Source organism: Macaca mulatta, chromosome Y (assembly GCF_049350105.2).
Source record: "Macaca mulatta isolate MMU2019108-1 chromosome Y, T2T-MMU8v2.0, whole genome shotgun sequence".
Lineage (NCBI taxonomy): Eukaryota > Metazoa > Chordata > Mammalia > Primates > Cercopithecidae > Macaca > Macaca mulatta.
In genome coordinates this window covers 7813098-7885186 of record NC_133427.1, presented here as the reverse complement: position 1 = coordinate 7885186, position 72089 = coordinate 7813098, and the positions used below count along the sequence as shown (strand labels likewise).

The following is a 72089-nucleotide window of genomic DNA, read 5'->3' as shown; positions in this document are numbered from 1 at the left end:
ACTCACGTGTGTCCATGTCATTTTATCCAATTCACTGCAAGACTAAGGATCCTAGTGCTACTCCACTCATTGGGGTCATATCAGCAACATACCTCAAAATAATGTAATAAAATTCACGTATGACAAACCCACTGCAAACATCATACTGACTAGGCAAAGGCTGGAATCATTTTCCTTGAAAACTGGCACAAGACAAAGATGTCCTCTGTCACCACTTGTATCCAATACAGTATTGAAAGTTCTGGGCAATCAGGCCAAAGAAAGGAACAAAAGACATTGAAATAGGAAGAGAGGAAGTCAAATTATCCCTGTTTGCAAGCAATATGATCCTATATGTACACAAATCCATCATTTCAGCTGCAAAGCTTTTTAAGCCGATAAACAACTCGAGCAAAATCTCAAGATACAAAATCAATGTGCAAAAATCATCAGCGTTCTTATACACCATCAATAGTAAAGCCAAGAGCCAAGTCATGAACAAACTCTCATTTACAGTAGCCACAAAAAGAATAAAATACCTACAAGTACAGCTAACTAGGGAAGTGAAAGACCTGTATAGGAAGAAGTATTAATACAAATCACTGCTCAAATAATTAAGAGATGACACAAACAAATGGAAAACATTCCATACTCACAGATAGGTGGAATCAATATCACTAAATGGCCTCTCTGCCCAAAGCAACTTTACAGATCCAATGCTATACCCATTAAATTACCATTAACATTCTTCACAAAACAGAAAAATCTATTTTAAAATTCATGTGAAACCAAAAAAGAGCCAGTATATCCAGGGCAATTTTGAGCAACATAATCAATACTAAATGCATCATGCTACCCAACTTCAAACTATACTACAGAACTACAATAACCCAAGCAGCATGGTACTGATAAAAGTACAGACATATAGACCAAAGGCATAGAATAGAAAACCCAAACATAAGACTACACACTTACAACTATCTGATTTTCAAGAAAATTTGCAAAAGCAAGCAATGGTGAAAAGACGCCCTACTTAATAAATGGTGCTGATAACTAGCTAGCTATATAGAGAAAATTGAAACTGGAACTTTTTATTATACTATATACAAAAATTAACTCAAGATAGATTAAAGATTTAAATATAAAATCCAAAACTATAAGAATCCTAGAAAGAAATCTAGGCAAAACCATTCAGAACATAGGCACAAGTAAAGATTTCTTGAAGATATCAAAAGTGATTGTGACAAAAGAAAAAATTGACAAATGACATCTAATTAAACTAAAGAGCTTCTGCACTAGCAAATAAACCATCAACAAATTAAACAGACAACATACAGAATGGGAAAAAATTGTAAACTATGCATCTGACAAAGGTCTAACATCTAGCATCCACCAGGAACTTAAACAAATTTACAAAGAAAAAACAAAGAACCTCATTAACAAGTGGGCAAAGGACATGAACAGACAATTCTCAAAAGAAGACATACACATGTAGGCAACAAACATTTTAAAAACCTCAACATCACTGATCCTTACAGAAATGTGCATCAAAACCAAAAATGAGATACTATCCCAAACCTGTCAGAATACCTATTATTAAAAAGTCAAAAAATAACAGAGTCAGGTGAGGTTTTGGATAAACAGAAATTCTTTTACACTGTTGGTGGGAGTGTAAATTAGTTCACTATTATGGAAGACAGTGTGGCAATTCCTCAAAGACCTAAAGATAGAATTATCATTCAACCCCACCAATCCCATTACTGGGTATATAATTCATTCTATTATAAAGAAACATGTATATGTACGTTCACTGCAGGTATTCATAATAGCGTATGTATGTTCACTGCAGCTATGCACAAAAGTAAAGACATGGAATCAGCCCAAATGCTCATCAGTGATAGACTGGATAAAGAAAATGTGGTAAATATACACCATAGAACACTATGCAGCCATAAAAAAATGACGGATCATGTCTCCGCAGGAACACAGCTGGGGACCATTATCCTTAGCAAACAAATGCCAGAACCGAAAACCAAATACTGCATGCTTTCATTTATAAGTGGGTGGGTGGTGTCATGTGCATCCATGTGAAGAGACCACCAAACAGGCTTTGTGTGAGCAACAAGGCTGTTTATTTCACCTGGGTGCAGGCAGGCTGAGTCCAAAAAGAGAGTCAGTGAAGGGAGGTGGGGTGGGGCCATTTTAAAGCATTTGGGTAGATAAAGGAAAATTACAGTCAAAGGCCATTGTTCTCTGGAGGACAGGGGTTGGGGTGATGAGGTGCTCAGTGGGGAAGCTTTTGAATCAGGATGAGCCAGGAAAGGAATTTCACAAGGTAATGTCATCAGTTAAGGCAGGAACCAGCCATCTGGATGTGTATGTGAAGGTCACATGGGATATGATGGCTTAGCTTTGGCTCAGAGGCCTGACATTCCTGTTTTCTTATATTAATAAGAAAAATAAAACAAAATAGTGTTGAAGTGTTGGGCGGCAAAAATTTGGGGGGGGGTGGTGTAGTATGGAGAAATAATGGGCGATGTTTCTCAAGACTGCTTTGAGCAGGCTTAGGGGTCGTATGGGAACCTAGAGTTGGAAAGATTAAGCTGAAGAAAGATTTTGTGGTAAGGAGTGATACTGTCTGGTTGTTAGATGAAACATTTATCATACAGAATTATTGGTGATGACCTGGATACAGTTTTGTATGAACTGAAAAACTAAATGGAATAAGAGAAGAAGAAAAACAGGTATTAAAGGACTATGAATTGGGAGGATCCAGGACATCTAATTAGTGTCTAAGGCAGTTCACCATATCCCTGCCAGCAAGGATTATTTATTTACTTTAAGAGGGAGTTAAGAGTGGCAGTTTGGGACAGCACCAGGAGTTATTAGCTGTGATGTCTTGGAGAAACAGTGTAAACTGGCAATGTAAATAAGAGTAGGGCATTTATGAGTAGTTGAGAACAGTAAATAGGAGTATGACTAGAACAGAAGATAGTAGGGCTAAGTTTTTTGAGGCACAGTCCAAGTTGGTCCAGTGTCAGAATGAGACTGGGGCCTAATAAAAAGGAGCATCTACACAGGAACTTAAATGGGCTATACCCTGTAGCATTCTGAGGACAGGCCTGAATTCTGAGAAGGCAAGTGGTAAAAGTCTTGTCCAGTCCTTTTTAACTTGGTAGCTGAGCTTGGTGAGGTGTGTTTTTAAAAGACTATTAGTCTATTCTACTTTTCTGGAAGATTAAGAACTGTAAGGGGTATGAAAGTTTTACTGAATACTAAGAGCCTGAGAAACCGCTTGCATGATTTAACTAGTAAAGGCTGGTCTGTTACCAGACTATAGAGAGGTGGGAAGGCCTAACCAAGGAATTATGTCCAATAGAAAGGAAGAAATGACCGCAGTGGTCTTCTCAGACCCTGTGGGAGAGGCCTCTACCCATCCAGTGAAAGTGTCTACCTAGACTAAGAGGTATTTTAGTTTTCTGACTCAATTTCTCAGTCCTGGGCAGGCGCAAATCTTCGAGCTTGAAATCTAGGAAAGGGAGGCAGCCTGAACAGTCCCTGAGGGGTAGTAGAATAGGAGATAGAACACTGAAAAGTGATTTCCTTGAGGATAGATTTCCAGGATGGAAAGGAAATGAGAGGTTCTAAGAGACAGGCTAGTGGCTTGTAACCTACATGGAAGAGGTTATGAAATGACGACAGAATAGAATGGGCCTGTGAGGCTGGAAGGAGATATTTTCCTTGATCTAAGAACCATTTGCTTTGTGTGGGAAGAGATTGATAGGTGGAAGTTTCAGTGGGGGTAGTAGGTGGGAGTGACCAATGTGAAGGAGAAAAACTGGCCATGAAGGCAAAGAAGTTGGAATGCTAGCTCCTTGTCTAGCCACCTTATCAGCATAAGCATTGCCTAGAGCAATGGGTTTTGATGCCTTTTGATGACCCTTGCAGTGAATAACTCCAGTTTCCTTTGGAAGTAAAGTTTTTATTAAAGAGTTTTTATTAAAGAGGCATTAATGATGGAGGACTGTTGCATAGTGGGGAAATCTCTTTCGGCCTATATAACAGCATGGTGGTGCAGAACATGGAAGGCATATTTAGAATCAATATAAACATTGACAGGTAGTCCATTTGCAAGAGTGAGGGCCTGAGTTAAGGCGATTAGTTCAGCTTGCTGAGAGGTAGTGGAGGGTGGCAGAAGGGCAGCCTCAATGATAGGTGTGGAAGATACTATAGCATAGCCTGCCTTTGCTGGTGAGTGGGGATTAGGCCTGGTGGAATTGCCATCAAAGAACTGTGTTCAGGGTGAGGAACATGAAAGAATATGGAGTGAATGTTAGGTGGATCATAGAGATACAGTCATGGGGGTCAGGTGTGGTATCAGGAATAATGTGGGAGGCAGGATTGAAGTCCGGGCCAGGAACAATGGTAATTGTGAAAGACTTAACCAGTGAAGGAGCTGGTGAGCAGAAAGCGTATGTGTCAGGTGGGAAGAAAATAGATTTGGGGGGGGGGGGCGGAGCAAGATGGCCGAATAGGAGCAGCTCCAGTCTCCAACCCCCAGCGCGAGCAATACAGAAGACCGGTGATTTCTGCATTTTCAACTGAGGTACTGGGTTCATCTCACTGGGGAGTGCCGGACGATCGGTGCTGGTCAGTTGCTGCAGCCCGACCAGCGAGAGCTGAAGCAGGGCGAGGCATTGCCTCACCTGGGAAGCCCAAGGGGGAAGGGAGTCCCTTTCCTTCCTAGCCAGGGGAACTGAGACACACAACACCTGGAAAATCGGGTAACTCCCACCCCAATACTGCGCTTTAAGCAAACAGGCACACCAGGAGCTCATATCCCACACCTGGCCGGGAGGGTCCCACACCCACGAAGCCTCCCTCATTGCTAGCGCAGCAGTCTGTGATCTACCGGCAAGGCAGCAGCAAGGCTGGGAGAGGGGCGCCCGCCATTGCTGAGGCTTAAGTAGGTAAACAAAGCTGCTGGGAAGCTCGAACTGGGTAGAGCTCACAGCAGCTCAAGAAAACCTGCCTGTCTCTGTAGACTCCACCTCTGGGGACAAGGCACAGTAAACTAAACAAACGCAGCAGACACCTCTGCAGACGCAAACGACTCTGTCTGACAGCTTGGAAGAGAGCAGTGCATCTCCCAACACGGAGGTTGAGATCTGAGAAGGGACCGACTCTCTGCTCAAGTGGGTCCCTGACCCCTGAGTAGCCTAACTGGGAGACATCCCCCACTAGGGGCAGTCTGACACCCCACACCTCACAGGGAGGAGTACACCCCTGAGAGGAAGCTTCCAAAGCAAGAATCAGACAGGTACACTCGCTGTTCAGAAATACTCTATCTTCTGCAGCCTCTGCTGCTGATACCCAGGCAAACAGGGTCTGGAGTGGACCTCAAGCAATCTCCAACAGACCTACAGCTGAGGGTCCTGACTGTTAGAAGGAAAAGTATCAAACAGGAAGGACACCTACACCAAAACCCCATCAGTACATCACCATCATCAAAGATGAGAGGCAGATAAAACCACAAAGATGGGGAAAAAGCAGGGCAGAAAAGCTGGAAACTCAAAAAATAAGAGCGCATCTCCCCCGGCAAAGGAGCGCAGCTCATCGCCAGCAACGGATCAAAGCTGGACGGAGAATGACTTTGACGAGATGAGAGAAGAAGGCCTCAGTCCATCAAACTTCTCAGAGCTAAAGGAGGAATTACGTACCCAGCGCAAAGAAACTAAAAATCTTGAAAAAAAAGTGGAAGAATTGATGGCTAGAGTAATTAATGCAGAGAAGGTCATAAACGAAATGAAACAGATGAAAACCATGACACGAGAAATACGTGACAAATGCACAAGCTTCAGTAACCGACTCGATCAACTGGAAGAAAGAGTATCAGCGATTGAGGATCAAATGAATGAAATGAAGTGAGAAGAGAAACCAACAGAAAAAAGAAGAAAAAGAAATGAACAAAGCCTGCAAGAAGTATGGGATTATGTAAAAAGACCAAATCTACATCTGATTGGGGTGCCTGAAAGTGAGGGGGAAAAGGGAACCAAGTTGGAAAACACTCTTCAGGATATCATCCAGGAGAACTTCCCCAACCTAGTAGGGCAGGCCAACATTCAAATCCAGGAAATACAGAGAACGCCACAAAGACACTCCTCGAGAAGAGCAACTCCAAGACACATAATTGCCAGATTCACCAAAGTTAAAATGAAGGAAAAAATCTTAAGGGCAGCCAGAGAGAAAGGTCGGGTTACCCACAAAGGGAAGCCCATCAGACTAACAGCAGATCTCTCAGCAGAAACTCTACAAGCCAGAAGAGAGTGGGGGCCAATATTCAACATTCTTAAAGAAAAGAATTTTCAACCCAGAATTTCATATCCAGCCAAACTAAGTTTCATAAGTGAAGGAGAAATAAAATCCTTTACAGATAAGCAAATGCTTAGAGATTTTGTCACCACTAGGCCTGCCTTACAAGAGACCCTGAAGGAAGCACTAAACATGGAAAGGAACCAGTACCAGCCATTGCAAAAACATGCCAAAATGTAAAGACCATTGAGGCTAGGAAGAAACTGCATCAACTAACGAGCAAAATAACCAGTTACTATCATAATGGCAGGATCAAGTTCACACATAACAATATTAACCTTACATGTAAATGGACTAAATGCTCCAATTAAAAGACACAGACTGGCAAACTGGATAAAGAGTCAAGACCCATCAGTCTGCTGTATTCAGGAGACCCATCTCACACGCAGAGACATACATAGGCTCAAAATAAAGGGATGGAGGAAGATTTACCAAGCAAATGGAGAACAAAAAAAAGCAGGGGTTGCAATACTAGTCTCTGATAAAACAGACTTTAAACCATCAAAGATCAAAAGAGACAAAGAAGGCCATTACAAAATGGTAAAGGGATCAATTCCACAGGAAGAGATAACTATCCTAAATATATATGCACCCAATACAGGAGCACCCAGATTCATAAAGCAAGTCCTTAGAGACTTACAAAGAGACTTAGACTCCCATACAATAATAATGGGAGACATCAACACTCCACTGTCAACATTAGACAGATCAACGAGACAGAAAGTTAACAAGGATATCCAGGAATTGAACTCATCTCTGCAGCAAGCAGACCTAATAGACATATATAGAACTCTCCACCCCAAATCAACAGAATATACATTCTTCTCAGCACCACATCATCCTTACTCCAAACTTGACCACGTAATTGGAAGTAAAGCACTCCTCAGCAAATGTACAAGAACAGAAATTATAACAAACTGTCTCTCAGACCACAGTGCAATCAAACTAGAACTCAGGACTAAGAAACTCAGTCAGAACCGCTCAACTACATGGAAACTGAACAACCTGCTCCTGAATGACTACTGGGTACATAACGAAATGAAGGCAGAAATAAAGATGTTCTTTGAAACCAATGAGAACAAAGATACAACATAACAGAATCTCTGGGACATATTTAAAGCAGTGTGTAGAGGGAAATTTATAGCACTAAATGCCCACAAGAGAAAGCAGGAAAGATCTAACATTGACACTCTAACATCGCAATTAAAAGAACTAGAGAAGCAAGAGCAAACACATTCGAAAGCTAGCAGAAGGCAAGAAATAACTAAGATCAGAGCAGAACTGAAGGAGATAGAGTCACAAAAAACTCTCCAAAAAATCAATGAATCCAGGAGTTGGTTTTTTGAAAAGATCAACAAAATTGACAGACCACTAGCAAGACTAATAAAGAAGAAAAGAGAGAAGAATCAAATCGACGCAATTAAAAATGATAAAGGGGATATCACCACCGACCCCACAGAAATACAAACTACCATCAGAGAATACTATAAACACCTCTACGCAAATAAACTGGAAAATCTAGAAGAAATGGATAATTTCCTGGACACTTACACTCTCCCAAGACTAAACCAGGAAGAAGTTGAATCCCTGAATAGACCAATAGCAGGCTCTGAAATTGAGACAACAATTAATAGCCTACCAACCAAAAAAAGTCCAGGACCAGATGGATTCACAGCTGAATTCTACCAGAGGTACAAGGAGGAGTTGGTACCATTCCTTCTGAAACTATTCCAATCAATAGAAAAAGAGGGAATCCTTCCTAATTCATTTTATGAGGCCAATATCATCCTGATACCAAAGCCTGGCAGAGACACAACAAAAAAAGAGAATTTTAGACCAATATCCCTGATGAACATCGATGCAAAAATCCTCAATAAAATACTGGCAAACCGGATTCAGCAACACATCAAAAAACTTATCCACCATGATCAAGTGGGCTTCATCCTTGGCATGCAAGGCTGGTTCAACATTCGCAAATCAATAAACATAATCCAGCATATAAACAGAACCAAAGACAAGAACCACATGATTATCTCAATTGATGCAGAAAAGGCTTTTGACAAAATTCAACAGCCCTTCATGCTAAAAACGCTCAATAAATTCGGTATTGATGGAACGTACCTCAAAATAATAAGAGCTATTTATGACAAACCCACAGCCAATATCATACTGAATGGGCAAAAACTGGAAAAATTCCCTTTGAAAACTGGCACAAGACAGGGATGCCCTCTCTCACCACTCCTATTCAACATAGTGTTGGAAGTTCTGGCTAGGGCAATCAGGCAAGAGAAAGAAATCAAAGGTATTCAGTTAGGAAAAGAAGATGTCAAATTGTCCCTGTTTGCAGATGACATGATTGTATATTTAGAAAACCCCATTGTCTCAGCCCAAAATCTCCTTAAGCTGATAAGCAACTTCAGCAAAGTCTCAGGATACAAAATTAATGTGCAAAAATCACAAGCATTCTTATACACCAGTAACAGACAAACAGAGAGCCAAATCAGGAATGAACTTCCATTCACAATTGCTTCAAAGAGAATAAAATACCTAGGAATCCAACTGACAAGGGATGTAAAGGACCTCTTCAAGGAGAACTACAAACCCCTGCTCAGTGAAATAAAAGAGGACACAAACAAATGGAAGAACATACCATGCTCATGGATAGGAAGAATCAATATCGTGAAAATGGCCATACTGCCCAAGGTAATTTATAGATTCAATGCCATCCCCATCAAGCTACCAATGAGTTTCTTCACAGAATTGGAAAAAACTTCTTTAAAGTTCATATGGAACCAAAAAAGAGCCCGCATCTCCAAGACAATCCTAAGTCAAAAGAACAAAGCTGGAGGCATCACGCTACCTGACTTCAAACTATACTACAAGTCTACAGTAACCAAAACAGCATGGTACTGGTACCAAAACAGAGATATAGACCAATGGAACAGAACAGAGACTTCAGAAATAATACCACACATCTACAGCCATTTGATCTTTGACAAACCTGAGAGAAACAAGAAATGGGGAAAGGATTCCCTATTTAATAAATGGTGCTGGGAAAATTGGCTAGCCATAAGTAGAAAGCTGAAACTGGATCCTTTCCTTACTCCTTATACGAAAATTAATTCAAGATGGATTAGAGACTTAAATGTTAGACCTAATACCATAAAAATCCTAGAGGAAACCCTAGGTAGTACCATTCACGACATAGGCATGGGCAAAGATTTCATGTCTAAAACACCAAAAGCAATGGCAGCAAAAGCCAAAATTGACAAATGGGATCTCATTAAACTAAAGAGCTTCTGCACAGCAAAAGACACTATCATCAGAGTGAACAGGCAACCTACAGAATGGGAGAAAATTTTTGCAATCTACTCATCTGACAAAGGGCTACTATCCAGAACCTACAAAGAACTCAAACAAATTTACAAGAAAAAAACAAACAACCCCATCAAAAAGTGGGCAAAGGATATGAACAGACATTTCTCAAAAGAAGACATTCATACAGACAACAGACACATGAAAAAATGCTCATCATCACTGGCCATCAGAGAAATGCAAATCAAAACCACAATGAGATACCATCTCACACCAGTTAGAATGGCAATCATTAAAAAGTCAGGAAACAACAGGTGCTGGAGAGGATGTGGAGAAATAGGAACACTTTTACACTGTTGGTGGGATTGTAAACTAGTTCAACCATTATGGAAAGCAGTATGGCGATTCCTCAAGGATCTAGAACTAGATGTATCATATGACCCAGCCATCCCATTACTGGGTATATACCCAAAGGATTATAAATCATGCTGCTATAAAGACACATGCACACACATGTTTATTGCAGCACTATTCACAATAGCAAAGACTTGGAATCAACCCAAATGTCCATCAGTGACAGATTGGATTAAGAAAATGTGGCACATATACACCATGGAATACTATGCAGCCTTAAAAAAGGATGAGTTTGTGTCCTTTGTAGGGACATGGATACAGCTGGAAACCATCATTCTTAGCAAACTATCACAAGAACAGAAAACCAAACACCGCATGTTCTCACTCATAGGTGGGAACTGAACAATGAGATCACTGGGACTCGGGAAGGGGAACATCACACACCGGGGCCTATCATAGGGAGGGGGGAGGGGGGAGGGATTGCATTGGGAGTTATACCTGATGTAAATGACGAGTTGATGGGTGCAGCACACCAACATGGCATAAGTATACATATGTAACAAACCTGCACGTTATGCACATGTACCCTACAACTTAAAGTATAATAATAATAAATAAATTAAAAAAAAATTTAAAAAAAAAAGAAATCATAAAAAAAAAGAAAAAAAAATAGATTTTGGAAGTTATGAGAACTGTAGAGAGTGAGTTTAGCACTGTTTGTGATTTTTAGGGCCTCTAAAAGTATTAAGGCAGCAGCAGCTGCTGCACACAGACATGAGGGCTAGGCTAAAACGGTAAAGTCAAGCTGTCTGGACAGAAAGGCTACGGGATGTGGTCCTGGCTCTTGTGTAAGATTTCTGACCTTACTAACCATGCTAGGAAGGAAAGGAGTAGTTGTTTTGTAGAAGGGATTGGGGTTTGGGAGATTCGCCAGACACAATCAGCAGGCAGAGCACGTGTTTTTATAGAATTATACCGAGATAGGTAACAGATGAGGAAGAAATTTGGACTTGACTGAAGTAATGGGGGCTGTGAAGCCTTGCAGCAGTACAGCCCCGGTAATTTGCTGAGCCTGATGGGTGTCAGAGTCAGTCCAAGTGAGAGTGAAAAGAGATTGGGATGAAGGGTGCAAAGGAATAGTAAAGAAAGTATGTTTGAGATCCAGAACAGGATAATGGGTTGGGGAGGGAGGTACAGAGGATAGGAGAGTATATGGGTTTGGCAGGCACCACAGGGTGGATTGGCAAAACAATTTGGTTGATAAGGCACACATCCTGAACTAACATGTAAGCCTTGTCTGGTTTTAGGACAAGTAAAATGGGGGAACTATAAGGGGAACTTAGAGGCTTTAAAAGGCCATCCTGTAGCAGGCTAGTGATAACAGGCTTTAATCGTTTTAAAGTGTGCTGTGGGATGGGATATTGGCATTGAGTGGGGTAAGGGTGATTAGGTTTTAAGGGGATGGTAAGGGGTGCAAGATTTGTCACTAAGGAGGGAGTAGAGGTATCCTATACTTGTGGGTTAAGGTGTGGAGATACAACGGAAGGATGTGAAGGAGGCTTTGAACTGGGGGAAAAGACAGCAATGAGGTGTGGCTGTAGCCCAGGAATAGTCAGGGAAGCATATAATTTAGTTAAAATGTCTCAGCCTAATAAGGGAACTGGGCGGCTGGGCATAACTAAAAAGGAGTGCTTAAAAGAGTATTGTCTAAGTTGGCACCAGAGTTGGGGAGTTTTAAGAGGTTTAGAAGCCTGGCTATCAATACTTAAAATAGTTATGGAGGCAAGGGAAACAGGCCCTTGAAAAGAAGGTAATGTGGAGTGGGTAGCCTCTGTATTGATTAAGAAGGGGATGGACTTACCTTCCACTGTGAGAGTTAGCTAAATCGTCTGTGATGGTCCTGTAGGCTTCCAAGATGATCAGGCAGTGTCAGTCTTCAGCAGCTAAGCTGAGAAGATCTGGGAAGGAGTCAGTCAGACTTAGGCCATAGTTCCAGAGGCTCTGAGAGTGGCTCCAGGGCGAGTTGAACAGTCCGATTTTTCGTCAGGTCCCGCAGAGATGCGATAAGGCTTAGGAGGAATCCAGGGCTGCAGGCATTCCTTAGCCTAGTGGCCAGATTTCCAGCACTTGAAGCAAGTTCCTGGAACACCTCGCTGCTGGGGTTCAGGCATTTGGAAGTTCTTGTGCGCTGGAGATATGACTGGGGTTTGTCTCAGAAATATGTTGCTACTTGGCTGCCTTTACTCTATTATTACACACCTTGAAGACGAGGTTAATTAGGTTCTGTTGTGCAGTTTGAGGGCCAGAATCTAATTTTTGGAGTTTTATTTAATGTTGAGAGTGGATTGGGTAATAAAATGTATATTGAGAATAAGACAACCTTTTGACCTTTTCCGGCCGAGAGCTGTAAAGCGTTTCAGTGTTGATGCCAAATGAGCTAGGAACTTGGCTTGGTTTTTTATATTTGATGAAAAAGAGCCTAAACTAAATGCTAACTAATTTGGGAGAGGTCAGATAAAGAAAAAGGAGCATAAACCTTGACTATGTCTTTAGTTCCAGTCACCTTTTTAAGAGGAAGTTGCTGGGCAGGTGGGGGAGGGCTCATCAGAGAACGAAACTGCAAGCCAGACCAGGTGTGAGGAGGGGAGGTGATAAAAGGATTATAGGGTGAGGGAGCAGAGGCTAAGAAAAATTGGGACCTAGCTCGGCCTGGCAAGGAGCAGCCTGGAAGGAGGACAGAGGTCGATGGTTCTGTAGAAAAGGAAGATTAGAAAGACTCAGCGATGCTTGGGGTTGGGACTGAGGGGACAGGTGGGAGGGAAAGAAGGAAGATTTGGGACAAGTTGCATTGCAGACAGAGACTAGAGAGAGACCCATGTGTTAAAGAATGCCTGGACGTCAGGCACGTCAGACTGTTTGCCCATTTTACGACAAGAATTATTTAGATCTTGTACCATGAAAAAATTGAAAGTGCCGTTTTTTGGCTATTTGAAACACTGTCGAGTTTGTACTGGGGTCAAGCAGCATTGTAGAAGAAAATAAGGCATTTAGGTTTTAGGTCAGGTGTGAGTTAAAGAGGTTTTAAGTTCTTGAGAACACAGGCTAAGGGAGAAGAGGGAGGAATGGAGGATGGAAGGTTGCCCATAGTGAAGGAGGCAAGCCCAGAGAAAAGAGAGGGTAGTGACACGGAGAGAAGGGGTCAGTGGGTTCTTGCCCCTCAGAAAAGCAGAGAAGCAGTAGAGACATGGAGAGAAGGGGTCGGGTGTTCTTGCACCCCAGAAAAGTGGAGAAAGGGTAGAGACACGGAGAGAAGGGGTCAGGGTGGTTCTTGCTCCCCAGAAAAGAGAAAGGGTAGAGACACGGAGAGAAAGCAGTGGGGTGTTGGATGTGTATGTGCAGGACACAGGGGATAGGATGGCTTAGCTTTGGCTCAGAGGCCTGATACGTGCAGCATAGGAGGAAGCAAGACACATAACTAATGGATATTAGGCTTAATACTTGGGTGATGAAATAATGTGTACAACCAACCTTATGACACAGGCTAACTTATAAAATAAACCATCATATCCTGTACATGTACCTCTGAACTTAAAAGTTAAAAATATATATATTACAATAAATGAAGTTAGAAAGGCGGCAGAACACAAGATAAACATACAAAAATCAATCATATTTTTGTACATCACTAACAAACACTTTACAGGGGAAATATTTAAAAAATTTGATTCATAGTAGCAGAAATAGAATAAAATAAGATGAAGTAAATTAATTTCAAATATATAAATAATATATACATACTAAATACTAACATATATAATATACTAAAAACGATAAAACTTTGTTGCAGGAAACCAAAGACCTAAATAAATTGAAATACATGCTTTGACCATGTATACGAAACTAGATGGAAATATTTCCTAAATTTGTCATGGATTCAACATTTCTGTCTCAATCCCAGCTTGCTAGTCTGTAGAAACCCCAGCTTGTTTCTCTGTAGAAATAGGCAAGCTAATAAAAATACAAGAAACAAATAATAGCCAACCAGTCTCAAAAAAAAAAAAAAAAAAAAAAACAAGAACAAAGTTGGATTACTCACTTCCCCCAATTCAAACCTTCTACAAACTACAGCAATAAAAACAACATGGCATTAGAATTTATACATACACAAAAATACAGAATGGAATTGAAAGTCCAAGAATGAACCCATACATTTATGGCCAATGGAAAGTTATCAGAAGTGCCAAGAATAATTAATGAAGCAATAATAATGTTTCCAACAAATTCTGGGACAACTAGATGGCAACAGGCAAAAATATTGAGTTGGATCATTACTTCACAGTGTTTACATAAGTTAACCCCAAATGTATCAAAAAAGTTAATGTAAAAGCTAATACTATAAAGGTCCCAGAATAGAGTATAAGACTACATCTTTGTGATTTTGGGTTAGACAAAAATCCCCTCAGAGGCAACACTGAAAGTACAAGTGACAATACAAAAAAGTAAACTGGATAAACATCAAACTAAAAACCTTTCTGTTTAAAGTTTACTACTAGGAAACAGAGAAGCCAGCTGACAGAATTAATTATTTTCAAATCAAACATCTGATAAGAGAATCAGATAAGAATAATTACAACTAAACAAAAAAAGGCAAACCAATGTGAAAAGAGCCAAAAATCTTGAATAGACATTTCTCCAAAGAAGGTATATAAAGCACATGAACAAGCCAACAAGCTTACAAAAACATGCTCAACACTATTGTGTCATTAGTAATTCAGGAAGTACAACTCAAAACTCAATGAGATTTGACATTGTGATGGTCAAATCAGTAAGTCATGTAATTACAGTATTGGTTAGGATATGGAGAAATTAGAACGGTCTTCCACTTTTGATAGAAATTAAATGATACAGATGCTTCGGAGAAAAAAGTTTAAACCCGAAGTTCCCATATAACCCAATTCTACTAGTAGGTGTGTATACACACAAGAAATGAAACTAAGCATGCACATAAAAACCGGTACACAAATGTTAATACCAACATTATTTATAACAGCTAAATGTAGAAATTGAAATATCTACTTACTGATGAATAAAATATACGTTTTATAGTGAATTATTTTGAATTGTGAAAAAAATTGATCTAATCATTTGAAATAATACAGGATAAATTATAATTCTAATTTTATTAAATAGAAAAAAGTATGTAGATAAAACTGGTAAAATTAGAGCAGAAAATTAAGTAACGTAACTTTCGAAACAGGAATATATATGTAATGCAGCATAATAAAGTAACGAAGCCGATAATCTACATGAAATGGATAAATTGTTTAAAAAAAAAAAAAAAGGAAATGCCAAGAATTGTACAATACGAAACAATTACCAAACTGTCAAACTTTAAGGCATTTCCGGCAGTGCCCTTCAAAATGAGATCTACCAGATAATTTTTAAAATTTACCTTTTGCATATTTTTCAAAAATACATAGAGAACAAGATACTACAATAGTGAATTGATTCTTAAAAAAATAGAATGGCAATGTAGGGTGATTTTTGCTCAACAGGGGTGTAAAATATTGTAAATAAAATTAGAAGCAACGAAGTATAACGTTTTGAAATAAAACCTCGCAATAAATTGTAACTTCCCTAAAAACAGTATAGATAATTCCACATCAAAAAACAGATCGTTAGCAGTGTGCTTCTTTTAATTTATGGTACGTGTGGTTAGCGATGTTGAAGGTTTACTGTCATCTGTCCAGGTCTTTGTGATCATTTTAAAATTTAGGGAGATCCTAGGTAATTTTTAAGGGATGTTTATCATGGGCGGTAAAGGTTTTATTTAAAAACATTTAGCACTTCTTTTCCCCGTCCTAAAGTCCAAGCTCGAGTTGGTAAAAAAAAAATCCAACGACAAATGTGCCCACTTGAAGTGCACTGTTAATGCAAGTTTACAAGAACATAAATACATCGTACCGGTGTCGTGCCTCCTAAACGTCTTACGATAGGAAAGTTCTCCAACAGAGAACCTAGTGAGTCTTCATAAAATGTTAGTAAATCCTTTCACATTAACGGAGATCGCCGGCGGTTTGTATCGGCAGAGAAAAAAGATGCGTTTCTACCAACATTTCCGCAAAGGAGCAATTTTCTCTGAGAAATCCTTGGTTGAACTTCACCAGACCCTTTTACGGTCCTTCCCGGTAATACGCAGGCGTAACTTGCGCAGTGGTCCCATTTTAAAAAAAGATCCGGTTATACTATTTTTATCTTGCTCTTTTGTTACGTCGGAGTAATGTTTAATATCAGTCCAGCTACTGGTCTGTGGCTGTTTTCTTCTGGTAAAATCGCTCTTGGGTCCTCAGCTTTTATCTAAGGTGCAGAAGGTATCACAGGTTTGGAAATAGCGCCGGAAAAATCGATCCGCGGAGTGAGACGGTTCGTACCACACAGCAAGGCTCGGAGGTCAAGATGGTGGTTGTAAAACTAGGGGTCGTGGCGATTGGTAAGCGGCTACGGGATTAAAGTAACCGTGAAATTCTCAAGAAAATGAAATTTCCCTAGGGCTTTTAGGAGGAGGAACCAGTTCGTCATTAAAGACAATGTGATTCTTATTTTACAGTTTAGCATTAAGGCCCGACATGGAACCGGGGTGTGACGAGTTCCTGCCGCCGCCTGAGTGCCCGGTTTTTGAGCCTAGCTGGGCTGAATTCCAAGACCCGCTAGGCTACATTGCGAAAATAAGGCCTATAGCTGAAAAGGCTGGTATCTGCAAAATCCGCCCACCCGCGGTAAGTCTTTGAAACAAAACTAGGAGTAGGCAGCTTCGGTTTGAACGTTGGGGCAGTTTACCTTTTGGCGAGGCTTTATTTACGTTTATGACCAGAAACCCTTAGCACCAAATTTCTCATTTAACTTTTCTGACCAGAACAAGTTGGCATCAGAAAATTGGTACCAGATCGCCACATTCCACGGGGTTCTAAAGATCTGACTGCTGTAGGGACAAAAATGTACGATTCATGTATTTTTACGTTGTGCTGTTACTGAATATAGCTTAGGCACACACAAGCTTTTTTTATACTTAACCGCAAAAAAAAAAAAAAAAAAATTAGCTTAATCAGAAGTGTTTGATCTATGACAGGAGCAAATTATATAAACTTGTGGTGTTAACCACTTGGACTGGTGTTTTCATTCTTTGATGTGACCTTGGATGTATGTAACAAATACAGCAAAGAATGGGAGTGATGTGGTATCCTTTGCCATCAATTAAATTTATGTTTGTAAACGTAGACCATCTTGGTTTGCTATACTGAAAACTACTAAATGAACCTTGTAGAAGTTTGACCGAATTAAGAACATACACTGAAATGAGCCTGTGCTGTCGTCGTAAACAATTAACAAAATATTCAGAAAAGTCAAAAAGTTTTCTTAGAGCGTACAGCTTTTTTCTCATAGATTGAGCCAGGTTGCAACGTTATTTGTATTTAGATGTTTGCACTTATCAGCATTCGCAATGAAACTTTTTCATACTGCTCTGAGTGGGAGGAGATAATGGCTTAGGTTTGAAAAGACGAAACAATTTTTTATCTGCGCTACATTTATCTTCATTTTAGTAAGGAATCAAACCCAAATAGCATAGTGTTTGTTCAGATGTGCGTCATTCTTGGAAGTCGCTTTCTAGGCTTGAGATTATAGAGGTTTTTTTTTTTTTTTTTTTTTGTCTGTTGCGAAGGACAGATATCAAGGAGAGTTGTGGATTTGCAGTTTTTCCTTTTTTTTTTTTCCAGTTAATCTTAACGATGAAGAAGGAATCATTTGAGTCTTTTGTGTACAAAAAATGGTTACCAGAAGACTTTTAAAAAGTGGGAACAAATGATTGTGGTTTTCACTATCTTCATCCTTAACTGTGCCATAGTTATGAGGTTCTTACACTTTCTTCTAGGACTGGCAGCCTCCCTTTGCAGTAGAAGTTGACAATTTCAGATTTACTCCTCGCATCCAAAGGCTAAATGAACTGGAGGTAAGATTGGGAGGCACACTTTTCTTAAAGGAGTCTGATCTCTAATCTTGCCATTGTAGTTTCATAACGATATATAACTTAGGTTTTGAAATCTAATGTGTTAAATTTGAATATTGATCCAGAATATTGATCTTGGAGAAAGTTTTCTATAAAGTACGTAATTTGTGTCCACTAAAATGCTGGAACACAAAGAAGGCTTTAAATTTCTGAGGATGAATGATGCATTCTTTTGTTGTACAATAGTTTCAGGTTAGAACTATCAAAATGGCAGTACTTTTCCCATTTTGTCTTCTCATATTCACATACTTAATGACTGAATTTTTTTTTTTTTGATGCTAAATTTCACCTTCTCCCAGGCTGCAGTGCAGTGGCACGATCTCGACTCACTGCAACCTCCACCTTCTGGGCTCAGCCTCCCAAGTGCCTGGGATTACAGGTGCACACCAGCACGCCTGGCTAATTTTTGTATTTTTGGTAGAGATGGAGTTTCACCGTTTTGGCCATCCTGGTTTCCAACTCCTGACATTAGGTGATCTGCCTGCCTTGGCCTCCCAAAGTGTTGGGATTACGGGCATGAGCCACTGCATCCAGTGTGACTAAACTTTTTTTAGTTCTTTAACAGAAGCAGAGTTCAGAGAAGAAATAGGATCTTTTAAATATCCAGCAACAGGCTGATAGTATTACATATGTTCTGCTTTAATAAAATGTCAGAGGCAGAGCTTGCTTTTTAAAGCAGTCAACTCAGTCTTCATAGTTTAGTATTCAATATAGAAAGTATATGAATGATTTGTCATTTACTATTAGAATTTTGACTATGATCAGTAGCTAGAAGCTGCATGTGAGTTAGGGTAAGAAAGCAATAATTCAGAAACTGGTTTCATGTCCAAATTTTTTACATGAACTAGAAAAATATTTTAGTTCTTTCAATTATATATCAGTACATTCTAAGTTTACATTAAGACTAATGGTGATACTGAGTCTAAATACTCTTGGAGCCTACATATTTTTGGTCAAGCCACCTTTAAGTCCAAGAATAATTCCTTAAATTTAGATATGATTTCGATTCTAAGACAAATTCATAGCTCCTTGTAGGTTAAAGAATCAGCGAACTTTGTGTGGACACCATTGGTGAGATAAGACAGGGAAGCTGGGGCTCCGGCACATTAATAGCGAAGTGTAGATAGCATAGAATAATACTTGTTCATTTACTTCATACTCAGTGAAGTCCTATTAAGGAGTATGCCAATCTTACAAGGCCTTCTCTTTCCCAGGCCCAGACTAGAGTGAAATTGAACTATTTGGATCAGATTGCAAAATTCTGGGAAATTCAAGGCTCCTCATTAAAGATTCCCAATGTGGAGCGGAGGATCTTGGACCTTTACAGCCTTAGTAAGGTAAGAGTAGTCTACTTTCTAAAGGAGAAACAAATAAAAAGCCTTACATCAAAGATCTTCTGTGGTAGAAACACTAGGCAGGAAAGGAAACAACACAGAGCCTGGCAGCATTTCTTGACATAATCTTTGAGTCTTAGAATGATTGGTGTTGGGGGAAGGGCACAGCCACCTATAGTCAAGTTTCATTGCCGTGTTTAGCCCTTTCCAGCCTGTTTACAGTTCACCCATATTGTTTCTTATACTTTCAGATTGTGATGGAGGAAGGTGGGTATGAAGCCATTTGCAAGGATCGTCGGTGGGCTCGAGTTGCCCAGCGTCTCCACTATCCACCAGGCAGAAACATTGGTTCCCTGCTACGATCACATTATGAACGCATTATTTACCCCTATGAAATGTTTCGGTCTGGAGCCAACCATGTGGTGAGGGCCCTTAAATTAGTTCGTGGCCTGATGTCATTTTGTTTTCTTTTGTTATTTTCTCTTTGGATTGGACTTTTCTCCTGAGTAGTCAGGGTCTATAGATTATAAAACTCTGGAGTGAAGATGTTCCAAGAATTGACCCTGGAACATATTTTGCAGCCTCTTTATGTGGCATAGTTTTATTCCTGCCATACATCAGTAAGAACTAGAGTGACCTTTCTAATGGGTTCCCAAGATCTTTTTATGGAGAAGATCATAAACTAGAAGTTAGAGGTAACCATTTCCTACCTTTAAGTATCTCACATGAAAAAGATAATCTTTTTTTTTTTTTGAAACGGAGTCTTGCTCTGTTGCCCACGCACAATCTCGGCTCACTGCAAGCTCCTCCCGGGTTCACGCCATTCTCCTTCCTCAACTTCCCCAGTAGCTGGAACTACAGGTGCCCACCACCACGCCTGGCTAATTTTTTTGTATTTTTAGTAAAGACAGGGTTTCACTGTGTTAGCCAGGATGGTCTTGAGCTCCTGACCTCATGATCTGCCTGCCTTGGCCTCCAAAAGTGCTGGGATTACAGGCATGAGCCACCATGCCTGGCTGAAAAAGATAATCTTAATGAGGTTCCTAAGCTTTCATGAGGCTGGGTAACTTAAAGACAGTTTAGGTTAAAAGCTTGGTATGACTTGGATTTAACTCAGGGTGGGGGAACTGATTTAGCAGGGTGTTTTTATGTAATAAGTTTTTAATTTTTTTTTTTTTTTTTGAGGCAGTGTCTCAGTCTCCAGGCGGGAGTGCAATCTCGGCTCATTGCAGCCTCCGCCTCCTAGGTTCAAGTGATTCTCCTGCCTCAGCCTCCCAAGTAGCTGGGAGTACAGGCGAGTGACCATGCCCAGCTGATTTTTGTTTTTTTTGTAGAGATGGTGTTTGTCCATGTTAGCCAGGATGGTCTCGATCCTTTGACCTCGTGATTCACCTGCCTCAGCCTCCCAAAATGTTGGGATTACAGGCGTGTGCCACCACGACTGGCCAGTTTTTAGGTTTTATTATCCATAAAACTTTAAAATATTTTATAAAAACTGTGTATTTATGTTTATAAACACGTTTCACTTAGTGTACATAATTCTGCTAAAGATTCAGTATTTTTGTTTTGCTTTGTTTTTTGAGACTGTGTCTCACTTTGTCACCCAGGCTCTACTAATTTTTGTGTTTTACTGAGATAGGAATTCACCATTTGGCCAGAATGGCCTTGGTCTCTTGACCCCATGATCCACCTGCCTCGACCTCCCAAAGTTCTGGGATTACAGGTTTGAGCCACCACGCCCAGCCAGATTGAGTATTTTTGTTACTCATTTTTCATCCGGGAGATTGAAGCACAAAGAGAGAAGTTCAGTATGTTTGCTGAAAGTGTTAAAACCCAGATTGATATCAAGACAGTGCAAAGACGATGTTCTTTCATGTTCTGTGCTGCTCATTCCTAAGCAAAGGCATGGGAATTTTTAGGGTATGTGTTCTATCCAAAGAACAAGAGTGGACCTGTGTAATTTAGAAAGAACTACAGCTTTATTTGCTGGAGTTGTAATTGAAGGCATCACTAATTACTGTCAATTTCTGATTCTACATTTTTTTCTCTCTAGCAGTGTAACACACACCCGTTTGACAATGAGGTAAAAGATAAGGAATACAAGCCCCACAGCATCCCCCTTAGACAGTCTGTGCAACCTTCAAAGTTCAGCAGCTATAGTCGACGGGCAAAAAGACTACAGACTGATGTGAGTGACTGTTATTCCTCTTATTCTTTCTATAGCTGAGAAGTTTCATCTAGACCTTGATGTTGGGGAAAATTCATTACTAAAAGCATTGTTTTGTATGTGCCTGGTTCAAGATTAATTGAAATGAATTATGGGTTATTTTGTTTAAAAATACGATTTATAATGTATTATTTTTGTAGTTTTGCTTTTATATGCTTTGAAAAAAAATGTATTGCTATTGTTTTAAGCGATGGGGTCTTGCTATGTTGCCAAGCTGGTCTTGAACTTCCAGGCTTAAATGATTCTGCCTTCACAGCCTTTGGAGTAACTGGGGTTATAGAGGTTAGCCACTATGCCAGCTTATAAGGTATTGTTAATTTTTTTGAACCTTGGAATGATTTTTGTAAAGCATACTATACAAGTTAGTTATTGTTAACCGTTTGTTTTATTCTGTGGTCTTCCATGTGGTGGTTAGTAGCTGTGACCACAGAGACTCAGGAAAGCAAAGTTTATTATCATCACAGGCCTTAGTGAGGTAGTCACTATATGCTACACCGTGGTAGAGGGGAAAACCCATCTTGGACATGCAGAAGTAGCAGGAACAAGGAAAGAACCTAGGCCATAGCCTATATTGAGTTTACCAAGGGAAAGGCAAGACAGAGCAGGATAAGCAGTATAGAATTGGCTAGTTTGAATACTTTTGGCAGTCTCTAGGCTACAGCAGTATTCCCTAGTTGCCTGACCCTAGAATTAAGGCGGAGGAACTTTGCCTTCTTAATTGTATGGGCTGAATTGATGAAGATTAGCTTTGGATTTGTCAGTGAACATATTAAAGACACATTAAGGCATACTCCTGGGTGAGCCGTTTGGTATTTGCAGTAGCAGCTAACCCTGGGAGGGCAGTCTCTCCTAGCCAGAAATATTTAAGATGTTAAAACATTATAATATTCAGAAAATGAAAAATATAAACTATATTTTTAATAACTTCTAAGTAAGTCTGTTTTTACTGCTTCATATACAAGATTTTCATAACATTTGGATATTTTTATTTCTGAAGTACCTTAAAATAAATTAAGACAATGTTGTGTACCCCTGGGTGCTTTCTGGATAATTCTAACAATATTTAAATTTTGAGATACTGTAATATTAGATACTAGACTGAAGTGAGAAATTTTATCTAGTTAAGATTATTGAAATGCAGATGGATTCTGTATTAGTACTTTAGTTCTTTATAGTAAGAACTATGTCTGGAAAAAAACTGAATAAGAAAAATGAACATGTAATAACTAGGAAACCGGTAAAATTTGTTTCAAGTTGTAAGTACCAGCAAAGGGTCTAAAAATTTTTCCAAATAAAATGGATCCTTAGACACTTTTTTGGCAGAGGGAGTTCATTGTCCACTTTGCAGGAAAGGTTTTAAAAATTGTTGGGCCAGGCACAGCGGCGCATGCCTATAATCGCAGAATTTTGGGAGGCTGGGGTGGGTGGATTACCTGAGGTCTGTAGTTCGAGACCAGCCTGGCCAATGTGGTGAAACCCCATCTCTACTAAAAATAGGAAAATTAGGTGGGTGTGGTGGCAGGCAATTGTAATCCTAGCTTCTTGGGAGACTGAGACATGAGAATCACTTGAGCCTGGAAGACAGAGGTTGGAGTGAGCCAAAATCATGCCACTGCACTCCAGCCTGGGTGACTGAGCAAGACTCTCTCAAAAACAAAAACAAAACAAACAAAAAATTGAAAACTGTATGGTTTACAAAAATTGGTAGTATTTCCAAAATATAAAGAAAAAAAGTTACAAATTCTGCATAAAGCAAGGAAGGAGACATGAGAACTAACACATCTTTTCCATTTAATGTGTGTTTGTAATTCAAGAACCGGTAGTAGACTGTCCGAAATGTACAGTAGTGTGGTATTACTTTATTCTAAAACAAGCAGATATTAATTCTTTTAAAAAGTATTTACTGGCTAGAAATAATTTATGTAACATTAATGTAAAATATATAATGTATATTAGCTCTTTTAAAGAGTGTTTGATGATTAGAAATTATGTAACATTAATGTAAAATATATAATGTACATAATATAATATTTTGTGTGTAAACTTACATATTGCGTCTATAAGTTGTATAAGCACAAAACTGATGGACTCTTTATTTTTTATCATAGCTTATTTTCAAGTTTCCTTTTCTAGCAGCCCTGATGAATAATAAATCCAAAGTGTTTCACCTTACTTACAAATTGAAAATATACGAAGTAACCACATATCCCTTTCACATAACTGGTTAGGAAAAGGTCAAAATGTGTCAAGGATATGAGGAACTAGGCATTATGTGCACTGTTTGTAGTAGTGAAGGATTGTATTAAAATTAAAATTTGAAGTTACTAAAATTTTAAATGTTTATGTCCTCCTGCTTAACTTCTGTTAATTATCTTTTGAGAAGAATAATGCAGCAAGTACATGAGTACTAATGATTTGTGCCTGAGTCTTAATTTATAGACGTGATTCAGTAACGATGAGATGGAGAGGTCAATGCTAAAAATTTAACACTGCTGACTGTTTCTTTCCAAATGAGATGTATGGCATACCACACAGAGCCACAGTAGTCAGTCAGGAGGTGAAAGGTAAGGTGAAAGGCACAGATCACACCCTTTGTTTGTATTTCTGTGAGACAGGCAAGGCAGGGCAGTGTAAATGTCAGAATTGGCTAGCTTATTGGAATAATTCCAGTGCTCTGTGGGGCACAGTGGATGCCAATAGGTTTCTGGTACACGGCTCTGAGTTGGTTTACAGCAGGGGCAAAACTGGCTGTATATGATACTTAAAGCAAATAGTTAGAGGTTTGGACTCGGGATAGTTTGGTGTGTATGGTAAAGTTACGGTTTAGTTTAGCCAGCTCTGAAAGAGCTGGGCTCCCTAGCCAACAGTGTCCCCCAGAAATGTCAAAACAATGTAAGGTGTATAAAATAAAAGTTAGATTAATACAGTTAGTTACTTAGCTCTTCAGAAGGTCAAAAAGTTGGAAATGGCCTCAATGTATAATTAAATGATTTCTGGAACAGTATTTTAATAAGCTATGTATACTCATAGACATAACACAATATACGTTTCCACTTGCAGAAATTGCTGTGGGAATAAAAGAAAAGCATAAAATACGTCACTGTGTCTCTCTGTGTGTATACGTGTGTGTGTTTATATAAATAGAAGAAAACTAATCTCTCTATAGAAGAAAATTTGTAAGAGTAAAGCTTTAAAATAAATGGAAAATGTAATTGAGCCCAATTTCAAAATGTAACAATTTTAAACATTCATAAAACATATTTTACAGTGTCATCTAAGAAAAATGCTGAAAATGGTATATAATATATATATAGCATATGATTTGTATTTTGATACTTACTTGGTTTCCATTTTCCTAGGTTTGTGATTACATTGTGGTCTGAAAGCCGTTATGGTTCTAATGATATCAGCCTAAATGGAATAGAATTTTTCCTCTTGTACTGTTTGCATCTTCAGCTCAGTTGGAGAGGGGGGCTTATTTGTAATTACAAAATTCTTTAAGGTATAAATTTCTGACATTTAAGCTTCACTAGCCTTGCAAGCCCAGGAGTAGTCATTTTTTTCCTGACATGAAAAAAGTTGACAAACTTCATTACTTTCCAAATTTATCCATTTGCTCCTACCTGACCATACCGTACTCACAGTAAAAATGTGATTAATAACCATTCAAAATTGGGTAAAGGCTGTTAGTTGATTTTAGTCCATGTAACTTGTCTAGACCTTGCCTGTAAAGTATTTATGCCTGTATAGGTAAAACTAACTTCATTGTTTGAATCTTCTTTGAACAGCCAGAGCCTACAGAGGAGGACATTGAGAAGAATCCAGAGCTAAAGAAGTTACAGATTTATGGGCCAGGTCCCAAAATGATGGGCTTGGGCCTTATGGCTAGGGATAAGGATAAGACTGTGCGTAAGAAAGGTGAGGAACTTTAATAGGCTGGGTAAGTGAGAGGGGTAAAATAGCAAAGTTTCATGTGAGAAGTAGTTTGGTAATCTTGATGCAGGAGAGAATTGTTTTCAGAGTTGTTTTTCACGTCCCTAGTCACATGCACCCCGGCTGTTACGGTGAAGGACCAGCGAAGTGGAGATGGGAACATGTCATCAGCATTGCTCAAGCAGCACTATAGCCTAGAGCCCTGCACTAAGACGACTATGCAGCTACGAAAGAATCACAGCAGTGCCCAGTTTGTAAGGACTCATGATTTTGTAATACTCTACTTTGAACTGTCAAGATTAGATTGAACCTAAAATTATTTCATCATACTTTTCTTTTTTCTTTCTTTCTTTCTACTTGTTCATGAGCCCTTTTATCTGAAGAGACAGGTGACTAGAAAGGGGAGGAAACTTATTCAAGATACTAAAGTCAAAAGCAAATTTTTTATATCTTTTTAGATAAAACTTTTCACAAAACTATATTCTGTTTTTCAACTCTATCAGCATTTACTGAACTTCTACAGCTTAATATAGGAGATAACGTGATCAGATATAAATTATGTCAAAGAGCTATTTGTTTATGGCGAATTCCTCCAGACTCTCAAAGCGTCACATTTCATACAGCAGTGACAGTTTTCTATTATCTTGTTTTACTTTTGTCCCTTGTATGTTTACATCTTCTTTTACTCTTTCTACATCTCACTTGGAAGATTTTTATAATGTCTTACATATTTAGATCTGCACTACAAGAAAAAAAAAAAGACTAAAATTCTTATCTTCCTCCTTACTCTTTAACTAATTTCACCCTGTTTTGATAATTTGTGTTTGCCTTTCCTTTATGTAAATGCTGTTTTCAGAAATTTTGTTCTCAGACTTCTGTTTTGAGCTGCAAATTCTTGTGTTTCTTTTAGTCGTTTCCACCTAATGATTGGGAGATCATCTTTACCACCCCTGTCCTATTCCTACTTGTCTCTCTATTTTTCATTTTATGGACACAAGGTAGACCTATCATCAAGATTGAAGTCTGGGAGTTATTGATCACTACTTTCTAACCCTTACAGCTAGTTGTTCACTTAGTTCTATTGCTTTTGTTTTTATTTTGGTATATCACGCATACACAAAAATATCTAGATTAGTTTTCCTTGTTTGTGTACTTTTAATTACCCCTTTTATATTGACTTCTTCATTCAGTGGTTCAAAAAATTCGTTTGTGTGGTTCTATTGATACTCACTCTTGTATTCTATTAAGTGTAATTTTGTTAGGCATAGCTTTTTTTCCATCTGTTTTACCATTCAACTTTTGGTAGTTACCAATTTTTGGCTATTTCAAATAATTCTGTGAATATTAAAGTATATGTTTCTAGGTAGCATATGTAGACATTTCTGTTAACTAGATACACAGGATTGAATTGCTGTGATTGAGACTATGTATATTTTCAGTTTGGGATTATTGTCAGACTATTTTTAAAAATAGTTGACTAGTTATCAGGTAGTATTGGATACCAGTTCTGGTTACATGTCCTCACTAACACTTAAAATTGACAGTTTTGTTTTCATTTCAGCCATTCTGGAAGATGTCTAGTATTTCATTGTAATTTTTATTTGCATTTCCCTGGTTTACAATTTTTTATATTGAGCATCTTTCATAAGTTTAAAAGTTTTTTATTTTATGAAATCTTTTCCTGATAATTCTGTTGAATTTTTTTTTGAGACGGAGTCTCACCGTCACCCAGGCTGAAGTGCACTGGCATGCTCTCACCTCACTGCAACCTCCGCCTCCAGGGTTCAAGCAATTCTCCTGCCTCAGCCTCCCAAGTAACTGGGACTATAGGTGCACACCGGCACACACTGCTAAATTTTTTTTTTTTATTTTAGTAGAGATGAGGTTTGACCTTGTTGCCCAGGCTGGTCATGAACTCCTGAGCTCTAGCAGTCCTCCTTCCTTGGCCTCCCAAAGTGCTGGGATTACAAGCCTGAGCCACCCCACCTGGTCTCTTATATTTATAAGTATTCTGATTTGTAATATGCGTGTGTGTAGATGCATGCATATATATGTGTATATATGCATGTGTATATACACATGTATAATTTGTGTATGTTTATGTGTATGTATTTAAAAATACATAATTTCATAGTTTCTTCTGCTCTTGAGTTATCTTTATTTTCTCTTTATTGATCAGTTTACCTCTAGATTCTTGTAGAAAAGCCCATCCTACTTGTTGAAGGTAATTTTTGCAAAATATGACTGTACCCTGCTAAAAACTTTGTCACTGCATTTTCTTTTTAAACTGTTAATTATAACTTTTTTTTTTTCAATTGTATCTAAGAATCAAGTTATTTAGCCTTTGCTTCATGTTTCTCTTCTGTGACATACTACTTGGGTGACTATTTAATTCATCACCTAATCTAAGATACCATTTAGAATGAAAGTAGACATCTCCCAAACTTTTCACGAGAGGAACAAGTGTAACTGGATACTCGGTCAGTTGGCCTTTTTATGTTCCACTTGCCCTCTGTGCCAGTCAAATTTTTAACTGTATGTAATTCTTTGAATTACATACAATTCAGTTACATACAATACATACAATCAATGCTGCTTTATACCTTTATGATTTTTGTTTATGCCATTGAACCTGTATAAAAAGTCTACTTTGCACCCTGGTTTTTTGTTAACTTACTGTGTTACACTGTAATTGTTTCTTGTCATAGTTTGCACTAGGTAGTAAACTCATAAATACAACATTGTATAGTTACTGGTTAATGATATGTGTTCATCAATGGTCTAGAAACCTGGGATAAGGTATCATAGAACAAGCAACTAATCTTTTTACTTTCCTATTTTTTTGGTAGATTGACTCGTATATTTGCCAGATATGCTCTCGTGGGGATGAAGATGATAAGCTGCTTTTCTGTGATGGCTGTGATGACAATTACCACATCTACTGCTTGTTGCCACCCCTTCCTGAAATCCCCAGAGGCATCTGGAGGTGCCCAAAATGTATCTTGGCGGTAAGATCTGTCTGTCACTGATGATTCATTTTTGGTTCTTGTTGATTTTCTGCAGTGTAACCTTCTGGATCTTAGGGAGGTAGTTTCTACCCTTTTAGAAGTTAATACTTTTGTTAGGTTTTGATTAAGCTATCAATGAGCTACTATGCAAGAATGGTTGGACACACTAACTGTAGAATGATAGAGACTTGAGTGAACCAGAGGCAAGGGGACATAATCCAAATGGCATGAAATATATTAGGAAAGATTAGGAAATAATGTTTAATACCTACTGATGAAACAAACCTATTTGGAAATAGGAAAATGAAGAATTATCACTTGAGATATTGAATGTAACATGAAAAATTTATCTCTCCTTAGCTTTCCTATTTTTTTGGATCTTTATTGACTTTCTGAAATATATTTTATTTCAGGAGTGTAAACAGCCTCCTGAAGCTTTCGGATTTGAACAGGCTACCCAGGAGTACACTTTGCAGAGTTTTGGTGAAATGGCTGATTCCTTCAAGTCTGACTACTTCAACATGCCTGTACATGTATGTGATCTGAGGGCTGGACTGTAGCGATTCTGTTGTGATGGTCTTAGTTCTCTGGCTCGTGGAGACATGGGTCCAAAGTATAGGGGGGCTATGATAATCTTTTGCACTTGTTTTCACAGATGGTGCCTACAGAACTTGTAGAGAAGGAATTCTGGAGGCTGGTGAGCAGCATTGATGAGGATGTGACAGTTGAATATGGAGCTGATATTCATTCCAAGGAATTTGGCAGTGGCTTTCCGGTCAGCAATAGCAAACGAAATTTATCTCCTGAGGAGAAGGTAATACTGTTGGTAGTTCATGTTAACATTAACTAGGGAAATTCATTTTGGCATATAAAAGTGCTTTCATAGGTTCTCCCACACAGTATTGTGTTCACATGTTTGGGATAATGATGAGGTTTGATGATATTGAATGATCTGTCAGTGAACCAGAATATGGACAGTCATCATTTTTTTTTTTCTTAAAACTCCGATGGGGATAGATAAAAGGAACAGTGTAAATCTTGATATTATCAATGAAGAGGTATAGTGTTCCTCTGCCTTTCCTTAAGTCTAATTATTGGAGGCTTACCACCTTTATACGAAAAACAAGTACTATGACCAGCTTATTTTGAAATATTTGGAAGGGCAGAAAGAGGTGCCTCTGTTAAGTGTATCAGTTTGTGTTCATATCAAACACATGGAGCAATGTAGAAACCACTGATTTCATTCTTTATTACACGGTAGTTTCTTGTATTAATCAAAGAAACCCATACAGCCATCCTAAATTCTGGCTCATCACATTTGCATTTCTCCCATAGTGGAGACCCAAACAAAATAATGCCTGAAGTAACATAATTTGGGGAGATGTAACCGTCTAAAAGCTAAAATGTCACCATCCTTACGCATTATTTGAACATTTGAGAAATTAATCCTATTATAACTGCTGTTTTACCATGTTGGCCGGAACCAAAAGAATTAGTATTTGGCATTGTATATAGATTAATCTAACAAGAGGGTTGATCTAGACAGAAAAAATAGTAGTTTGAGGGTAAACTTAGCTAATAGCTGTGACTAACATTTTTAGGAAGCCTTACTTTGATTTTTATGTATATATACTGTTTATTTATGGAGACGTCTGTATCCATATAAGTGCTATTACATAGTCATATGCTGCATAACAGTTTCAGTTTAACAAAGGAGCAATACTGTACTTTCACTATATCTTTTCTGTTTAAAGGCATAGATACTTAAACCATTGTGTTATATGGCCTACAATATTCAGTACAATAATGTCGCACTAATTTGTAACCGAGGAGCAATAGTTATATACTATATAGCGTAGGTATGTAGTGGATTGTTTCTTCTTGGTTTGTGTGAGTATACTCTATGATGTTCACATAAGGACAAAATTGCCTAGGGACATATTTTTCAGATGTCCTTTTGTTAAGAGATGTGTAGCTGAGCATGATAGTACTTAAAAGTCTTTCTTACAGATACTTTGTTTATAGTTTTTAAAATAGAAGTAAGTTAAAATTACTGAAGATTGAAACTATAAGTAATTAGAAGAGAATCACCTATAGCATCCATTGGTGACATTGGTCTTTTTCTAATTCCCTTTTTGAAACAACCCAAAAAAACTGTGGTATTTTGAAGCCACAGACAAGTCCTTTTGTCAGTATAAATCATGGTATTGAGTAATATCCATGAACTAACTTTTGAACAGAAGAACTGAAGTTTTATGATATAATATCTCTCTACAGGCTTTTCTGCAAGTCATACCTCCCTCTTTCTCTCCACTAACACCCAAATGTCCACTGTCATGGGTTTGTCATAATAAAAAAAAGAGTGTAGTGTTTGATTACATATGTATGTATTTTTACAAAGGGTATTAATTTTCAAGCTTTGTTAATGTTGTGTGTTCTCTGATTTTTTTCTGTCAGTATTGTGTTACGAAAATTCATTTATATTGTTGCTCATAGCTTTAAGTTATCTGTTTTCTCACTATTATGTAATATTGCATGCTGGGATTGCATCTCATTTATCTTTCTTTCTGTTGGATTGCTTCTGGTGTTTAGCTATTATAGTGTATGAGCATTATTGTACAGGTCTCCTAAAGCAACAATTTCTAGGTTCTATGTTTAGAAGTGGAATGGAAAGATACTCTGAATTGTTTTACAAAAGAATTCTGATAGGTTACACTGAAACTAATGGGGGAACTAGTCATATATTTAACAAAGCACTTCATACTGTTACCTAATTTTGTGGGTATGATATGTTCCCACGTAGCACTACATTGTATTTCATTGATACTAAGGCCAAACGCTTTCCAATAGCTTATTCCAATTGCAAGCCTTTAAGAGCATCAGTTTATACCGTCTGCTAAATTATTGGAGGTGCCATTTATACTTATCTAAAACATATATGTGTATATAGACATTTGAGTAGATGCAGAATGTGTGTATTAACCCCTATCATGATGAGCTTGTACTGCTATTAATTTTTTAACTTTTATAAAACAAATAAATACCTTGGTATCTCTATCCTGCCGGTTGGTCCCATTCCTGCTAGTTTCCTTTGGCTCTAAGATTTAGTTTATCTTTCTGTATACATAGACTTTAAATGTTTAACTTGTAAATAATGCACAATTAATTTTTTTAATCCAGTGAGTTTTTATTTTTTAATTAATTTTCATTTATTATGACTGATGATTACATCCATTTTTTGCTATCTTGTTTTGAACTTAGTTTCTGCTGCCTTTTCTGTTTTCTTTTTTTTTTTTTTTTTTTTGCCTCTTATTCCATTTTAGCCACTTCTAAGTTTAGCAACTTGTATATGCTAGTTTTAATACTTTATTTTAAAGATAAGCTAACATTTAATTTTTTTACTTCTCTCAAGTATTATTAGACTATATAACTGTTACTCTTCTGTTCAGTTCTATTCTGACCCATGAAATTTTTGTGCGTGTTTTTAAAGCTTTTTCATCAACAAAATGCTTATTATTTTTGTTTTCATACTGACTACAGATTTATCCACACTTGGTTTTTTCTTTTGATTATTTGCCATTCTTGCAACCATTTTTCTTCGTTTCTGAAGTAAATTCTTTAGAAATTTCTTAAACAGGCTGGGCGCAGTGGCTCACGCCTGTAATCTCAGCACTTTGGGAGGCCAAGGCAGGTGGATCATGAGGTCAGGAGATTGAGACCATCCTGGCTAACACGGTGAAACCCCGTCTCTATTAAAAATACACAAAATTAGCCGGGCATCATGGCGGGTGCCTCTAGTCCCAGCTACTCGGGAGGCTGAGGTGGAAGAATGGCATGAACCTGGGAGGTGGAGCTTACAGTGAGCTGAGATTGCACCGCTGCATTCCAGCCTGGGTGACACAGGGAATCTCTGCCCAGAAAAAAAAAAAAAAAAAAATTCTTAAACAGAGGCATTTGTAAATTTTTCTTTGAGTTGTTAAATATGTGTTTTACCTTTATTCTTATAAAGGTATTTCTCTGTATATATACGAATGTGGTTTGAGAATTGTCTTTTATCAGTACATTAAAAATCTGTTTTGGCTTTTGAGAAGTCAATTCTGAATCTTACATTAGTTTGTAGTAGTGTATTCTGTTTTTTTCTGTTTGACTGCTATAATATCTCTTTGTTTTAGTGTATTGCAGGTTTTCTTGATGTATGAAATGTGACCTTTTTACTTAATATTTCTGGGAATACATAGGAATTCTCAAACTTGAGAATTCAGCTTTTACCAGTTCTGAAAAATTCTTGGTCATCAACTTTTGCAGTCTATAATTTCTTTATCCCATTAGCTGGAACTTTATTAGTCCAGTCTCTTCTGTGTGTTTTTCCACCTGTCTTTCAATTTTTTTTTATTCTTTTGCTGCTATTGTTTTTTAAGTAACTTACTTAAAAGAACTTAAAAATGCACCAGTTTTTAAAATACCTAATCTATTAAACCACTTAGTTTATAATTTTTAATGTTACATTTTTATCTTTAGAATTTCTGATTATTTTTCAGACTTTCCTAGTTAATATTGAAAACCTTTTTTTTTCATATTTCTTTTATCCTCTTATTAAATTAAACTGATTTTACCTTCAGCACCTAGTTATTATAGCATATTCTGAGAACTAATGACAGCTTGTTTTCTCAACAAATTTTTACTCATTTTACAACTCCCCTTCCATATTTAATGGCTTTGATTTAATTAGTGTTTTTTGTTGTTGTTTTTATTTTTTGATGAGCTTGTGTTTCTTTGAACCATATATATGGGATTTTTTTCAGAAACCTAGATTTTAATGTCCAGCTACAGAATAGACTTTCTGTTAAATGTCAAGGATTCTCCTAAGACTGTATAAAAAATTTTTAGCTTTGCATTTTCAAGTAAAAATGAATACTTGTGTTTTCAAGTAAATATGAATTCTTGTGTGGATGGCTGACAGGTAAGAACTCTTAGGAGTATCTTTCCTTTTCTTCTTGTGGAAGCAGTACCAAGATAGGGAAAGTATTTAATATCTATTTCTTCAGGATGTTTTCCACCTCCTTCAGTTTTACAGCTCAAAGGATAATAGAACTGTCACAGTTTTATGTTAAAGACCCTAATATGACCTTTTTTGGAAGCTCCAAATTTTGTCTTTTATGGTTGACCCAGATTGTCATCAGTTTCAGAACTTTTATTTGTACATGTTATTTGTTAGTTTTATCCTCTGAGGATTTTCCTTAGTTTCTAAGCAGCTGAACCAAAACATTTAAAAAATATGTTTTCTTATCTAGCATGTTGAGGTACTTTGTGATTCCTCAATATCTAACCACAATGTAGTTGAAAAGTGAAGTTGTATTAAACTTGTAATTCAGAAGTTTTTGAAACTGTATTGTTTTATAATACTGCAGATAAGTATAATCATATAATTTTCTTAGCTTATATATTTAGCTTTTTTTTTGGATTTTTTTTCAAATATATTCCTGGGTCATGTTAATTATTTCAAATAATAAACATATTGAACTTATGATGCTTTTATTAAGAGAAATATAATGTGGCCTTTTATTTGACCAGAAACTCTCCTATTATTCTGTAGTTTATTTACGTTTTAATTATACTTTTAAGTTCTGGGTACATGTGCAGAACATGCAGGCTTGTTACATAGGTATACACGTGCCATGGTGGTTTCCTTCACCTGTAAATCCATGATCTACCTACCTTAAGTGTTTTCCCTGTTGCTCTCCTTCCCCTAGTCCCCCAGCCCTGACAGGCCCTAGTGTGTGATGTTCCTTGCCCTGTGTTCATGTGTTCTCATTGTTTAACTCCCACTTAGGAGTGAGAACATGTGGTATTTGGCCTTCTGTTCTTGTGTTAGTTTGTGGAGAATGCTGTTTCCGGCTTCATCCATGTCCCTGCAAAGTTCATGGACTCATCCTTTTTTATGACTGCATAGTATTCTATGGTGTGTATGTGCCACATTGTTTTAATCCGGTCTATCATTGATGGGCATTTGGGTTCATTCCAAGTCTTTGCTGTTGTGAACAGTGCTGCATTAAACATGCGTTTGCATGTGTCTTTATAATAGAATGATTTATAATCCTTTGGGTATATACCCAGTAATGGGATTGCTGGATTAAATGGTATTTCTAGTTCTAGATCCTTGAGGAATTGCCATACTGTCTTCCACAATAGTCGAACTAATTTATACTCTCACCAACAGTGTAAAAGCGATCTGGTTTCTCTACATCCTGTCCTGCGTCTGTTGTCTTTGACTGTAATGATTGCCATTCTAACTGGCATGAGATGGTATCTCATTATGGTTTTGATTTGCATTTCTCTAATGACCAGTGATGATGAACTTTCTAAAAATATATTTGTTGGCTGCATAAATGTCTTCTTTTCAGAAGTGTCTGTTCATAACTTTCGGTCACTTTTTGATGGGGTTATTTTGTCTTGTAAATTTGTTTAAGTTCTTTGTAGATTCTGTATATTAGCCCTTAGTCACATGGACAGATTGCAGACATTTTCTCCCATTCTGTAGGTTGCCTTTTCACTCTAATGATAGTTTCTTTTGCTGTGCAGAAGCTCTTTAGTTTAATTAGATCCCATGTATCAATTTTGGCTTTTGTTGCCATTGCTTTGGTGTTTTAGTCCTGAAGTCTTTGTCCTTGCCTGTCTCCTAAATGGTATTGTCTAGGTTTTCTTCTAGGGTTTCTATGGTTTTAAGTCTCATGTTTAAGTCTTTAGTCCATCTTGAGTTAATTTTTGTATAAGGTGTAAGGAAGGGATCCAGTTTTAGCTTTTTGCGTATGGCTAGCCAGTTTTCCCAGCACCATTTATTAAATAGGGAATCCTTTCTCCATTGCTTGTTTGTGTCAGGTGTATTAAAGATCAGATGGTTGTAGATGGGTGGTGTTATTTCTGAGGCCTCTGTTCTGTTCAGTTGGTCTGTATATCTGTTTTGGTACCAGTACCATGCTATTTATCTTACTGTAGCCTGGTAGTATAGTTTGAAGTCAGGTAGCGTGATGCCTCAAACTTCATTCCTTTTGCTTAGGATTGTCTCTTTGCTACGTGGGCTCTTTTTTGGTTCCATATGAAACTGAAAGTAGTTTTTTCCAGTTTGGTGAAGAAAGTCAGTGGTAGCTTGATGGGTATAGCATTGAATCTGTAAGTTACTTCGGGTGGTATGGCCATTTTCACGATGTTGATTCTTCCCTTTCATCAGCATGGAATGTTTTTCCATTTGTGTCCTCTCTGATTTCCTTGAGCAGTGGTTTGTAGTCCTCCTTGAGTCGGTACTTCACATCCCTTGTAAGTTGGAATCCTAGGTATTTTATTCTCTTTGTAGCAATTGTGAATGGGAGTTCACTCATGATTTGGCTCTCTGTTTGTCTGTTATTGGTGTATAGGGGTGCTTATGATTTTTTTCACTTTGATTTTGTATCCTGATAAAGTTGCTTGTCAGCTTAAGGAAATTTTGGGCTGAGACGATGGAGTTTTCTAAATCTACAACCATGGCATCTGCAAACAGAGACAGTTTGACTTCCTGTTTTCCTAATCGAATACCCTTTATTTCTTTCTCTTGCCTGACTCCCCTGGCCAGAACTTTCAATACTATGTTGAATAAGAGTAGTGAGAGAGGGCATCCTTGTCTTGTGCTGGTTTTCAAAGGGAATGCTTCCAGTTTTTGCCCATTCAGTATGACATTGACTGTGGGTTTGTTATATTAGCTGTTATTGTTTTGAGATATGTTCCATCAGTACGTAGTTAATTGAGAGTTTTAGCATGACGGGGTGTTGAATTTTGTTGCAGGCCTTTTCTGAATCTATTGCGATAATCATGTGGTTTTTGTCATTGGTTCTGCTTATGTGATGGATTGTGTTTATTGGTTTGGTTATGTTGAACCAGCTGTGTATCCCAGGGATGAAGCTGACTTGACCATGGTGGATAAGCTTTTAAGTTCAGGGGTACAAGTGTAGTTTTATTACACAGGTAAACTTGTATCATGGGGATTTGTTGTACAGATTATCACTCAGGTATTAAGTCTGGAACCCATTAGTTATTTTTCCTGATCTGTCCCTCTCCCTACCTCCCAACCTCCAAAAATCCCAGCGTCTGTTGTTCCCCTCTATGTCTACGTATTCTCTCATCATCTAGCTCTTACTCGTAAGAGAGAACATAAAGTATTTGGTTTTCTGTTCCTGTGTTAGCTTGCTAAGGATGATGGCCTCCAGCTCTATCCATGTCTTAGCAAAGGACATGATCTTTTTATATGCACGTTGGCCACTTGTATATATTCTTAAGAGGAGTGTCTGCTGATGTCCTTTGCCCATTTTTAATGGGGTGATTTGTTTTTTGTTAGTTGATTTGTATAAATTTGCTATAGATTGTGAATATTTGGCTTTTGTCAGATGTATAGCAAATATCTTCTTCATTCTGTAGGTTGTTTATTCTGTTGACAGTTTCTTTTGCTGTGGGAAGCTGTTTCACTTAATGAGGTCCCACTTACCTATTTTTGTTGCATTTACTTTTGGGGGCTTAGCCAGAAATTCTTTGCCAAGGATACTGTCGAGAAGACTATTTCCCTAGGATTACTCTAGTTTGAGGTTTTACATTTAAATAAATCTTTGGTTCATTCCACATTCATTTCTTTTGAGACACAATTTCTCTGTCACACATGCTGGTGTGTAGTAGCACAGTCATGACTCACCTCACTGTAGCCTAGATCTTCTGGGCTTAAACAACCCTCACACTTAAGCCTTCCTAGTAGCTGGGAGCTACCACACACACAAAAAAAAATTATAAGAATAGAAATTTTTACAAAGTTACTATTTTTTATATTAATAGCTATTACACTTGCCTAATATTTTTAAAAATTTTTTGTAGAGACAAGAGTCTCACTGTGTTGACCAGGCTGATCTCAAACTTCTGGGCTCTAGCTGTTCTCCTACCTTGGCCTCCCACAGTGTTGGGATTACAGGTATAAGCCTGGCCGTGAGTTAATTTTTGCACATGGTGAAGTGTAGGTGTCCAGCTTCAGTCTTCAGCATATAGCTAGTCAGTTACTCCATCACCATTTATTGAATAGGAAGCTATTTCCCATTGTTTGTTTTTGTTGGCCTTGTCAAATAACAGATGGTAGTACGTGTCTGGCTTTATTTCTGAGTTTTCTATTCTGTTACATTTGTTTTTTGTTGGTCTTTGTTACAGTACCATGCTGTTTTAGTTACTATCACTTCAGATTATAGTTCAAAATTTGGATAGTGTGATGTCTATATCTTTGTCTTTTGGCTTAGGTTTGCTTTGGCTAGTTGGGGCTCTTTTTTTAGTTTCAAATAAATTTTAGAATTTCTTTCAAGTTCTGTGAAGAATGATGTTGGTAGTTTGATAGAAATAGCATTGAATCTGTAAATTGCTTTGAGTGGTATGGCCATTTTAATGATACTGGTTCTTTCAATATATGGGTGTGGAATGGTTTTCCATTTACTTGTGTTATCTCTGATGTTTTTTAGCAATGTTTTCTGGATTTCCTTGTAGAAGTTTTTCACCTACTTGGTTAGCTGTATTTCAAGATATTTCCTTTTCTTTATCTTCTGCTCATTTTTAATTAGTTTTTTTTTTCCTTCCTGTTGTATTTGTGCAGTTTCTTACTTTTTGGATCTTGACCTTTTATTGGACCCACAGTTTGCAAATATATTCTTCCATTCTGTAGGTCGTCTCTTTATTCTGTTGATGTTTCCTTCATTGTGCAGAAGCTTTTTAGCTTAATGTAATACCATTTGTCTGTTTTTACTTTAGTTGCTTATGCTTTTGAGGTCTTAATCCAGAAAATTCTTGCCAAGATCAATGTCATGGAGCTTTCCTCTTATGTCTTCTTTTAGTAGTTTCATACTTTTGGATTTTACATTTAAGTTTTTACTTCCTTTGGGGGTTGATTTTTGTACATGCTGAAAGACGGGTAACGTTTCATCCTTCTCTGCATGTGTATATCCAGGTTTTCCAACAATAGATGCTGAAGAGACTGCCCTTTCCTCTGTGTTCTTGGTGTCTTTGTGGAACTTCTTTCGACTAAAAATGCAGAGATTTATTTCTGAGCTAATTTTCCTTGTATCTGTGTGTTTTGTTTTTATTGATAGTACTAAGCCCTTAAGTACTAAGCCCTTTTAGTTACCGTAGCTTTGTGATATAAAATTAGTGTGAATACTCTCAGCTTTTTTGTTTATTGTTTTGTTTCACATATTGCTTTGGATATTTTGAGTCTTTGGGATTCCATATCACTTGCTTTTTCTAAAATTTCTGTTAAGGATGCTGTTGTTGTTTTTTGACAGGGATTAAATTGAATTTCTAGATCAGTTTGGATATTATGGACATTTTAGCAATATTAATTCTTCTAGTCTGTGAGGACAAGGTAGCTTAAAATTTATTTGTGTCTTCTTCGGTTTCCTTCATCATTATTTGTATAGTTTTCACTGTAGTGATTTTTTTACCTCCTAGCAAATTTATTGCTAGGGATTTTTTTTTCAGCTGTTAGAAATGGAGTTTTTATTTTATTTTTCTTTCAGATAATTTTCTACTAATGTATAGAAACACAACTGATTTTTATATTGATTTTGTATCCTGCAAATTTACTGAATTTGTTAGTTCTAACAGCGTTTTTATGGAGGCCTTAGCATCCTCTTAAAAAAGAAGTGTTTTCGGCTGGGCGCGGTGGCTCAAGCCTGTAATCCCAGCACTTTGGGAGGCCGAGGCGGGCGGATCACAAGGTCAGGAGATCGAGACCACAGTGAAACCCCGTCTCTACTAAAAATACAAAAAATTAGCCGGGCGCGGTGGCGGGCGCCTGTAGTCCCAGCTACTCAGGAGGCTGAGGCAGGAGAATGGCGGGAACCTGGGAGGCGGAGCTTGCAGTGAGCCGAGATCGCGCCACTGCACTCCAGCCTGGGCAACAGCGTGAGACTCCGTCTCAAAAAAAAAAAAAAAAAAAAAGAAGTGTTTTCTTTAAGACTTTCTTATAAATCTTCAAACAGGGATAACATTACTTTTTCTTTTCCAATTTGAATGCTTTTTAAATTTCTTTTCCTGCCTCATTGCTCTGGCTAGGATCTCCGGCACTTTGTTAGTTGATAGTGGCAAAACAGGGCATTGTATCTGAGTTTACAACATGGACCTCTTAAATGACCAAGCGTACCAGTAGGCAACATGCTCTAAGACGCAGTTGTCTTCTTATGTATGTTTTGCTCAGTTTGCCTTTCCTCACCCTATCCTACTCCCTACTCACTCTGGCAAATCTCTGACCCAACAGGAATATGCGACCAGTGGTTGGAACCTGAATGTGATGCCGGTGCTAGATCAGTCTGTTCTCTGTCACATCAATGCAGACATCTCAGGCATGAAGGTGCCCTGGCTGTACGTGGGCATGGTTTTCTCAGCATTTTGTTGGCATATTGAGGATCACTGGAGTTACTCTATTAACTACCTGCACTGGTGAGCATGACCCCAAAGGCTGGCATGGATATCAAGACTGCCTTCATATGCAAGGATGTGTATAGACTTGATGTGTTTTCTCTCTGCCTGAGCAGGGGTGAACCAAAGACCTGGTATGGTGTACCCTCCCTGGCAGCAGAGCATTTGGAAGAGGTGATGAAGAGGCTGACACCTGAGCTGTTTGATAGCCAGCCTGACCTCCTACACCAGCTTGTCACTCTCATGAATCCCAACACTTTGATGTCCCATGGTGTGCCAGTGAGTAACAAGGATCAAAACAATTTTAATTTTATTCCCTGGGGTGAGAAGGGAATGAGAAAGAACTTAGTTTTGGAAGAAATAAAACCGTATCTATTTTGCTGTGGAGATTAGGCTTAGCATCACACCTCTTTGCCTCCCCTTCCTGACATCAAGTTGCAGATCGCTACCATTAGCTGGGACACCTAAGAGAACAATTAAAAGAGAGATTAGATAATTACTTAGCAGAATGGAAATTAAAACTTGGATCTTGGCCTTTTTATCTGCCTTCTAATCTAGGATTGGTATTCTCTTAATTTTTCTGAATATAATTCTTATTTTGCAAAACCCGCATGAGGATGAGGGACTGGTTTCAGAGTTTTGGGTGTTTCTAGGATTGAATTATATCAGCTCCTTTTGCTAAAAAATAAGTAAGCAATGTGTATGTGGTACACGGACTGGGTCACTGTCTTGTAACATGCTGTGCCTTTTCTCCTTTGAAATTCTGTAAGCTTTGAGTTAACCACTTTATAAGCTTTTATAACTTTTATGGCCATCTTCCTCCGTTTTCTCATCTGAACAAAATACACTTTGTGTCTCCAGAAGCCCTCTTCCTTTCCTGACATTTTATACATTTTATGAATTATAACTTGTACCTTTTTTTTTTCTAGTATTCCTCTTGTCTGACAAGAAAAAGATATTGATGATAATGAGCTCATCAAGCAATCTAATTACACGATTTGTCTTGCTTTCTGATTCTAGTTCCGAACTATATTTTTTGTCTCTCATGTGCTATATATGTAATACTGACTTTTATATATTTTTTTTATGGGTGCCTTTCCTAGGCGTATTGCTTTCTTTATAAAGCTCTGAATTACTCGGTAATATCCTTTCATGTCAGCCTGAAGGAGTCCTTCTGTATTCCCTGTAGGCGTGTCTTTTGGAGACATATTTCCACAATTTTTAATTCTCTTAATTTATTCATTTATTTTTCCTATTATGTGACTTTAAACATGTCATCCAACTGGCCTCTGGCCTCCATTACTTCTTATGAAAAATCTGTTGATAATTCTGTTAAGCATCCATTATATGTGAAGAATCATGTCTGTCATGCTGCTTTCAAACTCCATCTTGGTGTCTTACCTTTTGATGGTTCGACTATATTGTGTCTTCTAGAGTTTATCTAGTTGGAGTGCCCTGAGCTTCTTGGTGGTAGACTTTCAGGGCTTTCCACAAATTTGGAAATTGTTTAACCACTTTTGTTTCAACTGTTAGACCTTTTTCTTTTTCTCTTCTTATGAAACTCCCATTCTGCATACATGGGTGCACTTGGTAGGGTCTGATTAATATTCTTCTCTTTTTGCCCCCTGCTGATTTGATTATTTCAGTTGACATGTCTTACAGTTTTCTGATTCTTTCTTTTGCCTGCTCAAAGCTCCTGTTGAAAACATCTTGTGAGTTTTTCACTTTTTCTATGGGACTGGGAGCTTCAGAATTTTGACTTGTTTCATTTTTGTAATTTTAATGCCTTTCTTGGAACTTTTATTTGGAGGGATATTATTCTTCTGATACCCGTTAGTCCTTTGTGCATTGCTTCTTAAGCCGTTTAAGCCTGTTTAAGAGAGTTGATAGACTTTAGTAAGTACGTAAGCCTGGGCTATCTCAGAGCTTTTTTCTTTTAACAGAAGGGCTATACTTTCTGGTTTCTTTGTATGCCTCCTGTGTTTTAAACTGAACACTTTTGGTATTGCTTCAACTCTGAAAATCATGCTATCCCCTTGTCTTCTCAAAAAATTTTTTGTTGTTGTTGCTTTTATGTACAATAGTAGTTGTTTGATTACTGAATTTTCTGAACTAGTATTTTTGGGGCATATGTTTTAAAGGTGAAATTCACATAATACAAAGCAAACCATCTTAAATTGAACAATTTGGTCTCATTTAGTACATTCACAGTGTTCTGCATCCACCATGTCTATTAAATTCTAAAATATTTTTATTATTCCAGAAAAGTCTCAAAACAATTATGTTATTTCTCATTCATCCATGTTTCTCTCCTTGGACCACAATTTTACTTTCTGTTTCTATGAATTTATTCTGCATATTTCCTATAAATGGAATCATACAACATGTGATCTTTTGTATCAGATTTCTCAAAGTTCATCTGTGCTATGGCATGTGTCAGAGTTTCATTCCTTTTCCATGGCTGAGTAATACTGCATTGTATGAACAGACCACATTGTACTTATCCATGCATCTGTTAAAGTACGTTTGTGTTGTTTCCACCACTTAGCTATTGTGCATATTTCTGCTGTGAACATTTGTGTGCAAATATTTGTTCAGGTTATTTCTTTCAGAGTTTTGGGTGCATACTGATAAGTGGTATTGGACAGTCATATGGTAGTTCTCTGTTTTAATTTTTTGAGGAACTTAGTTACTGTTTTCCATAGCAGTTTCATAGCCATTTTGCATTCTTACCAGCCATGCAAAGGGTTCCAATATGTCTGCATTCCTGCCAACTGTGTTATTTTCCGCCTCTTTTTGTATGGCAAGAAATAGTATCTTTTGTGGCAAGAAATAGTATCTTGTGGTTTTGATTTGCATTTTCCTAACAACTAAACATGGTGAGCAACTCTTTGTATACTTGAGTAATCTTTTAATTTTATATTCTTTTTCTGCTTTCTATTAGCCTGGTGGTCATCTACCAACCTAACAAACCCTTTCTTAAGCCAAAATAATAATGATAATAACTAATAATAATATTAACCACCCAGTCTTTGCAGATTGTGTCTGATTGGGGAAACTTCTTCAAGGCTGTTTTAAAAACTGTTTTAGACTCCACCTTCTGCTTAGGAAGAGCATGAAAGTCAGACAGAGGTGAGCTTAGAGTCTTAGATCTTTTCTGAGCATGCATCTTGCCCTGGACGTTAATATGGCTTTGTCAGTTCTCAAATACTATGTGGAAGCTTTTCTCGAGTCCCTTTTTCCCCAAATATCTCATTCTCTAGGATTTTCCTCCCAGGCAGTTAAAATTATCTGTTGTTTTTCTAGTCTCTCTCTCTCTGTCTCTGTATCTCCTCCCTACCATCATCACCCCCATTTTAAAGCCAGAGGTGGATATGGCTAATATCTTTGCTTTTTTATACTTGCAAAAAACACAGCCTGAGAAGTCTTCTCTCTTCTTAGCGAACTGTCAGGCAGGTAAAAGAAATTCAGGCCCTTGAGGTAGTCCTCCACCAGACAGGTCAAAACACACCACTTTAGTTTTTTGGGAAAAAGGTTCACATCATGGTTCCTGGCACCAGCCAGCTGCACCAGAATCTCAGGTTGCTTTCCCAAGGTAGTTGCTGAGATAGGAGTTGGGGCAAGTGTGTATGAAGGCAAGTTACTACATTACAGCGCTCTTGTACCGAATTTTAGAAGCTTGTAAAAATTAAGTGTTCTCCTGATTTGGGTTTTTTGTTTGTTTGTTTGTTTTTGTTTTTTTTTATTTTATTTTATTACACTGTTCTGAAAATTTCAGCACTAGATCATTGGGTAGAGGGAAAAAGTTGTGGAGTTTCTAATTCCATCATTTTTGGTGACTGAACTCCATGACTTTAAAAATTTACATTTCTTTGATTATAGAAGCAAAGAATTTTTTTACTTGTTTGTGGAACCCTCTATATTTGTTTCCTGAATTACACATTTTTTGAGTACTTTTCTCTGAATACCACTTTTAAATGTCACAATGTTATTTTTCTTTTAGGGCACATACTTGACGATAGAGCCTTCCCACTCTTCCTACATCCATTACAGCATCTAGGGGCATTTTTGAGTTCACATCTTACCCATTAGTTCTGACCCACACCTCTTTCCGTTTTTCTTCTCCTTTTTAGGTTGTCCGCACAAACCAATGTGCAGGGGAATTTGTCATCACTTTTCCTCGTGCTTACCACAGTGGTTTTAACCAAGGATACAATTTTGCTGAAGCTGTCAACTTTTGCACTGCTGACTGGGTGAGTGGGCATGCAGTGGGCCTGCAGGTAGAAAGTATAAAGAATATGGGTAAGGATTATTGTGGATAAGCTAAGCATTGTGGTCTCCAGATAGCCACACACAGTCTTGAATGCACTTGCAGCTACCTGCTGGACGCCAGTGCATTGAACACTACCGCCGGCTCCGGCGCTATTGTGTCTTCTCCCATGAGGAGCTCATCTGCAAGATGGCTGCCTTCCCAGAGACGTTGGATCTCAATCTAGCAGTGGCTGTGCACAAGGAGATGTTCATTATGGTTCAGGAGGAGCGACGTCTACGAAAGGCCCTTTTGGAGAAGGTGGGTGGTCAAGAGCAGGGCTTAGGGATTTAGTCACATATACCACGTTACAGAGACACAGACCAACATTGAGTAACCACTGTGTGCCTAAACTTTTAAGTCATGCATTTTGAAATGGAAAGACAGAGCCTGTATGTGTTTATATTTTTTCTTCCAATTTCTCTGCAGCTGTCCTTACAAGGTTGAGTCCACATCAGGGCTCAGTGTTGGCTGAGGTGGGGTGTCCACAGCCCTACTCCTAGTCTTTACAGTATATGTGGGTTGAACACCCCCAGGGCGTCACGGAGGCTGAGCGAGAGGCTTTTGAGCTGCTCCCAGATGATGAACGCCAGTGCATCAAGTGTAAGACCACATGCTTCTTGTCAGCCCTGGCCTGCTACGACTGCCCAGATGGCCTTGTATGCCTTTCCCACATCAACGACCTCTGCAAGTGCTCTAGTAGCCGACAGTACCTACGGTGAGCATGGGAACACTGTGGGGATGTGGAGGAGGTTACAGAGCTGGGCCAGATGTGTACCCTTCCTGGTTTTCTTCCTCTAGGTATCGGTACACCTTGGATGAGCTCCCCACCATGCTGCATAAGCTGAAGATTCGAGCTGAGTCTTTTGACACCTGGGCCAACAACGTGCGAGTAGCCTTGGAGGTGGAGGATGGCCGTAAGCGCAGTGAGTGACGGGAAACGGAAGGAACCCTTGTATAAACCTTATTTCTTTCTTTTGGGTATTCACAACCTTCCTTTTCTGCTAACACTGCCTACCTGTTGCAACTTATGCTGTCTCTAGGCTTTGAAGAGCTAAGGGCACTGGAGTCTGAGGCTCGTGAGAGGAGGTTTCCTAATAGTGAGCTGCTTCAGCGACTGAAGAACTGCCTGAGTGAGGTGGAGGCGTGTATATCTCAAGTCCTGGGGCTAGTCAGTGGTCAGGTGGCCAGGTATGTGAGAGGAGAAGGCAAAGAAGGGTGTGAGTATGTGAAAATGAATAACAAAAGTGGATAGACTATAAACACACAATCCCATTTGAGACTGAGGCAGGAGATTGAACCCAAGAGGCGGAGGTTGCAGTGAGCCGAGATGGTGTCATTGCACTCCAGCCTGAGCAGCAAGAGCATAACTCCATCTCAAAACAACAATAGCAAAAAAAGAAAAGAAGCACAGACTCAGCACTTGTCAAGTTTTACCAAGAAAGGGTAGATAACACATGGACAAAAACCAGTATAATATGAACTAGAAGTTACTGAAGTAAACAGTTTCTAACAAAATAATGTGGCAAGCAATAAATATATACTAGCAAAATTGCAATCTTTTCCTACTTCTTAGGAAATCTCATAACATTATGCAGACATCAGAATTTCCACAAAATTTACTTTTGGCTGTGTAATTAGGCAAAACTTTAGAGGTTAAAGTAATCCTAGGTATTTATTTAACTGTTAGTTTCCAAATGTATACGACAATAGATACATACACTTTTTACATTGAAAAATCAAGTAAATGATTATATACAGTCAGGCGTCACTTAATGATGGAGATGTGTTTGGAGAAAAATGTCATTAGGCAATTTTGTCATTGTTGCATATGCACTGTCTACTTACATAAACCTGGATGCTGTGACCTCCTACACACCTAGGCTGTGTAGAGCCTGTTGTTCCTAGGCAGCAAACCGGCACAACGTGATACTGTACTGAATATTGTTGGGAGTTGTAACACAATGGTGAGTATTTGTGTATCAAAATATCCAAACATATAATTAATACAATAAACGAACTGTGGAAGACATAAAATATGGGGCACTTACCATGAATGAAACTTGCAGGACAGGAAGTTTTTCAGGGTGAGGAACTGACTGATAAGAGAATGTGAAGGTATCTTTCTTTAATGGTAAATTAGCCACCGCTACTGTAAATTTTTTTTTAAACTTAATTTCAGGGTACATGTGTGGGTTTGTTACATACGTACACTTGTGTCATGGGAGTTTGTTAACACAGTTTATCACCCAGGTATTAAGTCCAGTACCCCTTAGTTACTTCTCCTGGTCCTCTCCCTCCTCCCACCCTCCACCTTCTGATAGTCCCCAGTATGTGCTGTTCCCTCTGTGCATATATCCATGTGTTCTCATCATTTAGGTTCCACATACCAGTGAGAACATGTGGTATTTGATTTTCTGTCTCTGTGCTAGTTTGCTAAGGATAATGGCCTCCAGCTTCATCCATGTTTCTTCAGAGGTCATGATCCTGTTTTTATAATACCTGCATGGTAATTCCATGGTGGATATGTACCACTTTTTCTTTATCCAGTCTATCATTAATGGCCATTTAGATTGATTTCATGTCTTTGCTCTTGTGAGTGGTGCTGCAGTGAACATAACACCTGCATATGTCTTCATGATAGAACAATTTATATACCTTTGGGTATATACCCAGTAATGGGATAGCTGGGTCAAATGGTATTTCTGCCTCTAGATCTTTGAGGAATTGCCACACTGTCTTCCACAGTGGTAGAACTAATTTTACACTCCCAGCAACCCTGTGTAGGAGTTACTGTTTCTCCACAACATCGCCAACACCTGCTGTTTCCTGACTTTTTCATGATTGCCATTCTGAATGGTCTTGTCAGGTGGTACCTCGCATTTCTCTAATGATCACTGATGCTGAGCATTTTTTCATGTATCTGTTGGCTGCATGTATGTCTCCATTTGAAAAGGGTCTGTTTATGTCTTTTGCCCACTTTGTAATGGGGTTGTTTTCTTCTTGTAAATTTGGTTAGATTCCTTTATAGATGCTGGATATTAGACCCTCGTCAGATGCATAGTTTGCAAAAACTGTCTCCCATTCTGTAGGTTGTCCGTTTACCCTGTGTGTAGACAGTTCTTTCTGCAAGAGCTCTTTAATTCGGACTCATCAATTTTTGCTATTTTCTCAGTTGCTTTTGACATCTTCATAATGAAATCTTTACTCATGCCTGTGTCTGGAATGGCATTGCCCAGATTGTCTTCCAGGGCGTTTATGGTTTCAGGTTTTTAATTTATGTCTTTAATCCATCTTGAACTGATATTTGTATAAGGCAGGGGTCCTGTTTCAGTTTTCTGCATATGACTCAGCCAGTTACCTCAACAGGATGTACTGAATAGGGAGTCCTTTCCCCATTGCTTGTTTTTGTCAGCCTTGTCAAAGATCAGATGGTTGTAGGTGTGCAGCCTCATTTCTGGGCTTTCTATCTGTTTCATTGGTCTTTGAGTCTGTTTTGTAAATTGTTTATTTCATAAACATTTAATTTCTATTTGAATGTTTTACTCTTTTCTAATAACAGCTTAAAACACAAATGCATCGTAGAGTTGTACAAAAATATTTTCTTTCCTCACGTAGTTCTGTAAACTTTTCTATATAAACAATTTTTAAGTTTGTTTTCCATTTTAAACATTTTTGCTAAAATCTAAGATGTAAAGACACACATTGGCCTATGCCTACACAGAGTCAGATTCTAAATATCACCATCTTCTCCCATCTGTATCTTATTCTAGTGGAAGGTCTTCAGGGTACTGACACATGTAGAAAGGTATCTGTTATGATAACCGTGCCTCCTCCTGGAATACTAATACCTTTAGGGCTGCCTGACAGTTACCTTTTGTTTCTAGTAGGAGTATATTCTAAAATAATAGCTAAAAAAAAATGTGGTGTCAAGCATTAAGCAATATATGGCTGTTTGTTATCATTATCAGGTATTATATTATATGATGCATGTGCTAGATAGACTCTTACATGACCAGCAGTACAGTGGGTTGTTTACACCAGTATCACCACAGACACATGAGGAATGTGTTGCTACTTTACAACTGCTACAATGTCAGGAGGTGATAGGAATGTTTCAGTACTATTATAATCTTACAGGCCCACTATCATATATGTGGTTTGTCACTGAAAGGTTATGTGGTGCATGACAATGTTAAATCATGTATTTTTAAAAACTCTATTAAAAAAAATAAAGCTGCGTTAGTAGGAAGGAATTTTAGATAAAGTAGGGGTTTTTTTTTAGGTTTAAGGGTCAGAATAAAGGGATCAAGACCATAAAGCAAAGGTATACATTTGAACCAGTTTCTACTTGAGAATATATGTAATTTTTTCAATAAACTTTAAGAAAATATAGAAAGATTTGAAAGTGGTGAAGTACATAGCAAAATAGATATTTTAAATGTATTATTTTGGGGCTATTTGAAGGATCAGTCCCACAGGATGTGGCATGGTCTGATTGAAATTAAATAACTGATGAGGAAGCTTTTTAAATAGTCCGTCACATAATTATTGTCCTGAGCTATAATTGAGATGCTAGATTGCCTTTTAGACTTTTCTGTGCCACCTAGATACTCAATGGCCCATACTTACTCAGCTTAATTTCTTGCGTTTTGTCTTCATTCTTATGTCCATCATATTTTAGAGACATATTATTTCAAATATTCTTTTTTTTTTCTTTTTTTTTCTTTTTTTTTTTTTGAGATGGAGTCTCACTCTGTCACCCAGGCTGGAGTGCAGTGGTGCAATCTCAGCTCATTGCAAGCTCTGCCTCCCAGCTGGGTTCAAGCCATTCTCCTGCCTCAGCCTCCCATGTAGCTGGGACTACAGGTGCATGCCACCACACCTGGCTAATTTTTTTTATATTTTAAGTAGAGATGGGGTTTCACCATGTTAGCCAGGATGGTCTTGATCTCCTGACCTCGTGATGCGCCTGCCTTGGCCTCCCAAAGTGCTGGAATTACAGGTCTATGAGTCTGTTTTTGTAAATTGTTTATTTCATAAACATTTAATTTCTATTTGAATGTTTTACTCTTTTCTAATAACAGCTTAAAACACAAATGCATCATAGAGTTGTACAAAAATATTTTCTTTTCTTATATTGTCATTCTATAAACTTTTTGTATAAACAATATTTAGGTTTGTTTTCCATTTTAAACATTTTTGTTAAAATCTAAGATGTAAAGACACACATTGGCCTATGCCTACACAGAGTCAGATTCTAAATATCACCATCTTCCCCCATCTATATCTTATTCTAGTGGAAGGTCTTCAGGGTACTGACACATGTAGAAGGTATCTGTTATGATAACCATGCCTCCTGCTGGAATACTTCCTGAAGTATCTTTGGGGCTGCCTGACCATTATTTCAAATATTCTTAAATAGTCCTACTTGTTCTTAATCTCTTTTCTCATTGCTGCCTTTCTTTAAACCATGGAAACTTTAAAATTTTAGAGGAAATTTCACTTTTATGGATAACTCCTTTCGCTACTCAGGTTCAAGAGAAATAAGGCTTTTCCAGGTTGAATCCATGATACCCATATAACATGCCTTGGGTTTCCACTTTAATCTGTCTCAAGTTTTCTTCATGCATTTAAACTTCCTGGCCTCATCAGTTTTCTTCATCTTGTAGACAGTTGGAACCAAAGAGTAAGTCTTAAAAGTTCTTATCATGTGGTACTGTTTTGCTTCTAATGTAATGAACTCTCATTTCTTGTCTAGAGTAGATTTATTACTCTGACCATTCTTATCATCACTTAGCCCTCCTTCCTTCTTAATCCTTCCATTGCATTTGTACTTCAGTTTCTGGCTTAATAGATGTTTTGTGTCACTGTGAAAGCTACTACTTCTGAATCCTATTGGCTATTTGTTTTTACATCTCTTCCTCATTCTTTAACTCTTAACTGGATGACTAATGAAAATGTAACTTAAACTATGTGGGGGCCATTCAAATGTCTGTTTTCTCTTGCCACGTATTTGTATTTATTTCTATTCTTCTATCGAATAGTGCTAGCCATCTAGTAACATGGTGGCATGGTATTAAGTAGCCATAGTGTTAGCAGATTAATACTGTTACATTTTCTCAGGAAGCTGGACTCTCTCACTTTGATATCTGTAGTTAGTCTGTATTAACTGCTGTCAAAAGCTTACAGGTGTTTTTTCAAATCTTAACTTACTGGTCAGTATCACTGAACTTAGAAAAAAACCTTTGTGGATATTACTGAAATACAAAAGGGAAGGAAGTATGTTAAAATTCTGTAAGTTTTTGAAATGTGGCCTTACAAGGTGTTCCTTCTGGTTCCTACAGGATGGACACTCCACAGCTGACCTTGACTGAACTCCGGGTCCTTCTTGAGCAGATGGGCAGCCTGCCCTGTGCCATGCATCAGATTGGAGATGTTAGGGTGAGGAGGGGCCTGGCAAGATGGAGTTTTTGTTAACAGCAAATACTCAGGAAGTCTGACATGTCAGGAAAGCTTGAGAACCTAGGTATTCTAAACAACCTTCTCATAATAACAGGTTCTTTCCTGAAAGTGATGGAGATGAGTGTTCCCATACCATCTCTGTCTTTACAGCATATAAGGAAATACCCTTCCAGACTGAAATAATTAAAAACTCTAAACAGGAGCCTACATAAGACACTGGCTCTTGGGAATGGGATGGAGAGGACTGATTGATTGATTGCTTGATTTCCCTCCACACAGTAGAGTCTTACAAAGCTTATTAGAGGGATAAGATTATATTAAAGTGGGCTTGGAAAAAGAAATTTTAGGTAATTAAAGGAGAAAAGTGTCATTCTAGGTAAACAGAGGGCCTTTGTTATTATCAAGTAGATCATGTTTAGGATGTGATTGAGAATAAGTGTTAAGCAACAGGAAATGCCTATAAGAGAAGATGAGAAGTGGAGCAAATCTAGGTTGTTGAGTATTTCTGTGGCTAAAGAATCTGCATTTTATCCTATGTCTTTGCAGGATGTCTTGGAACAGGTGGAGGCCTACCAAGCTGAGGCTCGTGAGGCCCTGGCCACATTGCCGTCTAGTCCAGGGCTATTGCAGTCCCTGTTGGAGAGGGGGCAGCAGCTGGGTGTAGAGGTGCCTGAAGCCCATCAGCTTCAGCAGCAGGTGGAGCAGGCGCAATGGCTAGATGAAGTGAAGCAGGCTCTGGCCCCTTCAGCCCACAGGGGCTCTCTGGTCATCATGCAGGGGCTTTTGGTTATGGGTGCCAAGATAGCCTCCAGCCCTTCTGTGGACAAGGCCCGGGCTGAACTGCAAGAACTGCTGACCATTGCAGAGCGCTGGGAAGAAAAGGCCCATTTCTGCCTGGAGGCCAGGTGGGGTGTAGTCTCTCCCTGTCTGTATTTTGACTGTAATCTTCTGAGTTTTGGGGTGACCCTAAGTATTTCTATGGGTGCCCTTGGGCAGCAGACTCCCAGTTGGGCATCTACTAAACTCTGAAGGACTGGCATGACATACCATCTAGTCCCATCTATATGACATGTCATGTTGATCTTTCACTGTTGTAAAGGCAACAGTTGGGGAAATATTCCTTGGGTGACTTAGTTCTCAGGTGAATGGATGCAGCCTGTGACTTAGACCTACATACCCCCTGCAGTGTTACAGAGTTCCTCAGTGTGGCTCCCTTACTCTGTCACACTTTTTGTTCCTTGTGTTTTTAGCAAGGAAACGTAGGACTTAAAAAAGGGGCATGTATGCCTGTAACATGTAGTGATAGATTTCTGTTTTTCAAAAAAATTTTAGGCAAAAGCATCCACCAGCCACACTGGAAGCCATAATTCGTGAGACAGAAAACATCCCTGTTCACCTGCCTAACATCCAGACTCTCAAAGAAGCTCTGACTAAGGCACAAGCTTGGATTGCTGATGTGGATGAGATCCAAGTGAGGATCAGTATTTTTGCTTTGCTATGTCAGGCCAGCAACTAGAAGAGATAGTTTTTGCTCAGTTGGATTGTGCTAGAAAGTGAAGGTGGGAAGTTTGGAGTATTCTTTGAGAGATCTGAGCATATCAGAATAGGAATGGAGGGAAAAGAAGTATGAATATGGGTGTAGAGCTAAGCAGAGACTATTGATATGTAGAAGTGGACAGAAGAAGCAGGATACAACAGAGTTACTTGCCCATGTGTAATTTTTGGTCAGAGCCAATGAAAGTAGGAGTTCTGAGAGAAAAGAGTTTCTATCCCATTTTTCCCTTGCAGAAAACACAGATTTTTGGCCCTGTGATTATGCAGTACAATACCCAGTATTACTCAGGACAAATTTAGACACAATATTGTTGACATAATTTAAATGAACTTTCTTTTTCTCCTATCCCAGAATGGTGACCACTACCCCTGTCTGGATGACTTGGAGGGCCTGGTGGCCGTGGGCCGGGACCTGCCTGTAGGGCTGGAAGAACTGAGACAGCTAGAGCTGCAGGTATTGACAGCACATTCCTGGAGAGAGAAGGCCACCAAGACCTTTCTCAAGAAGAATTCTTGCTACACACTGTTGGAGGTGAGGTCTGGGACCCTGACCCACAGCCCTCTTCTGCATCTGGCCTGGCTGCTGTGAGATGGCGCGTATGATGAGAACATAGGTTTTTTAGGGGGCACCTGGGTAGGAAGGAAAGGGTGTGGGAGGTGAGGGAAGCCTGGGCATTTCCTCTCTGTCTGCCTACCTGCCTTAGGTGCTCTGCCCATGTGCAGACGCTGGCTCAGAAAGCACCAAGCGTAGCCGATGGATGGAGAAGGCGCTGGGGTTGTACCAGTGTGACACAGAGCTGCTGGGGCTGTCTGCTCAGGACCTCAGAGACCCAGGCTCTGTGGTAAGCAGCATGGCCCAGATGGGGAGAAGATGGATTCTGGGTATCTCCCTGAAAAGAGGAGAGCCGGTGATGATAGGGTGTCTGAGCCCTGTTAAAGTTCTGGTTTGGGAGCTGGGTATTAGGATGCCAGACAAGGGCGAGGGTGGACTGCTGACCTACTTTCCCCCTCTTCTGGACATGATAGATTGTGGCCTTCAAGGAAGGGGAACAGAAGGAAAAGGAAGGTATCCTGCAGCTGCGTCGCACCAACTCAGCCAAGCCCAGTCCACTGACACCATCCCTCATGGCCGCCTCTGCGACTTCTATGTGTGTGTGTGGCCAGGTGCCCATTGGGGTGGGAGCTCTGCAGTGTGACCTCTGTCAGGACTGGTTCCATGGGCAATGTGTGTCAGTGCCCCGTCTCCTCACCTCTCCAAGGCCCAGTCTCACGTCGTCTCCACTGCTGGCCTGGTGGGAATGGGACACAAAATTCCTGTGTCCACTGTGTATGCGCTCACGACGGCCACGCCTAGAGACAATCCTAGCCTTGCTAGTTGCCCTGCAGAGACTGCCTGTGCGGCTGCCTGAAGGTGAGGCTCTTCAGTGTCTCACAGAGAGGGCCATTGGCTGGCAAGACCGTGCCAGAAAGGCTCTGGCTTCTGAGGATGTGACTGCTCTGTTGCAACAGCTGGCTGAGCTTCGCCAACAGCTACAGGCCAAACCTAGATCAGAGGAGGCCTCGGTCTGCACTTTAGCCACTGCCTGTGACCCTATCAGAGGAGGCAGTGGGAACACTGTTTCTAAGGTGAGCTTTCCAGGCTGGCCATTGTTCTCACATTTAGGTCTTCTAGCCCCTGTCCTCCTCTTGGCTCCAGTTTTGTCCCTGTTCCCTGATTTTCAGTCTCCTTTGGCCTAGCCTCTTTGCCCCATTCTAAACCTATCCAGATCCCTAGACTCTGCTCCCTGTTGGAAGCCTGTGTCTACTATCATTCAGGAGGTAGAGGCTCCCAAGTTTTGGGGTTGTGGGAGGAAAGATAGGACCTGGTCCATCAGCTCATTTATCGTTACCCATTCTTTTTTTCCCTGATAGGTCCAAGGGCTGCTGGAGAACGGAGACACTGTGACCACTCCTGAGAACATAGCTCCAGCAAAGGGCTCTGGTAAGACTGGTGTGGTTTGGGTAGGCTCTTGGGTACTCATAACCGAGTGACCCATGTATTTGTCAGCTCTGTTGTGGCCATGGAGGATAAGACCAAGAGTGACCTCTAACCCAGTCTGTCCCTGCACCCCCAATCCCACCGCCTTCCGCCCAGACCTGGAGCTACTGTCCTCACTGTTGCCGCAGTTGACTGGCCCTGTGTTGAAGCTGCCTGAGGCAATCCGGGCTCCCCTGGAGGAGCTCATGATGGAAGGGGACCTGCTTGAGGTGACTCTGGATGAAAACCACAGCATCTGGCAGCTGCTGCAGGCTGGACAGCCTCCAGACCTGGACAGAATTCGCACACTTCTGGAGGTAGGAAGGGGGTCACAGGCAGGGCAGGAGATCAGGTTTCAGCAGGCAGAGATCCCAGTACTGACCTTTTTCTGCTTATGTGGGTATGATTGCAGCTGGAAAAGCTTGAACATCAAGGGAGTCGGACAAGGAGCCGGGCTCTGGAGAGGCGACGGCGGCGGCAGAAGGTGGATCAGGGTGGAAAGGTTGAGGATCTTGTTCAGCAGGAGCTGCAGTCAAAAAGGGCTCGGAGCTCAGGGATTACATCTCAGGAGGGCCAAAAAAAAGAACATTTTCAGGAGAAAGCAGACCGTGAAAATATATTCCTGACACCTTCCACAGACAACAGCCCTTTCTTAAAAAGAAACCAAAATAACTTACAACACAAGGATTCAGGCTCCTCAGCTGCTTGTCCTTCTTTAATGCCTTTGCTACAACTCTCCTGCCATGATGAGCAAGAGTTGTGACAGTGGCACCAAAGGTCATTTGTGGTAGTTTTTGTTTGTTTCATAAATCGTACTGTCTCCTGGCCTGGACCTCAGAAGGAGCTTCTTGCCTGTTGATAATTTTTCACTGCCAATATTTGATATCCTCACTCCTAGAGAGTTATTGTTTAAAGGTTGGTTATTCAAGTCCAGACCCCGATGCCCAGAAATGTCTTGCCAGCCACATTCCTGCTAGCATACAGGAGTGATTTTGTAAGCCAGTTCCATTCTAGTCTGAATAGAGACAAACAAATCTTGAGGAAGCCCAAGTGCACCCCTTTTTTTTTTCCCCACCACCCTCTTTCTGTACTTCAATTTTTGTTTGTTTTTTGTTTTTTTGTCCCTGTCATAAAATATTTTGGTGCTTCAAAACTTGTACTTTCATCGTACCTCCTTTTCTCTCCTTGGGTCTTATTGTAAAAGGAAACAGTGTATGGTGTAATTACTTGTAAAGACCAATAAGAATAGAGAAAAAAGAATTTCATGACTCTACCTGTGGTCTATTTTTAATTTCTTTTCTTAAAAATAAAACATTAAGTGTGTTTGGAGACTGTGAAAATGATTTGAACTTCTTAAAGTGTAAGACTGAAGGACTGAAGTTAGGAAACAACAGTAGCATGGGTCAACGTAATTTTTAATAGTTTTTTGGGGGGGAGTGGGGAAGGGTAGATTTTACTTAGAAAACATACATGAGACTTAGTCCAAAGTTAATATTTTCTCAAAGGATGTCCAGTTGACCCAACACCGGCAATAGAAAACTTACCTGTTCTACACTTAATTGCTTTGTGCTTTTTATTGAAAATCTGTTTGCTTGACTTGGGTGTGCCAATATCCGAGTTATTTGTTGTGTTGCATTGTTGAACTATGTGTCTGTTCCCTGTGGCCAGATCACAATGTCTTGGTTGCAGTCGCTTTACAGTAAGTCTTGCAATAGAGTAGACAGATTTGTCTCACTTTATTCTTTTTCAGATTGTTTTAGCAAATTAAGCCCCCAGCTCTCTTTTTTTCAGTATGTAGTTGCTTTTGTGTCCTAAATCTGATTGACTTGCACTGACAAAAGTTATCTCCCTCAGTATTTTCTGTTCTTTCAAATGGTGAATATAATAGCTAATTTAAATCATTTGTTGTAAGAATTCAGTGGGATTGATGTGTAAATATTTCAGGTGAAACCACTATATCACTATACCACTAAATCTTCATGGTTCTTGTTTTGTGTGTCTCTTGGTAATCTAATAATATAGACTGTATTATACTTCTCTTAATCCCTTTTAGTGAACACATTCTGTCATCCTGGATTGAATCTCCTGCTTTTCCACCTGTTCCTTCTGACCTCAGTCAGTGTAGATCACATGATTTCCCATAGCAATTTCTCATGCCTATAATCATACCTACCTTCCTTATTGTCTACTCTTTTCACCTCTTTCTTTGATACTGTCATAGGTAACTATAATTAGCTTTCCCAGTAACAAAGCTGTGCTTGATGGTGACCTAGTAGAGTAGAAATTTCTTCACTTGTCTAAACAGAATGTACTATACCTTACCACACCGTAGGGACCAGATAAAATAAATAGAAAATCCTAAGATAATTTATCTAAATAGGAGAATTGTCTTCTAAACTTATTTTTTCTTCTCATCCATAAGTAGAAACAGTCATGATTCTCAAGCCATTACAGAATCTCTGACACTTATTAAAGGAAAATTCTGATGAGGCATTGTTAAGAACTTCTCCCTACAAAAATCTCACTAAAGTTCTGAGTCACAAATTGTTCACATACTTCACAGTGAACAGGAAATCCAAAGTCAGGACAGTTGTACACCTTTCTTAGGTTGCCTCCACCAATTGGGGCTGTATATGACTTGAGGGGCCAATTCTGACACTTTTAAAGCCATACACAAGGATGTAGCACAAAGTTTTTGCACATAGACGAGAATTTACCTTGTGATTAGAGGTTACATGTTCATTAAGAAACATGATCAAATCTGCAACAAAAACTGATTTTCACAGGGCATTCAGTGTTCTCTGAGATAATTCTAATTCAGAAAAAAAGAATTTAATCTTCGTCTAAAAAAATTGTAATAAAACTTTACCACTGGTAAGCCAACTGTGTTAGGCTCTTCTGCGAGAAAAAATAGACTGGGCAATTTATAAATTTAAGGTATTGCTCACAGTTCACATCGTAAACGTATACAGCACAAACGTGTGCCATACCTGGGCCCATTTCAGCCACAGCTGACAGAGCCAAGGAGCTCTGCTCCAAAATTCAGGAAATCAAGGTTTGGGGTAGTGCTTCACAGTGAGCCCCAGGTCCAAAGGCACCCTGGGCCTCCCCTTTAAAACTCACTGCTTTCAAGATACTAACACCCTGGGCCTGTGATGGGTATGACATTACCAAAGAACTCCAAAATGTCTTATGATAATTCTTGTTATGATGAATAGCATCTGACTCCCTTATGTCTGCTAATCTTACGAAATGTTCCTGTTTTCTCCTGAACACACTTTTTTGTTCTTAACATGGCCCAGCTGAGAATTTTCCAAATCTAAATTACAAATTTCATCTTTAATTTGTTTCTCCTCATATTTTACTGTAAGCAATCAAGAGAACCATGCCACACCCTTAACCGTTTGCTTAGTTACTTCTTCCACATGTCTTAGTTTCATCACTGTTCATTTCTGCCTTTCAGAAGCACTGGAACACAAAACTCAGCCAAGTTCATTGCCACTTTATAACAAGGATGGCCTTTTTCTAGTTTCCAGTAAGATAATCTTTATTCATCTAACTGGCCATCAGATTTTTTTCTTCACCAGTTTTTTATTTTGAAAAGTTTCAAGATTTCATAATTTGAACAGGACATTGAACATCTCTCTCTCCTTCACATAGCTATACCAGTTAATATTCTGTGCCACATTGACTGTCTCCTCTCTCTATATCTCTCGCATACACACACACACACATATACACACGTATTTTTTGATAAACCCTTTGTAAGGAAGTTCCAAAACCAATGTAATTCACTCCTAACTTCTTAATTATTTCCTAAGAAGGACATTCTCCTACCTGTTTTTATTCATCCTTAAGATAATGATACTCATCTCGCAGTTGCTATGATTCTCATAAGCCAGTAAGAAAAATGGTGCCTGTTTTTCCTGTAACACAGGATTCACTCAATGGAACTGATAAATTCTACTCTACCTACTTCACAAGGTGCATTGCCAGAAGTATGCTCTCTGTAAGCTTCTCAAAGAATAGGAAGTATTGCTGCCCTCCAAAAGTTCACAGTGCTGTAGCAAATGTTGGCAAATCACATGCAATAATACATATGTAAGTACTTAAATTTTATCAACTTTTAGTGCCATGATACACATGAAAGATACTATTTTTCTCTCTTTGTTAATTCCTTTTCTCAAAGAAAATGGGATTTAGGAAAACGGGAAAGCGTGAAAAAACACCAAAGGGACTGTAGTAGCATTTGGAAAACAATTACAGTTTTTTAAAGATGTTTGAAGGCATAGTGACTATGTCTTAAAACTATTTTTTTTTTCTTATCAGAGGAATATATTGTGATTGTACTGCCTTGTAATTTCAGGTATTGTGCACCCTATTAACCGGTTTTCTTTTTAAAAAAAAATTATCTGCATATAACCTTCCTTTTTTCCTTCAACTTTTAAGTTCTAGGGTACACGCGCAGGTTGTGCATGTTTGTTACATAGGTAAACCTATGCCATGGTGGTTTGCAGCACACATCATTCCATCACCTAGGTATTAAAGCCTGCATGCATTAGCCATTCTTCCTAATGCTCTCCCTCCCTGATACCAGAACCCCTTGCCACTGACAGGTCCCCATGCGTGTTATTCCCCCCTCCCCGCCCATGTGTTCTTACCATTCACCTCCCACTTGTGAGAACATGCAGTGTTTGGTTTTCTGTTCCTGCATTCGTTTTGCTGAAGAAAACGGCTTCCAAGTCTATCCGTGTCCCTGTAAAGGATGTGATCTTGTACTTTTTATGGCTGCGTAGTATTCCGTGGTGTATATGTACCATATTTTATTTATTCTATCCTTGATGGGCTTTTGGGTTACCACGTCTTTGCTATTGTGAGTAGTGCTGCAATGAACATACATGTGCATGTATCTGTATAAAAGAATAATTTATATTCCTTGGGGTATATGCCCAGTAGGAATCATAGTACTGACTCTTCCAATCCATGAACATGGAATGTTTTTCCATTTGTGTGCTCTCTGATTTCCTTGAGCAGTGGCTTGTGTTCTCCTTGAAGAGGTCCTTCACTTCCCTTGTTAGCCATTTTCCTAGACATTTTACTCTCTTTTTAGCATTTGTGAATGGGAGTTCATTAATGATTTGGCTCTAGGTTTGCCTGTTGGTGTATAGGAACGCTTGTGATTTTCACATTGATTTTGTATCCTGAGACTTTGCTGAAGTTACTTATCAGTTTAAGTGACTTTTGGCCTGAGACTTGAGACAATTTGACTTCCTGACTCTTCCTAATTGAACACTTCATTTCTTTCTCTTGCCTGATTGCCCTGGCCAGAACTTCCCAAATTGTTAAACAGGAGTGGTGAGAGAGGGCATCCTCGCCTTGTGCAGGTTTTCAAACTTTGATACTGGCTGTGGAATTGTCTTAGTTATTACTGTTTTGAGGTATGTTTCTTCAATACCTACTTTATTGAGTTTTTAATATTAAAGGATGTTGAATTTTATTGAAGGCCTTTTCTGTGTCGAGGTAATCCTGTGTTTTTTGCCTTTGATTCTATTTATGTGATGAATTACATTTTTGATTTGCATATGTTGAATCAACCTGGGATCCTGGGAATGAAGCTGACTTGGTTGTGGTGGTTAAGCCTTTTGGTATGCTGCTGTATTTGGTTTACCAATATTTTATTGAGGATTTTTGTGTCTATGTTCATCAGGGATGTTGGCCTGAGTTTTTTTATTGTACCTCTGACAGGATTTGGTATCAGCATGATGCTGGCACTGGCTGTATTTCTACCAGACTTCCAGTCACAACCATTTACATAACGTGTAAGAAGACTGAGGCTGTGTCTACAGCTCTCTTTTTCTGAGTCCTCATGAGAGTCATCCTCATGGTCTGTTCATGACAGAATAGGCTTTCTGCAACATGTTCCTTTATATTTTTCCAGTCTCTTCTCCATAACTCCTTTTGAAGATATTTCCATATTTTCAGGTGTTTCATATAGCAGCACTTCACTCTGCTTACCAATATCTGCCTACGTCTCTTCCTGCTGCTATAACAAATTGTCTTACATAGAGTCATCTATAAACAGCATAAGTTTAATAGTGACAGCTGAGACTGGAGAGTCCAAGATCAACGCACAACAGCTGGTTGGTCTGGTGAAGGGTGCTCTCTCCTTTCACAACAGTGCATTGAATGCTGTGTCCTCACCTGGCTGGTGGATGGACAAGAGGACTAGCAAGTTTGTTCCCTTCACCACTTGTATAAGGTGGTTAATACTTTTATGAAGGCTCCACCCTGATGACCTGGTCATCTACCACTTAATATTGTCATATTGAGTTTCGAGTCTCAAAATGAATGCTATCAAACTGTATGGTAGGGTAAGTGGGATATTTCAACTGCTATTTTGATGAAATTTTATGGAATGGATAATGTTTAGGTTGATAAAAGTGAGTAAAGTTCACAATTTATGCTATTGTTACAGAAACATGTTATGCTCAAATATTTTCTGCATAGTACCTGCAGATAACTGAAATACAGTGAACAACTATTGACTTAAAACATCACGTATTTTCACATGGCTTGTAAAATGTCTGTGTTATACACCTACTTTTGCTACAATTTCTAGCTCATCTTAGCATACTCCAGATTGTACTGAATTTGTTTTCTCAGCTTCTTTAAAAATATTATCTCCTGCTATAGATTAAATATTTATGTACCCCTAAAATTCATATGCTGAAGCCTAATCCTTAATTTGATGGCATTCTGGTAGTGGGACCATTGGGAGGTGGTGAGGTCATAAGGGCAGAACCCTTGTGAATGGAATTTGTACCCTTATAATATGACACCCCAGAGAGTTCCCTGTCCCTTCCACTGTGTGAGAACACAGCAAGATCCACTGTGAACCAGGAAGTTCATACTCCACAGATAACCAAGTTTATCACCTCCTTGCAGTTGCCAGCATTTGGAGCTATGAGAAATAAATGCAGCATCTACAACTGAGAAAAATAAATGTCTTTTGCTTATAGCCTACATAGTCGAAGGTAAGCTTTTATAACAGCCCAAGTGGTCTAGGATGTTGCCTATTAATGTTTCATACAAAGCATACAAGACTAATTCTATAGTTACTTCCAGCTTTACAATGGTTTCCTAAAATGCCAAAATGAGCACTACTACTACTATCTGTCAACTTAAGAGTGAAGGAAATTCATTTGCCATTATTTATTTTGTGTTCATTGCATTTCTCAGTGTTTTCAACTCTTCAATCCACTGTTTTTTTCCAAAACACTAATTGTCTTTATTTTCTCGGGACACAGTTCCTAAGCTGCTGCAATCAAACACAGTGTAATAGATTCAATATTGGCAAATTTCCATGCCTCCTTGGCCACCACGTCGACTATTTGGAAACATACTTTTAGTTCCATCCTAATACTCATTTTTTATTTTTGTGAATAAATTCTGCTCTGATAAGACACAAATTTTCTGCTTTTTCTAACCACAGCTTTCCTATGAATTGGAAATATGAATGTTTAGTTAGTGCCCTCTTTTCTTCTTTTGAGTGCTTCTCTTTTATTTCTTTCCTTTTTTTTTTTTTTTTTTTGCCCTACCTACTATACTTGCATTCCTGTATTTACAATATCTTATTTATTACAATTCCCATTTTGCACAAAGTTTACTAAAACTAAATGCATCTGTTTAAAACTTTGTCCCACGTTGATCAACATACTTCTTTATTCCTACTCCCCCTCCACCCACCTTTGCCCTCTGGTAACCATCAATCAGCTCTTTACTTATATGAGTTGAACTTTCTTAGATTTCATGTATAAGTGAGATATTGTGACATTGGTTTTTCTGTCTGGCTTATTTCACTTAACATAATATCCTCTAGGTTTATTCTCGTCCCAAATGAGAGAATCTGCCTCTGCCCCCTATTTTAACGGTAACTAATAATTTCATTGCAAATACTATTACATAATATTATTTCATTACTATTAGGAATACGTAAGTGTCCACCATCAGACGAATGGTTTTCTAACAGTGGACACTTATAGTAACCTCCATATCTTAGCTATTGTAAATAGTGCAGCAATGAACATGGGAGCACAGCTGTATCTCCAACATAACCAATTTCATTGTTTCCACATATACCCAGAAATGGCATTGCTGAATTATTTGGTAATCCTATTTGTAATTTTTAGGAACTTTAATGCTGTTTTTCATAGTGGCTGTATTAACTTCCATTCCCACAAATAGCACACAAGAGTTCCCTTTGCTCCACACCTTCACCAACACTTCTTATCCTTTGTCTTTTTTATAACCATTCTATCAGGGATGTATGGTAATAACCCCCTGTGGTTTTGACTTGCATTTTTGTAACAGTTATGATGAGCATTTTGTCATTTACCTGTTGGCCATTTCTATGGCTTTGTGGAGAAGTGTCCGTTTTTGTCCTTTGCCCATATTTTGACTGGCTTATTTATCTTCTTGACATTAAAGATGTTTCAGTTTTTCATACATTTTGGATAGCAGCCTCATATCAGATGTATGGCTTGGAAATATTTTCTTTCAGTTGATGGGTGATCTCTTTAGCCTGTTGTTTTCTTTACTGTGCAGAAGCCATTTTGTTTGTTTATTTTTGCTTTTGTTCTCTGTGCTTTGAGGTCATCTCCAAGAAATGCTTTCCCAGAGCAATTGTTGTGGAGCATTTCTTCTCTGTTTCCCTTCAGTGCTTTCACGGTTTCATGTCTTACGTTTAAAAGCCTTTAATCCATGTTCCATTGATTTTTCTGTAGGGTATGAGGTAAGCTTACGTCCAATGCCAGTCTTCTGCTCATGGGAATCAGGTTCTCCTAACACAGTTTCTTTAAGAGACAGTGCTTTTCTCATTTTGTGGTCTTGACATGTCAAAAATCACTCCATCATAAATGCTTGGGTTTATTTCTGGGCTCTACATATGTCTGTATTATACCAATATCTTGAGGTTTAGTTAACCATTCCTTTGTAATCATTTTTGAAATCAGGTGGTGTGATTCCTCCGGCTTTGCTGTTTTTGCTCTTGATCGTTTTTACTGAGGTCTTTTGTTGTTCCATGCAAATTTGGGGCTTATTCTCTCGCTGCAAATAAAGACATTGGAATTTTGATAGGGGTTGCATTGTGTCTGAAGACCTCTCAGGATACTATGGACATGTTTCTTCTTCTTTTTTTCTTTTTTTTTTGAGATGGAGTTTCGCTCTTGTTGCCCAGTCTGGAGTGCAGTGGTGCAATCACGGCTCACTACAACTTCTGCCTTCCAGTTTCAAGCGATTCTCCTGCCTCAGCCTCAAGTAGCTGGGTTTAAAGGCACCCACCACCGTGCCTGACTGATTTTTGTACTTTTAGTAGAGATGGGGTTTCATCATGTTGGCCAGGCTGGTCTTGAACTCCTGACCTCGTGATCGCCCACCTCAGCCTCCCAAAGTGCTGGGATTACAAGTGTGAGCCACTGCACCCAGGTGATAGTATGGACATTTTAACAGTACTTTTTCCTGACCGTAAAAGGGGTATGTTGTATATTTGTATCGTCTACCACTTCTCTTTTCAATGTTTTATAGTTTTCAGTATGTACCTTCTTGGTTAAATTTACTGCTAGGTATTTTTTAAGATGATACTATTATTCAAGTTGTTTCTTAATTTTTTAAAAAAATATTTATTACTGTGCAGAAATACTGCTGATTTTTATGTATAGATTTTGAACCCTGCAACTTTACTGCACTCATTTATCAGTTTCAACAGTTGTTTAGTGGAGGCCTTAGGGATTTCTATACACAAGATTATGTCATTGTCAGACACCATTCTAATTTTTCCTTTTCTATCTGAATGTCTTCTATTCCTTACTTTTGTTGGTGGTGGTTGTAGTGAGTGTCTAATTGCTGTGATTAGATCTTCCAGTAAGGTGTTCAACACAGTACCACCACGTCTATTCAACACATCAGAATGCAAGTGATGAGAATGGGTATCTTTGTTTTGTTGTTGATCTTCCAGAAAAACACCCTGTTTCACTGTTGAGTATTATGATGAGTAAGCTGTGGGTTTTGTATTTGTTTGTTCCTAGTTTATTGAGAATTTATATTTTGAAAATATGAGGAATTTGTTGGAATGCTTTCTTTGCATCTAATGAGATGATTGTATGGTTTTTTTGTTCTTCATTATGTTAAAATGGCATATCAGGTTTTTTTCTTTGCATATGTTGAACCAGTATTTGCATCCCAGGGATGAATCCCACTTGATCATGGTGAATAACCATATCAGTGTACTGTTCAATTCAGTTTTCTAGTATATTCTTGAGGATGTTTACATCAAACTTTTTCAGAGATACTGGCCTACAATTTACTTTTCTTGTAGTGTCGTTCTTGCCTTTTGTATCAGACTGGTATCTAGCCTCATAAAAGTCAATGAAAAAGTCTTCCTTCAGTTTTTTTGGAAAACCTTGAAAAAAATTGGTTTAAGTGAGAGACAGGACTAGCTGGATTTCCTAGGCCGACTAAGAATTCCTAAGCCTAGCTGGGGAAGTTGACTGCACCTGCCTTTAAACATGGGGCTTGTAACACAGCTCATACCCAACCAATCAGTTAGTAAAGAGGGCTCATTAAAATACAAATGAGGCTACAAGCAGGAGTTTAAGAAATAGTCAAATCATATATCGCCTGAGAGCACGGGTGGAGGGACAATGATCGGGATATAAACCCAGGCATTTGAGCAGGGAGTGGGCAACCCCCTTTGGGTCTCCTCCCATTGTGTGAGAACTCTTATTTTCACTCTGTTAAAGCTTACAACTGCACACTCTTCTGGTCCATGTTTGTTCAGGCTCAAACTTAGCTTTCACTTACTGTCCAGCACTGCTGAATGCCACTATCGCAGACCTGCTGTTGACTCCCACCCCTCCAGATCCGGCAGGGTGTCTGCTGCGAGGTGCCCGTTGCCGCTCCTGATTAGGCTAAAGGCTCGCCATTGTTCCTGCATGGCTAAGTGCCAGGTTCGTCCTAATCAAACTGAACACTGGTCGCAGGGTTCCACAGTTCTCTTCCGTGACCCATGCCATCTAACAGAGCTATAACACCCACCGCATGGCCCAAGGTTCCATTCTTTGGAATCTGAGAGGCCAAGAACCCCAGGTCAGAGAACAAAAGGCTTGCCGCCATCTTGGGAGCTCTAAGAACAGAGACCCACCCATGACATTAGGTCCTCATTAAATGTTTGGTAAAATTTACTCATGAACTCACCAGGCTTTGCTTCAGTGGAAGACTTGTACTGCTAATTCCATCTCCTTATGTATACGGTCTGTTCAGATTTTCTATTTTTTTCTGATTCACTTGGTAGATTCTGCTTGTCTATGCATTTACCCATTTCTTGAGGGTTTTCCAATTTGGGAACAATAATTGTTCATAGTAGTCTCTTAGGAGTCTTTGTATTTTTGTGGTATCAGTTGTAATGTCTTCTCTTTTGAATTGTATTCATTTGACTCATCTTTTTCATCTTTTTAAGTTAGTCTGGCTAACGTATGCTGTTTTATCACCTTAGTGAACCAATGCTTAGTTGCTTAGTTGCATTGATCTTTTCCATTGTATTTCTGCTCCCTATTTGTGTATTTTTGCACTTTCTTATTTTCTTCCTTCTGCTGATTTTCACTTGTTTTGATTGTTCTTTTTTATATTCTTGAGATATAACCATAAGTTATCTATTGATATCATTTTGGATGTGGGCATTTATTGCTATAAACTTCCCTTTTGGAACTGCTTTTTCTTCATTGTTTAAATTCTGATGTATTGTGGATTTATTTTTATTCATCTCATAAGACTTACCTTTTACAGTTAAAATGCTCTAATTTAAGCTGATAGTACCTTAATTTTATACCTCATGAAGACTCTTGGTTTCATATTTTCTATATTCTGCTGTTGAAGGGAAAATTCTATTATTATCTGGTAGGTATATATAGTCTAAAGTATTGTTCAAATCCACTAATTCAATAGAACTGTTGGTTCTATTGAAATCTCTCATTGTTACTAAATTGCAGTTTGTAGAATCTTTCCAATCTATTACATCCTTTATATATGTAGGAACACTGATGAAAGGAGTGGGGATTTTTACAGTTGGTACAGCATTTTAATTAAATGACCCCTTTATCATAATAATATTCCCCCACTCTCTTTACAGCTTTTGACTGAAAGTCTTTTTTTCTGATGTGAGTATAGCAGCATCTACTCTTTCATGATCAACTTTTACTTGGAATAGCTTTTTAAATCTCTTTACTTTCAGTCTCTGTGTGTTATTAAGTCTAAGTTAAGTCTAAGTGTGGTTAGTGGCACCATATTGTTTAATTTTTTTTATTTTTTTTTTAAATCTAACTTGCCTTTCTGTGTCTTTTGATTGAAGAATCCATATAGTTGAGAACTTACTACGAGCATTTTGTTAATTTTTGACTGACTGTTTTGTTCTCTACTACACTTGCAGTCTTTGTTTTTGATTAGTTGTGTTATATCAATGTTACATTTTTGTCTCTTGTGTAACTACTAGAGATATATTTTCAATTACCTAGCATGGTTTTTGTGTAAAACATCTTGTATTGTTCTAATTTAAGCTGATAGTACGTTAGTTTTATTACTATATGAAGACTCTACCTTTTCATTTCCCACCTTTTATGCTACTAATGTTATACTATGCAACTATTTGTACTGGGTATCCACTAAGGAGTTGTGTATCATATAGTTGTTATTAATACATTTGCTTTTTATATTTGAATACTAATTTTAATAGTAATTTAAACATTACTTTTAGAGTAGGAGAGTATACTGTATTGACTGTTCATTTACCTTTACTGGAGAGCCGTATGTTTTGTTATTGTTATTTATCATGCTTTTGTTTCACATGGAAGAACCCTTTAGACATTTCTTGTAAGTCTTGTCTCATGGTGACAAACTTTCTCAGATTTTGTTTGTGTTAAAATATACTTACCTCTTTTTTATTGCTGAAATGCAGCTTTGCAGTTTAGAGTATTTTTAATAGCCTTTTTAAAATTTCATTTTAGCCCTTTCAGAATGTCATCCCACTTTCTCCTCACTTGCAAGTACTTTGTTAAGAAGTTTCCTGATAGTCTTAACTGAAAAGACCCCTTTGAGTTTATCCTCTTGCTCCTTTCAAGATTCTTTTCATCTTTGATTTTTACAATTTGATTAATGCATCTTGGAGTATTCCTTTTAAAATTAATCCTAATTGTGACATTTTGAATTTCTTGAGTTCGTATCCCTCCTAGAATTTGGGAAATGTTTATACAGTACATATTTAAGCTTCCTGCTCTTCTGTCTCTCCTCTTTTGGGTACACTCATAATTGTTATATTTATGCATGGATGTGGTGCCACAGAAAACTTTTAACTTTTTTCTTTTTTTTTTTCCCCCAATCTTTCTGTTGTTGTTGTTCCCCTAATTGGCTAATTTCATCTGACCGCTGTTGGAGCTTGTTAGTTCTTTCTTCTGCATGATCAGCTATGCTATTATAACTACTGAAATTTTAAATCCAATATTAAATTATAAATATTAAACTTATTTCATTGCATTTATATAGGTGTAGGGGTCCTGATTAGTTCTTTTTTAAAAAACCTCTTTCTTAATTTTTAAATTGTACTTATACATTCTTAATAAACTTTTTTTTCTCTTTTGAGATGAGTCTCTGTCATCCATGCTGTAGTGCAGTGGTGCAACCTCAGCTCACTACATCACTGCAACCTCCACCTCCTAGGTTCAAGTGAGTCTCCTGCCTCAGCCTCCTGGGCAGGTGGGTCTACAGATGTGGGCCACCACTTCTGTCTAATTTTGCGGGGGGGTTTGTTTGTTTCTTTTTAGTAGAGATGCGACTTCGCCATTGGGACTTGTTAGACAGTGGGTGCAGCCCATGGAGGGTGAGCCCAAGCAGGGTGGAGCATTGCCTCACCTGGAAAGCAAAAGGGGTCAGGGAACTCCCTGCACCAGCCAAGGGAAAACGTGAGGGACTGTGCAGTGAGGAACAGTGCACTCCAACCCAGATACTATGCTTTTCCCATGGTCTTCCTTACCCACAGACCAGGAGATTCCCTTTGGTGCCTACACCACGAGGCCACTGGGATTTCAGCACAAAATTGGGCAGCTATTTGGGTGGACACTGAGCTAGCTGCAGGAGTTTTTTGTCATACCCCAGTGGTGCCTGGAATGCCAGCACATCAGAACCTTTCTCTCACCTAGAAAGGGGTCTGAAGACAGGGAGCCAAGTTGTCTAGCTCAGTGGATCCCATCCCCACTGAGCCTAAAAATCTAAGATCTACTGGCTTCAAAATCTTGTTGCCAGCATGGCAGTCTGAATTGGACCTGGGATGCTCAAGCTTAGAAGGGGAGGAGTATTTGCCATTACTGAGGCTTGAGTAGGTGGTTTTCCCCTCACGGTGTCAACAAAACCATGGGGAGGTTTCCACGAAGTGGAGCCTTCTGCAGCTCAGCAAAGCTGTTGTAGCCAGACTGCCTCTACACATTCCTCCTCTGTAGGCAGAGCATCTCTGGGGAAAAAAAAAAAAAAAAGGCAGCAGCCCCAGTCAGAGTCTTATAGATAAAGCCCTCATCTCCATAGGACAGAGCACCTGGGGGAAGGGGCAACTGTGGGCACAGCTTCAGCAGACTTAAACATCCCTACCTGCCATCTCTGAAGAGAGCAGCAGATCTCCCAGCACAGCATTTAAGCTCTGCCAAGGGTAAGACTGCCTCCTCAAGAGAGTCCATGAATCCCATGTATCCTGACTGGGAGACACCTCCCAGCAAAGGTCGACAGACCCCTCTGGCTGACATCTGGTGGGTGTCCCTCTGGAAAGAAGCTTCCAGAGGAAGGAACAGGAAGCAATCTATGCTGTTCTACAGCCTTCACTAGTGATACCCTTGCACGCAGGATCTGCAGTAGACCTCTAGCAAACTCCAGCAGACCTGCAGCAGAGTGGCCTGACTGTTAGAAGTAACAGAAAGGAATAGAATCAATATCAACAAAAAGGACATTCACTCAGAAGCCCCATTTGAAGGCCACCAACATCAAAGACCAAAGGCAGATAAGTTCATGAAGATGAGGAGAAACCAGTGCAAAAAGGCTGAAAATTCCAAAAACCAGAATGCCTCTTCTCCAAAGAATCACAACTCTTCACCAACAAGGGGACAAAACTTGATAGAGAATGAGTTTGATGAATTGATAGAAGTTGGTTTCAGAATGTGGGTGACAAACTCCTCCAAGCTAAAGGAGCATGTTCTAACCCAATGCAAGGAAGCTAAGAAGCTAAGAACCTTGAAAAAAGATTAGAGGAATTGCTAACTAGAATACTCAGTTTAGAGAAGAACATAAATGACCTGATGGAGCTGAAAAGCAGCAGGAGAACTTCATGAAGCATATACAAGTATAAGTAACTGAATAGATCAAGCAGAAGAAAGGATATCAGAGATTGGAGATCAACTTAGTGAAATAAAGTGTGAAGAAAATATTAGAGGAAAAAGAAGAACAAGGAATGAACAAAGCCTCCAAGAAATATGGGACTATCTGAAAAGACCCAAACTGTGTTTGATTAGTGTACTTGAAAGTGACAAGGAAAACGGAACAAAATTGGAAAACAATCTTCAATGTATTATCCAGGAGAACCTCCCCAACCTAGCAAGACAGGCCAACATTCAAATTCAGAAAATATGGAGAACACAACAAAGATACTCAACAAAGGAAAGCACAACAGACTAACAGTGAATCTTCTGCAGAAACCCTCCAAGCCAGAAGAGAATGGGGGCCAATATTCAACATTTGTAAAGAAAAGAATTTTCAACCCAGAGTTTCATATCTAGCCAAACTAAGCTTCATAAGTGAAGGAGAAATAAAATCCCCTACAGACAAGTAATTGCTGAGAGATTTTGTCACCACCAGGCCTGCCCTACAAGGTCTCCTGAAGGAAGCACTAAACATGGAAAGGAACAACTGGTACCAGCCACTGCAAACACAGACCAAATTGTAAAGCCCGTCGACACTATCAAGAAACTGCATCAACTAATGGGCAAAATAGCCAGCTAACATCATAATGACAGAACCAAATTCACACATAACAGTATTAACCTTAAATGTAAATGGACTGAATTTCCCAATTAATAGACACAGACAGGCAAATTGGATAAGAAGTCAAGACACATGCATCATTGTGCTGTATCCAGTAGACCGGTCTCACATGCAGAGACACACATAGACTGAAAATAAAGAGATGGAGGAATATTTATCGAGAAATAGAAAGACAAAAAAAAAAAAAAAAATCCTAGTCTGACAAAACAGACATTAAACCAACAAAGATCAAAAGAGATGAAGAAGGGCATTCCATAATGGGAAAGGGATCAATTCATGAGGAATAACTAACTATCCTAAATATATATGCACCCAATACAGGAGCACCCAGATTCATAAAGCAAGTTCTTAAGAGACCTACAGAGAGATTTAGACTCCCACACAATAATAGTGGGAGATATTAACACCCTACTGTCAATATTAGACACATCAGTGAGACAGAAAATTAACAAGATTATTAAGGTCTTGAACTCAGCTCTGGACTAATGATCATCTACAGAACTCTCCACCCCAAATCAACAGAGTATACATTATTCTCAGCACCACATCACACTTATGCTAAAATTGACCACGTAATTGGAAGTAAAACACTCCTCAGCAAATGCAAAAGAACTGAATTCGTAACAACAGTCTCTCAGCGCAGTGCAATCAAATTAGTGCAATCAAATTAGAATGCAGTATTAAGAAACTCATTCAAAACTGCACAACTACATGGAAACTGAACAACCTGATCCTAAGGATTACTGTGTAAATAATGAAGGCAGAAATAAAGATGTTCTTTGAAACCAATGACAGCAAGGACACAGTGTACGAGGATGTCTGGGAATCCAAGAGCTTGTTTTTTGAAAAGATCAACAAAATAGATACACCTCTGGCCAGACTAATAAAGAAGAAAAGAGAGAACAATCAAATAGATGCAATAAAAAATGGTATAGGGGATATCATCACTGATCCCACAGAAATATAAACTACCATGAGAGAATACCATAAACACCTCTATGCAAATAAACTAAAAAATCTAGAAGAAATTGACAAATTCTGTGACACATACGCCCTCCAAGTCTAAACCAAGAAGAAGTCAAATCGCTGAATAGTCCAGTAATGAGTTCTGAAATTGAACAGTAATTAATAGCTTCCCAACCAAAAAAACTCTAGGACCGGATAGATTCACAGTTGAATTCTCCCAGAGGTACAAAGAGGAGCTGGTATCATTCCCTCTGAAATTGTTCCAAACAATAGAAAAAGAGGGACTCCTCCCTAACTTATTTTATGAGGTCAGCATCATCATAATACAAAAACTTGGCAGAGACACAACAAGAAAAGTTTAGGCCAATATCCCTGATGAATATCAATTCAAAAATTCTCAATAAAATACTGGCAAACCTAATCCAACAGAACATCAAAAAGCTAACCACCATGATCGAGTCAGCTTCATACCTGGGATGCAAGGCTGGTTCAAGCATACTCAAATCAATAAACGTAATCCATCACATAAACAGAATCAATGACAAAAGCCGTATGTTTATCTCAATAGATGCAGAACAGTCCTTCGAAAAATTCAATGTCACTTCATGC

At 38.7% G+C, this 72089-nt stretch overlaps 1 protein-coding gene across 4 annotated transcripts; it reads left to right on the top strand.

Annotated features, from left to right (window-relative positions):
- The first annotated feature begins 16227 nt into the window (after positions 1-16227).
- Positions 16228-55732, top strand: KDM5D (lysine demethylase 5D). Of its 4 annotated transcripts, none has more exons than XR_001442153.3 (27): positions 16228-16510; positions 16628-16796; positions 17948-18025; positions 19297-19419; positions 19668-19838; positions 21470-21604; positions 25432-25561; positions 25685-25830; positions 28426-28584; positions 28998-29117; positions 29240-29398; positions 39887-40068; positions 40164-40326; positions 44181-44300; positions 44423-44617; positions 44893-45074; positions 45158-45282; positions 45400-45547; positions 50704-50800; positions 51368-51726; positions 52154-52292; positions 52728-52907; positions 53080-53217; positions 53402-54001; positions 54287-54356; positions 54542-54709; positions 54805-55732. XR_001442153.3 is itself a non-coding variant. In XM_015128587.3 (27 exons), the coding sequence occupies exons 2-27, from the start codon at positions 16647-16649 to the stop codon at positions 55153-55155; spliced, it is 4620 nt and encodes a 1539-aa protein (XP_014984073.2). In that variant the 5' UTR covers positions 16228-16510; positions 16628-16646; the 3' UTR covers positions 55156-55732.
- The last annotated feature ends 16357 nt before the right edge of the window (positions 55733-72089 follow it).

Excerpts from the sequence above, each read along its gene's own strand:
- KDM5D (XM_015128587.3), top strand. The coding sequence starts at position 16,647 with ATGGAACCGGGGTGTGACGAGTTCCTGCCGCCGCCTGAGTGCCCGGTT. Across the intron at positions 25,831-28,425 it reads ATCACAGCAGTGCCCAGTTT|ATTGACTCGTATATTTGCCA; the intron begins GTAAGGACTCAT and ends TTTTTTTGGTAG. Across the intron at positions 54,002-54,286 it reads GTGGGAACACTGTTTCTAAG|GTCCAAGGGCTGCTGGAGAA; the intron begins GTGAGCTTTCCA and ends TTTCCCTGATAG.